General features: G+C 51.0%; 2 protein-coding genes and 1 non-coding gene across 7 annotated transcripts in view; all 3 read right to left on the reverse strand.

The window, feature by feature from the left end:
* Window positions 1-1,460: 1,460 nt before the first annotated feature.
* Window positions 1,461-21,235, reverse strand: LOC118711636 (gamma-aminobutyric acid type A receptor subunit pi). 2 transcript variants are annotated; one of them, XM_036424861.2, is made up of 11 exons: window positions 21,073-21,235; window positions 20,081-20,083; window positions 17,696-17,792; window positions 17,219-17,337; window positions 12,724-12,791; window positions 11,638-11,855; window positions 9,145-9,227; window positions 5,202-5,339; window positions 4,586-4,738; window positions 3,899-4,086; window positions 1,461-1,816 (listed from the first exon to the last, which is right to left on the reverse strand). In XM_036424861.2, exons 3-11 carry the CDS (start codon window positions 17,746-17,748, stop codon window positions 1,514-1,516), a joined length of 1,323 nt encoding a protein of 440 aa, XP_036280754.1. In that variant the 5' UTR covers window positions 17,749-17,792; window positions 20,081-20,083; window positions 21,073-21,235; the 3' UTR covers window positions 1,461-1,513. The 2 variants fall into 2 exon arrangements, with proteins under 2 accessions (XP_036280754.1, XP_045432634.1); XM_045576678.1 differs by lacking the exon at window positions 20,081-20,083 and having other exon boundaries at window positions 21,068-21,235.
* Window positions 21,236-34,540: 13,305 nt separating this feature from the next.
* The window catches only part of KCNIP1 (potassium voltage-gated channel interacting protein 1), a 234,043-nt gene continuing 198,631 nt past the window's right edge, over window positions 34,541-69,952 (reverse strand). For 2 of the 4 annotated variants that reach the window (XM_036424390.2, XM_036424392.2), the window contains exons 2-9: window positions 46,503-46,535; window positions 41,515-41,639; window positions 40,767-40,836; window positions 39,623-39,693; window positions 38,663-38,770; window positions 37,133-37,237; window positions 36,038-36,100; window positions 34,541-35,369 (exon numbers count right to left, since the gene is read on the reverse strand). In XM_036424390.2, coding sequence (XP_036280283.1) covers window positions 35,322-35,369; window positions 36,038-36,100; window positions 37,133-37,237; window positions 38,663-38,770; window positions 39,623-39,693; window positions 40,767-40,836; window positions 41,515-41,639; window positions 46,503-46,535 — 623 coding nt within the window. In that variant the 3' untranslated portion in view covers window positions 34,541-35,321. The remainder of the gene's footprint in view (window positions 35,370-36,037; window positions 36,101-37,132; window positions 37,238-38,662; window positions 38,771-39,622; window positions 39,694-40,766; window positions 40,837-41,514; window positions 41,640-46,502; window positions 46,536-69,952) is intronic. The other 2 variants (XM_036424391.2, XM_036424393.2) reach the window with 1 other exon arrangement.
* On the reverse strand, window positions 55,294-55,400 carry LOC118711909. Its single transcript, XR_004985868.1, has one exon. It is a non-coding gene; the product is annotated as a U6 spliceosomal RNA (small nuclear RNA).

Here is a 69,952-nt window from a genome sequence, read left to right on the forward strand (position 1 = left end):
ACGATCAAGCCCATAGAAACGAAATTGTGAGAAAAGCATTGTAGCGGGGAAAAGAATGAGTCTGTGGTATTGGGGGTTATAGAGGCAAGATGAGCTTCCAAAGCCATGGCTTATTTCCAAAAGGAGGCGCAAAGGCACCCATTGATTAGAAAAGGAAGCTAAAGCACTAAAGATGGCAAGATTCTTCAGCATGACAGACTGAACGGGAAGCCTTTATCATGGCACACTCGCACATTGCCTCTTATGCTGTTGGCTGAACTTGGCCATGGACAAGAAGAGATGCAGGCTGTGCTTCTTATTTTAGGGTGAGGGTGGCTGGACTTGGACAAGACAGTTCACCTGCAGCCTGAACACTGGCTCTGCAACAAGGTCCACTGTTCCTCAGAAAGCTCAGGACCCAGGACCAATGTTCTCTTGCTCTTGCAGTTCATCTGGAATGCTCCGGGAAAGGGTCGTGGCCACGCTGGCTAGTGCTAACCCACATGTTTCTGGGAAATGCAGTTCATTATCGAGTAAACATCGTTCCTGGTCATTAGAGCCTGGGGGTGCAAGCTCCTCCTGGAAGGATGCAGGGGTCTGCTGCTGGGAATGCATAGCAGATAAAAATGCGCTCAACAATGCAAATCTTCACGGCAACAGTCCACACTAAGACTCCCAGAATAGCTAAAAAGCACAACAAAACCAAACAGCCTCCATTTCCATCCCTGATATGGGGAAAGAGCTCCAGCAATGTTGAGGGTTGGCGTGTGTATAACGATAAAGGGATAAGGCATGCCAAATGGGGAATAAAGCCCCAGAGCCCTTCCAAAATGTGGGGAAGCCACTGTATCTTAGAAACAAGGGGTTTATGTGTGAGATTATTGATCCACTAAATTTTTCTTCACTTACATCTGACTTTTCAGCGGTGGGACTTATTGGAATTTGGGGACAATTCTGTTGTGGTATTAAGTACAGTGTTAAAAACTCACCTTGGTGTTAATACAGTGACTTTCAGTAAACTGACTTAGGCCCACATTTCATTTCAATCAAAACCAAAAAACTAGAAAATGTTGCTCCCTAAATAGGCAACAATGCATTTTATAAGCATTATGTAGATTTAACAAATGGCATGTATGATTAATTCAGAAACAACCCCTGCCACTTGCGGGTTACTCAGTACATGGAATGGCCTCCCTCTCATATTTTTTATGTGAGGTAAATGCAGACCAGGGACCCACTGAGCAGGCAGCCAACCCTGAGTACTGTTTGTAATCTTGGCTCCATGGGGATGTCTTTTGTAAAGATAAAACAGGAATGAATTGATGTTTCTATTATAAGACCCTGTAATGCTGGGATGTCTACAAGCTTAAAGAATGGCTGAGGGGGGAGTCCATTCTTTGATAATAAATGCTAAACTGTTACTTTAGTTATTTGTAGCACCATTGGGTTAGGGCGCACACTTGGCTTAGAATACCATTTACATCATTATTTCCTTCTACTGAAGTCCACTGACATGGACATTTTTAATGTCCTCTTAAAAATACATATAATATGCCCAGTAAAATACATTGGCCAGCATAAAGACCAATGGAAACAGTAGTTTGGAATATCGATCCACGTTACTGGGGTTTCGAATTGTGAAATAATCAACAATCCTTCCCATCTTATCCCGAAAGACAAACTTGAACTTGTCACTGGTTTTCATAGTCAAGTTGCTGTAGTCGACGTTATCACCAGAAATTTCAATGGTGGCAAAGCTGATCTTCCGTTTAAAGCTGGAAATGGAGCTGTTGATGATGTTAGTAATATTGACTTCTTCCACTTCCTTCGGCACCCCCTAGTTCATAGACAATGCAGTTAGCTGGAAGGCTTGAGTCAGCAAAATAAATATTTATATACTTGGAGGCCTAAGTATTGCTTAAAAGGGTGACATTGAGTGCATCGGAGATTGGCTGGTAAGCCAGACTTAGCAGTCGTATTATCCTGCTTGTAGGCACCGTTCCCTTGTCCTTAGCTTGTGTAATGGGAAGACTGACCATTGTTCACTCTAGCTATGCAGAGCTGTGTGCTAAATACTAAATGCACAGCTTTGAAGTTAACTGGCCTGGGTTCAAATCCCGCTCTGTCTCTCACTCCTATGAAATTTTAGTCATCACAATCCCTTTAAAATGGTGATGATATTAATACCTACCTCTTGAGTCTGATTGGAAGATTAAGTGATATAAATTATGTAAAACATTTAGTAGGTGTTTGAGGGACTTCATTCTGTCTCAGGGAGGGGGAAGTAATTGATTATGAGAAATAACAGAAATCAGCAGTGTCCCGAGGTCTCGCCACAAACAGAAATAGTGATGCTCCTTAAAATCCCAGGGAATTGCCATTCGTCAACATGTTGGGGTGACACAGGATGTGAAGAGCGTAGTGACGTCAGAGAGAACCGAATATGGATCCTTGGCCAGGTCGCTCACTAGATGTGGAATCTTAGATGGGTTATCTCATTTCTCTGAGTGGTAGGTTCCTAACAGTAAAATCGGGATAATAATGGTACCCATCTGATGGGTTGTTGGGTGGACTATGCGAGGCTGGCGAGTTGATTGGCACACAGCAAGTACTCTGGAGTGAAGTTACTATTGTACACATGGCAAAACAAGGGCTTTCTGGGGCCTCAGTGATGGATCTTTCTCCAATTCCCTTTTTGGCAATCTACCAAATTCAGATTTTTTTTTGGTAATTAACCATTGTCTCCTTAAGGAAGAAAGGAAGTGAAATCTATGTCTACCTTGGCTGGCACACATGATCATTTGCCTTTGTCACTTGGCTAGCATGACTGTGTGAAATATTGTTCACAATAGTCGAACACAAGGGAAGACTCCTGGGTCTTTGGGCTCCTCCGATTCCTCATTTCCTCATCATTAGACCCCGTGTAGTCCTGGCACTCTGCTAAAGGGGGCACTTCTTCTGTTTTGGATTTCTATCCCTTAATTATTTTTTTATTTTATTTTTGCTTTTTAGCATGAGTTTTCATATGCCAATGCCTATCAACTTGGACTTCCAAAGAATCCCAGGGTTCCATGGGCCTGGAGAGAATGGTTATTAAGAGCATGGCTAGTTGCCCACTGCAAGTGGGAATAACAGATAAGAGTCAGCCTTGGGAGCCAAGGAGAATTAATTAGGTTCACATCCAAGCTCTACGTCTTCCTATCTGTGTCCCCTGGGAAAAGCCCCTTCCCGGTCCCCTACATCAGACTCCACAAGCATCAAAATGAAAAGGGCCTGACTGGGTTGCCATGAGCATTTTAAAGGATATAACACTTGCAAAGGGCTTGGTATTGTGCCTGGCACATGTAAGTGCTCCATACATCATAGCCATTATTATTCTGAGAGCTGGGCCACATTTCCAATTAGCAGAAAAATACGTTAATCAAGAAATTTGCCACAATTTGATTTTTCATACCTTTTTTCCAGTAAAGCATTATTTGTCTAATTTAAGAAAACAAGAATGCACCAAAGAATGAAATAGTAAATGCAGATTAATCTGAAACTTGTAAGTACAATAGCTGATCACATTTGGTTTAATATTGTTTTTTGTTCGTTTGTTTTTTTGTGCATGCTTGTTCTTGTAGGTGTGATTTTATGTTGCATAGAGATAACAGTTATTTTCCGCTGGAAAATTAAGCGTATTACTATCTCATTGCATTTGGTGAAAAGAACAGTCATTTTCAAAAGGCATTGTGACTTCCAGCAGCTCCTACCTGAACAAGATGAGAGTCACTGGAGCCAGGTGCGTTATGGGGGATGGGCTGGGGGTGTGGGGGAGAGGACGGTAGGGGGGGAGAGGAGGGTAGGGAGGGAGTAACCAGGTCCAGGCCATCTCTACTGAACAGCACACGGGGCACAAGTGACGAATCAGAATCCTCACCCTGTCTTTGGCCGCCATCTGCTGTAAGGAGCTGTAGTGGGCGACTGCGTACTCCAGGAGGGCCCCGAACACAAAGCTGAAGCAGATCCCCAGGTACACGTCGATGGCCTTGATGAAGCAGTTGGTGTTGGGAAGGGAAGTGCGGGACCCGATCATCAGGGTGGTCATCGACAACACGGTGGTCACTCCTGGGAAGACAGGCAGGCCATGTTCCCACGCCAGTGGCCAGGGAACCTCCCACAGTTACCAGGGAGACCGTCTCCATCCGGGACTTGGCCAGGTGGGCACAGGACTCAGAAATGGAACTGAGCTCATTTTGGAGAATCTGTGGCCTTCTGGAACAGGACAGAATTGTCCGTTTTGTACAGATATGAGCCATAGGTTTTTTTTTTTTGTTTTTTTTTTAATGTTTCACCTTCTGTCTTCTCATTGGAGGGGGTTGGTCATTATGCAAAATAATTGGCAACACACCCTTTAATCACAGTATTTCCTTATCTGTCACTATAAAATGAAGTTTAAAAATGTACTGCTCCTAGAGTAGTCTCTCTCTTTTTCTTTCTATTTCCCTCAAAAAACCAACCCCTGGAACTGCCTGGTGACTATCGATGTAAGCTGTGGCAGGAGAAAGGGAGGCGGGCAGGACCTAGCAGGACCAGCTCTTAGAAACCTCGGGCTGGAGCTGCTCACCGATGCAGGTTCTTGCAGGAACGGAATCGAGGGAGATCCAAAACGAAACCCAGGACAGCACCACGAGGAATGTGGAAGGGACGTAGGTCTCCAAGATGAAGTACAGGACATTCCTCCGGAGCTCAAACTGCAGGACCAATCGCGTGTAATTGCCTGAGAGGGAAAGCAAGGGGGTGGGGGGGGGGGGGGGCTCACGTCTGCTCTCAGGGCAGCAGCTTCGCCGCGGGACATTGAACTTCGCTGCCTGTACAGTCAGCCCTCGGTCACCCACCACACCTAGAGAGTCAGGAGCTGTCATCGAGTTCACGAAAGGAAATGCTGGATTTATAGGGGTGCTGATCCCCCCACCCACCACGATCCTCTTCCTGTGCCTTTCTCCGACCTATTATCCCCGCAGCACATAACTGCTGGTGTCCTAGTCACCCACCTCGCCAGACTGGGAGCCCCTAGGGGGCCGTGCGGGACTGGGTGTGGCGCAGGTAAAAGTGCCAACTCCAAGCCCCACGGCCCCGCCACCCTGCAGAGGGGCTCCAGGGCCCTGAGAGGACAGAGTGGAGAAGGGGTCACGTTTTGGACTCAGCTATTTTGCTTTTGTTCAGTTGGCCCCACGAGTTACCGGTCTCCTGCTGCGACCTGGTGACCAGGGTGAAGTAGCGCTGGATGGTGTACTGCGCCAGCCGCAGGTTCTCCAGGCCCCGCACCGAGTCGTTCCCGCGCAGCCAGCGGAACTCCACGTCGCTGCCGTCGTAGCCCCCTGGCGAGGAGCAGAGCCCGGTCAGTGCGGGAAGGTGGCGGCGGGACTGGACTGGGCAACGCTACGCTATGGAGACCACAGGCGTTCATCGGGATGGGGCCAAGTCCAAGGATGAGTCCGGGTACATGTGGCCTGGTTTCTCACCTGTAACTGCAGTGTCTACTCGGGATGGGATGACCTATGAGCACCCTATGCGGGTCAGTGCTAAGTGCAGATCCAGGCACATGACCTCTCTCATTATTTAAATACTAGAGGCCCAGTGCATGACTTCATGCACTGGTGGGGGCTTGTTGGCCACTCTAATGAGGGCCAATCTGGGCAGGGCCAGCCAGGGCAAGGGGCCACGATTGTTCTGGTTGTTCCGGTCATTCTGCCATTCAATGGCCGAGCTTTTATTAGATAGGATTTATTGGACACGTGTGAACACACAAGGTCTATGCGGGGTAGTGCCTTCCAGGACAGTCTGACACCACCCACAGTATTCCTGGGGACTTGAAAATCAGGCTGTTCCTATTTCCATGTGGGCAAAAAACGCAACACACTAAAACCCTGCTGCAGGCCACTTTATTGATGTCAATAAACACAGGCATTTGAGAAATCTCATAGCAGTTTGACTAACTGCATTGATAATAGTAGTAACAGCTGCCTTTTGTTAAACATTTATGTTCTGACAAACTTGCATGGTAGATATTTCTATTTTTCTTCATATTTTTTTTCAGGTTAATTTAAAAAAATTCCAATTACAGTTGACATTCAGTGGCATATTAATTTCCAGTGTATGGCATAGTGGTTAGCTATTTATATGACTTATCAGCACTATACGTAGTTTTTACAATATTAATGACTATTCCCTATGCTATACTTTTTACATTTTCTGAGATTGGGATGGATCTCATAGTTGAGACATATACACTGAGTGGCCAGATTATTATGATCTCCGAATACATAATAATCTGGCCACTCAGTGTGTGTGTGTGTGTGTGCGTGCATGTGTGTATGTGTGTATGTGTATGTGTGTGTGTATGTGTGTTGTATGGAAGATAAATAAATCCCAAGAGGCTCTAGGATTTGGGATTTATTTATCTTCCATAAATTCATGGAAGGGGTTCGGCCAGCCTGGGGTCCGGCCAGCCTGGCCAGGGGAAGAGGATATGAGCAGTTGGCCAGTCTGCCTGCTGGGCAAACTCCTGGTCGAGGGGACAATTTGCATATTTGCCTTTTATTATATAGGACATACACTGAGTGGCCAGATTATTATGCATTCAGAGATCATCATCATCTGGCCACTCAGTGTATATTATACTAGAGGCCAGATGCATGAAATTTGTGCGAGGGGCTTGGCCTTTGGAACCCCAGCTTTGTCCGCAAGGTCGTCCGGAAGGTCAGTCTGCTGTTTGGTCTAATTAGCATATTTGCTCTTCATTATATCAGATATTATATAGGATAGGATTACTATGGATTTTGCCATTTGACCTATTATTCTCTCCTAAGTATCTGCCAAGAAAAACCAAGTCATGTCCACAAACAACTGAACACAACTGTCCATGGCAGCATTACTCATCACAGCTAGGGGTGGAACAGGCCAGAGGGCCTCCACGGATTGTATGCGTTTGTATGGAATAACGAGGAATAACGCAGTAAAAGGGACGCAGTACTGATTCACCTCAGAAACATGCTAAGTGAAAGGATCCAGATGCAAGAGACCGCATAAAGCATTGATCCAATTTATGTAAAATATCCCAAACAGGCAAATTCAGAGACGGAAAGTAGGTTAGTGGTAGCCTGGGGGGCTGGTGGCGGCAATGAAAGTGATGGTACATGGGCACAAGAGGTCTCTGTAGGTGACAGAAATGTTCTCGCAACAAAACGTTGTAGTGGTCGCACAACTTGGCAAACTTACCACACACCTTCGAATTGTACACTTAAAACGGGTGAATCGTGTGGTCTGTAAATCTATCCCAATTAAGCTGTTAACGAATAGCTCTGGGAGTCAGATCCTATTATTTATCCCACGTCACTCATGAGGAGACCAAGGTCCAGAGATGCTGTTCTTCTCACCCAAAGGCACACAGCCAGTGATGGGAAAAGCCCAGGGATTCTGGTCTTTCCCCCAGCCTCTGTTCCCCGGGCTGCTGGCAAGAGGATGCCTGTGCTGGAGCTGGCCTTCTGGGGACCCTTAGCTATGGCTTCCACTGTTTACAAGCATCTAGCTCCCCTCCAAGGGCAAGGAAGAAGTCAGGACCTCTTAGAGCAGTGGTTGGTAAACTCATTAGTCAACAGAGCCAAATGTCAGCAGTACAACATCTGAAATTTCTTTTGAGAGCCACATTTTTTAAACTTAAACTTCTAATGCCACTTCTTCAAACTAGACTCGCCCAGGCTGAAAACCGACTTCTGTGCATGGGCCACGAAGTTTCAATAGTGTGCATGCCTGCACATGCCATTTTGTGGAAGAGCCACACTCAAGGGGCCAAAGAGCCGCATGTGGTTTATGAGCCATGATTTGCCAACCACTGTCTTAGAGGATTTCCAGGTAGAAACTGTCTGAGGACTTTCCTTTGGAAGCACCTCCAAACTTACTAAAGGGAGTTGACCAAACAGGCCTAGGATCCCAAAGAAATAAAAAGAAAGTGATCTAAAAAAGGGAGTCCTACCAACTTGGACAGTTGGCTTTGTGGGATGGCATCAACTCTTTTTTAGGGATGGCATTTAGGCCAAAACCCTAAATATGTATGGATGATAAATGCCCCGGGTTGCTTTCTGTACCCAAATACACTGCCAATAAACACTCTGTGAAAGCTCTCTCTGCTCATGGGGACGCAGAAAGCGGGGCAAGCGGAGAGCTGAAGTTTCCCGGAGACTCTCACTGCTGGGATCTGAGACGAGAACAGCCACCCGCGGAGAGCAATTACTTTTGCCATGGAGGGTGGAAAGGGATTCTCGTCTTGATAACCTCACGTTGTAGTCTGTCCCCCCAAAAAACAGCTGTTTGTTACAAGAAGCCTAGGCACACATTTGATCGATAAGGAGATGGATCTGCCGGTCTGAGGCTTGAATTTACTGCCTGCCTCTGAAAGAGGACTGTTGCCTTCTCATGGCTGTGTTCTTAGATGTTGGCCACTTGTGCCCTCAGGCAGGGAGTGCCTGCATCCAGTCACGCCTTGAGGCCTTAATGAGTCCTCGCTATGGCACTGTTTTCCCAGGACTTGGAGGTAGCGCTGCCCCAGGTTAGGTGGGCATTTCAGAGAAGTTCACCAGGGAACAATGGCGATTACTCGTCAACACTGTTTGAGGTACACTCACACTGAGTAGTTGCTTGTTCATCATGAGCAGGTCCCCGGCCTGCAGTGCAGATAGATGCTCACGTACCAGCATCACTGCATTAAGCTTTATATAGGCCAAACAACTTCTTTGGGAAGTTGAAGGAAGTTGTATGATAAATGCCCCGGGTTGCTTTGTATACTTGTCATTCCTTATCCCTGCTGTGCCCTTTCTGGCGCCCATGCCTTCGCTGATTCTGAGCCCCCTCCCTAGTCCTACCGATCCCTGTTTCCTTGGCTGTCATGTCCACTCTTAGGGGGAACTATTCTATCTCAATGCACAATGGTCTTCCCCAAAATATGTAATTTGGGGAGGTATGGCTTTGAGCAGTCTCCAAGTCCCTCTGGATGTACAGTCAGAAGGGTCAAATCTGGTGTAATCAACATCAAGAAAAGAAAGGCCCGTGTGTGCAGCACCTCATGTGAACACACAGATCTGAGTCCCTGAGCACACCAGCTCCGGGGCCTGCGGGACATGTACTCACAGCTTTCCAGTTGCAACTGGCACGTCTGGGTGTCCATGGGGTATTTAGACAGGTCCATGTTACATGCCACAGTCGTCGTGATCCTAGAAAAGGAAGAACAGGCTCAAAACATTATGAGGATGCTATACAACGTACGTGTTCCTTCTAAGGGCGCGCCATGAAGACTTTCGCCTTGAGTCTACAATGAGTGTGTGTGGAGCCTGCATTCAGAGCCTTCCTGTGATTCTCTGTGCTAAGCAACACCTGGGAGGTGCGGTGAATGCTGGGGTCCACAAGGGAGGAAGAAGTTGGAATGTTGGTAATCCAGAGGCAAACTTGCAACAGCATTGCAGAACAGACTCACTCATTGGCTTGAGATGCTTTTGCATCCAGTTATTAAATTTCACCTTCATGACAAACGGGAGAAGCTATACCAGGGATCCCAGTCACTACCGTCACCATTTGACAACAGACTCAGGGCTCTCTCAGGCGCACGCAGCTCTTGGAGGCAGAGCTGGGGCTGGAGCCCGAGCTCAGGAGGCCGTACGGCTCTCGAGGTCCCTCCCTCCTGGAGGGATCAGCGTGCAGAGGAAGGGGAGGTTTCGAAGGGCACCAGGCACTGTGGCTCTGAAGGACCAACAGACAGAGACGTGCAATGAAGCATCGCTAAGTCCTCCCAGGGGAGGGTCCACGGGCAGACCTTTCCCTTCCTTCTTCAGTGTCACACGTTTTTATTAGGCACCTTTATTTATTAAGCACTGTGCTGGGTGCTGGGGGAGGTGGAAATGATTGCCGTATGGCGCCCACTCCATTAAGGGAGAGAGACTAGCAACAGCTGCAATTTACCGGCCACCAGCCAGTCCCTGGGCTCCCCGCTTTGTGAGCGACATCTCTGCATTTCTACAGCGGCTTCGTGAAGCTGGAGTGACGATCACTTCTCTCCTGCTGCTGAGGAAACTGAGGCTCAGAGAGTCCACCTGCCCTCAGGAGCCAGGCAGGATCGATTTCCCCCAGAGCTGTCTGACTCTACAGCCAGGCTATGAGCCATCACCCATTATGTGTAAGCCTTGTACGTGACAGATGTACAGACACGGGTACACACTTGCACATGCACACACATCTGTGGGAACACAGGGAAGGGGGCATTGCTAGGCATTCATGATGACTGTGTTGGTTGGAGTTGGGGGTCAAAGGAGAGGTCTCATTAGGCTTTAAAAATTTTTTTCTTATTGAATTAAAAAAATGTATATATATTTTTAATTGATTTCAGAGAGGAAGGGAAGAGGGAGAGAGATAGAAACATCAATGGTGAAAGAGAATCATTGATTGGCTGCCTCCTGCACACCCCACACTGGGATTGAGCCTGCCATCTGGGCAAGTGCCCTGACTGGGAATTGAACAGTAATCTCCTGGTTCATACGTCTATATTCAACTGAGCCATGCCAGCCTGGCTTTCTTATAGAGAGACAGAGGAAGGAAGAGAGAGAGAAATATCGAATTGCTGTTCGTAATTATGCATTCATTGGTTGACTGGGGATTGAACCCGCAACCTTGGCATATTGGGGATGATGCTCTAACCAACTGAGCTACCTGGCCAGGGCTCATTAGGGCTCTTGAAAGAGGAGTTGAGATTTTGGCTGATCTTGGCAAAAGTCAGTGCAGCCGAAGAGGATCAGACGAATAATCCAGAAATTCATTTTATTGGCTAGTCCAGTCTTGGTGTCACAGCTCCAGCCTCTTATTTGGGAGCGTTTGGTTCCGGGCCTTCTCCCCACGGCCTCTGGGAGTAGTTGGTTTGCATGAGCAGTGATGAGTCACCCTCCATCCCCGCTGCCCCCATTAATTACCCCCCCTACAGAGCACCTTTGTGGTTTAGCCAGCTAATGGCTTCATGAGCAATTGGTTGGGAGAATCTTTTGGCCTCAGGGAATGGAGAAGGGACAGAGGGAAGCCCATGACCACAGTGGCAAAGGGCCCTGCACCTGGATTCTCTGTACAAAGACGACTGCAACAAGTGGAGACGCATCCTGGAGCTACCCCATCCCTACCCCCAGCGCCCTATAAAAGGCAAGTCCTTGATATGGCCGTCTGTTTGCTCTTGCCGTCCCGCACCTCCTTCCCTTGCTAACTTCCTTTTGCTCTTTAGGACTCGGCTCAGAGTACTGTGAACACATCCTCTCACATCACCCCAAACCCTGCACCTTCTCTCAGCCTGGGCCCAGCATCCTGGACTCCCTCTGCTCCTGTGCCTGTGTTGGGGCAAAGCTGCCTCCCTCTGTCTCTTCAGAGTCCAGCCTAGGGCCTGGCACAGAGCGGCTGTTCAGCAGATGCCATGGAACCACACTGAGTGGAGGGAGGCCCTTCTGGCTTTGGGGCAAGGATGGACGAGGGGAGGAGCGTGGGAAGGGGCCTCGGCATGGCTGTCTGAGAGTCAGCCCCAGCTGCTCAAGATGCGCCTGTGCCCTTTCTTGCACCGGTTTCCCCTCCAGCCCAAGGTGGCGGGTGCCCACTCACCTGAGGGCGTACAGGACCGTGCCGTTGGAGAAGAGGCGGATGAGCCTGTTTCCCACGGTGACCTCGTGCAGGAAGGACTTCTTGGACTCCACGATGTACGTGTCCGGCACCCAGAGGAACTCCACGAGGCGGGCATCCAGAGTGACGCTCTTGTTGCCTTCGAACACCAGCCGCTGGTCCGTCCAGCGCTGCCTGAGGTAGATGGTGGCCGTGTAGTCCTGGGGGTCGGGGGGGGGGGAGGGGGAGAAGGGGGTAGAAATGGGTGCGAGAGAAAGATTCCAAAATCGGAGGAGGTCAAGTCTTACTCCCCTCTCCACTTCCCTGGGGTCAAGTACGTAGGTCTACTGTGGCAGATACTGGTGAGTAGTTTGCTTGGGGCCGCGGCCTGCAGCCGTGAGAGAATGAAGTATCTTATTCTAGATCAGTGGTTCTCAACCTTCCTAATGGAGTGACCCTTTGATACAGTTCCTCATGTTGTGGTGATCACCAACCATAAAATTATTATATTTTCGTTGCTTCTTCATAGCTGTAATTTTGCTACTGTTATGAGTCATAATATAAATATCTGTGTTTTCTGATGATCTTAGGTTCTATAGCAGCGGTTCTCAACCTGTCATGACCCACAGGTTGAGAACCGCTAGCAGGGTTGCCTAAGACCATCAGAAAACACAGATATTTACGTTACTATTCATATCAGTAGCAAAATTATAGCTATGAAGTAGCAACAAAATCAATTTTATGGGGGTCACCGCAACATGAGGAACTATATCAAAAGGTCATGGCATTAGGAAGGTTGAAAACCATGTTCTAGATGGTAACTCTAGAATGGGAACCCCGATTCTTATCCACCACTAAATGTACTTCTTATTCCTCACTAAATGTATCCACTCCACTCCCTCGATTCTCCCCTCCTGGCCTCTGAATCCACTTTCCTCCGGTTACTTATTCGGTCTGTTTCACAAGAATCTTCCAGAGTCTGAGCTTCAGAATCGGCACCCACCTAGGTAAGTCTGTCCTGTTTTCACGTCTCCCCTTAAACACAAAGAGGGGGACCCCCTCGGTGGCAGACGGAGGGGCTTCACTTACCATGTTACTCTCTGAGATACTGTAAATGCTGGCGATGTCCAGGGTCAGGGCTATCTGAACGGGCTCTCCTAAGATTGGAGAGAAAACCAGGAAGACTTCCTTAGACACACTGACAGGAGGCTTCGTAACACTACAACAGCGTATGTGTATATGTTTTATTAATCCTCCCCCGAGGATATTTCCACCAATCTTTAGAGAGTGGGAGGGAGAGGGAGAGACAGAGAGAAACATTGATGTGAGAGAGACACATTGGTTGCCTGCCACACTCACCCCGACCAGTAACCCAGTAACCAAGGTATGTGCCCTTGACTGGAACTGAATCTGGGACTCTTGTAGTCCACAGGCTGACTCTTTCTCCACTGAGCCAACTGGCCAGGACTATTTTTTTAATTGGAAGATTCCAAAAGTAACGCTTGACTGTTGGAAAATCTGAAATGCTTTAGAACAGTGATTTTCAACTAGAGAGCTGCAAGAAGTTTTAAAACATGCAATACCTGACTATTCAGTTAGGAGCACTGACCTCTTTTCCCTTATATTGTAAAACAAAAAACAAAAACAAAAAAAAACCCACACACAAAAAAACCCAACAACCCCAAAACAAAACAACAGCCAACACAACAATAGTCATCTGGTGTGAACAAATAAAAATTATGCCTATTTCTTTATTATGTTGGGAAAAAATATTTTTGGTGTGCCGTGGGATTTTATTATTAGTTTATAGGTGCCGTGAGATGAAAAAGGTTGAAAGTGGCTGCTCTAGAAGAAGATAAAATACAAGTTAATTTCTACCCTCCTCTCCCCTCTCACAAGAGAACGCCTGTAGACTGTGCCTCCCTCTGTGTGAGAGAAAAGCACAAATACACAGCTGGCTTCATCTAAGGGAGACCACACTATTCTTTATGTGTATTCTAAAGGCGATCGTGGTGCTCGGTATTATGTATTTGGAGGACTTTTCCTATGGCACTTGCAAGAGACTAATTGCTCAGAAAGCTTAGTGAGATTTGGTGCACAGGTATCTTCCCCCCTTCAACTAAGTAAATCCACCACAAGGTGGCATTCAAGACTGCTCCTGCGTGAGCTCTCACGCACCTATGGTACTTCTCCCCCTCTCCCCTTCCTTTGCTCCTCTGAACCCTGAACTAGTCAGAATCCCAGAACCTTCCCCACGTGGGCCCAACGCCTGAGAGGGCCAGGCCCCGCTCCTGAGCCCAAGGCCATGCCAGGGGTCTCCTCTCAGCCTGGAGTGCGCGAGGAAGGCGCCGGAGTCAGAAGAGGTGAGTTTGACCTCAGCTCGGTGACCTGGGAAGCGATACCAAATCTGCCGGAACTGCACTTGTCTCACCTGTCAGTGGGGTAAAACCAAGAACACCATAGGGTCACGAAAAGGGCTGACTGAGATGGGGCCTGTGATGGCTTCTTTATAAGGTGGGGATGAGAGGGACTGTACCTCCAATGCATGCCCAGCTGGGCGTGCCGATGGGGCTCAAAGACAGTTATCTGCTCAGGCTCCCAGCATGGTGTCTGTCACGTGATCATAGGTGCCCAGTCAATGGCATATACCCTCCTCCCCCCCGCCCCCCCAATAATCCCAGCTAATTCTGGAAAAGGAACAAGTGTATACTGACCAGGTGAGTAGATGCACTAACATTTTCTTGCAATAAATGACGGGAGTGATTCGGGGACTGTGACAGTGCAGTGACCAGGATGGGGAGAGGTGGAATCCAGGGATGCTTTAAAAACATCTGATCAGTGGGAATCCCTCAAAGTGACCAAATTATTTATCCGAGGAACCCGAGCCATAGAATGCAGGTAGGAATTTGGAAATGGAGTTTAAGAGCCGATGCAATTAAAAACAACAAGGATAGTAATACTTCTTCATACTTGCTAGAAAAGAGGGGATATCTGGGGATAGATCCTGGAAGGGACTGAAGGAGTGTGACACCAGGTAGCTTTCTATCCGTCCAGGAAGAGAAACTTGGATTCAGAATGATTGGATCCCATGCCGGCCACTTCATAGCTGTGTGACCTTGAGCAAATTGCTAACCCTTTCTGTGCTACATACAGTTTCTCACCTATAAACAGAGCTACTCATGCCCACCGGCCAGGGCTGGGCTGGGAAGGTTACGGGTCTATGGGAAGTGCCTGGAACCCAGTGGCCAGTGGGTCAGTGTGAGTGGCTTCCCGGGGCATGTGGAAAACTGGAAAACACACGAGCGCTCCAGCCCCACTGCAGCTCTTATCTAGTTTGTTTCCCGGTGGCCTCGTCCAGGCCGGCCTCAGGGGGTGCTTCCGTGGGCCAGCGCTTGCCCTTTCTTTCCCTGATCTTATAACACTAGCTGTGCCACCAGAGGGCAGCTTTCTCCTAGGAAAGAGGTCAGAGCCGGTTCCTGGGCAGTGCTCACTGGTGCCTGCTTGCAAATTGGCGCTCTGTCCAGCTCAGTCCCGGGAAAATCCTCTGCAGGCCTTGTGTCTTACAGACCTGGGCATTTCAGAACCTGGATGGAGAGACGTTCCAGAGAACCACCACTTCCTCCGGGGGCCTCCAGGCTGCCATGGGAATGCAGGCTCCTGAAGGAGCCCAAGTGCCACGGCACAGAGAAGGGGCTGGGGCTGTGCTTTCTGGCTGAGCATTTCCCCCAAGGAGGACCTGGGCCTCATGTGATCAAGGTTCAGAACGGGCACCTTCCCCGAGGACCTGACATCTTGCTGGCCGGTGAGCGGCAGCAGGAAGAGCAGTGCCCTGGCCGGACAGATCAGGGAGGCGGAGACATGGAGGGGGCACCTAACCGGCTGTCAGATTCACCTACTTGTTGTTAGGGTTCAGCTGGGCCTGGGAAACCCAGGGGGGGTTGGAGCCCCCTGGGTACCTGAACATAAGGACCTCGGGTCCTGACTGTGGCCATGAACGTGAGTCTCAGATCTTTTACCGAGGGGTGTCACTGACCCAGGGCCAGCCCCTGTGCTCTGAGTCTATGATGGCATTGGCTCCGAGACCACCCTTCCCGTGGCCCTGCCCCCCCCAGGGACTGAGCGCGACAAGGGGACTAAGGCGGACCCTCCTGGGAGGCGCAGGGTGGAGACTTCTCTGACGGGAGCTCTGGCTCCTGGACTCGCTGTTGGCCTTTCCATGCACATTGGAAATTCTGCTGCTAACATACCTCCTCCTCCCTTCTCCCTCCTCCGTCCCCTGGGGTCAGACCTGCATTGCAATCTGATGACACTCCAGCTTCCCCCTTTCCCCACCCTACAGCCTTCACAGATATTGCCCAAATATGTCCTAGACAGCTGGCCCCCTCTCAGTCCCTGCTTCACTCATCCTAGCCCCGCCCAGAGAATGCTGACGCCTGAAGGGAGGAGCGGGAAGGAACGGGGACTAAAACTGACTGCGCCCCGATGCCTGGCAGGCACCGTGCTCCGTGTGTTCGCCCTTCCCCTCGTTCAGTCCTCCCCGACAGGTGCATGGCCTGCTCCCAGGCTGCAGAAAGGAAGACTGAGGCTCAGGAAGCGAAGGGGCTGGCCACACAGGAGAGCCAGGAGCCAACCCCAGGTCTGTTCAAGGCCACGGCTCCCTCTACTGCTTTCTGCTCTGCGTGGCGCTGCGAGAGGCCACCTCGGTTCAGTGTCCCGTTTTATAAATAGAGCCTGAGACCCGTGCAGAGCTGTGCCGAGGGTCTCATGACTGCCCTGCTGCCTCATTCTTTCAGCAAATATCAACAACGTCCTCTGTGTCACGTCCTGAGCTGCTGCTGGGGTTAGTGAGGTACATAAAGCAGGACTCGCCCGGGGGCTGCGGCCCAGAGCTGAGACAGGCATAAAACCAGCGACAGCGACAGCATCGCCAGGTAGTGGCCGTCATGTGGAGTTACGTTCAAAATAAAGCGGGGAGAAAGGGGATGGCACCTGGCCGAATCCGGGAAGGCTTCTCGGAGGAGGAGGCCTTCGCTCTGAGACCTGGAGGAAAACTGCCATTTTCACCAGGGAGCTGGGTTGGGAGAAGCCTCTCTTGGCAGATAAATGGCTTCAGCAAAGGCCTGGAGTCCAGGGAGGCCTCGGGGGTCAGGGAGCCTTTGGGGCACACGTGTGTGGAGGGCACAGGGGGTGGGGAGGGCTCAGACTGGCAGGCAGATGTCTGGGGCTTCATGTTGAGTGGAGGGGGGAGGGTGGCCCTGAGGGGCAGGTGGGAGGTGGGGAGACCAGGTGGGCCAGTCCCGGTGAGATGCGGCGGGTCCCTTGAACAATGACACGGGAAGTGGGGGCAGAGGCAGGCAGAGAGAGGCTGCCAGGCGGCTCTGTGACCTCCCTGGTGAGGAGAGTTTATGCCGCAGGCGGGAGACCCAGTGCGTTCTCCGAGGTCGTGGGGACACTCATTGCGGCTGCGCTCATCCATCACTGCCAGCCCTCCGCGGGCTGCAGGCCGCACACAGTCAGCCACCCTCCCGAGCCCCCTCGGCTCCTGTCCTTTGGATTGATGTCCTGGGCAAAAAAGATGACTTACCGCCGAAATTGGGCCGGAGAAACTTGTTATATCCGACAGTGAGGTTCTCGAAGCCGGGCAGGGACAGCTTGTCACTTCTGCTGACCTCCCTGGGGAGCCGGCTCCCCTGCACACGCATCCTGGAAAAGGAAGCAGGGCTCGTGCACACGCCTGTTCACACGTGAATGATGTGTACGCAAACCCGAGCTGTGTCTGCATGTACACGTCTGGGCCCGGGTACCAGCTGCGACTTTCCCAAAGAGAAATCTCTGCCTTTCAGCTGCCGACTGGACACGGCCGCACCCCACTCCGTTCTAGTGCCCACTTGCCCTGCTGTGGTGATTTGGGGCCCCTCCAAGGGTCTCCCCAATAACCCCCGGGGCGAGTTCTCCAGGGAGAATGAATGGCAGGCGGTCCTGTGGGCCGGGAGCTGCCCCGCTCCCCCGGGGCAGACCCGGAGGGTGCAGGCCAAGGCCGCTGTGGGGAGGCAGAGCTCACCTGCCGGCCAGGAGGCTCAGGCACAGCACGGCCAAGGGGAGGCTCTGCCTCATGGTGAGGAGCCGCTTGTGCAGAGAGGAGCCCAAGGAGGAATCACCTGGGGAAAGAGGGGGCAGGTGAGAGGCAGTGCAAAAGGCTCACCCCCTCTTAGCCCAGCCTCCCACCCCGCCTCAGCCCGGCCTCCTATCCCCCCTCAGCCCAGCCTCCCACCCCCTCTCAGCCCGGCCTCCCCGCCCCCCCCCCCAGCCCAGCCTCCCATCCCCCCTCAGCCCGGCCTCCCACCCCCTCTCAGCCCGGCCTCCCCGCCCCCCCCCCCCCCCCCCCGCCCCAGCCCAGCCTCCCATCTCCCCCTCAGCCCAGCCTCCCATCCCCCCTCAGCCCGGCCTCCCACCCCCCCCTCAGCCCGGCCTCCCATCCCCCCCTCAGCCTGGCCTCCCATCCCCCCCTCAGCCCGGCCTCCCATCCCCCCCTCAGCCCGGCCTCCCCGCCCCCCCTCAGCCCCACCCGGGCATCACCAGGGGCAGCATTCCTCACGAGGTGTGGACAGCAGCCTGGCTCACCCATTTGGTTACTCTTCCTGCTTCCCACGTGTCCCCGTGTTCCCTGATGACTTCCTTTAGGGGGATCAGTTTAAATCTCACCAACAAAAGGCTGAGCCTTGCTCAGAGGGTGGTGCACGGCACCAGAAAGGCAGCGGCCCAGCTTGTCATGAACCTGAGACCGTCTTTACCCCGTCCCTGCCCTGACTCCGCCGGGAAGGACACCCCAACTATCCACAACCAAACGTGCCAGGTGCCCCTTATTTACCTGAGGGTCTAGGCCTGTTAGCAGGCCACGGACACAGGAAATGAAACCTCCCAAGGGCCCCCCATGTGCCAGAGAATGAAGGGGTGCTTCCCATACACAGACTGTCTCCTGGCCCTCACAGGCCTGGTGCGCTGGTGGGCTCCCCCTGCACAGACCCCCTCAAGTAGTTGTGCTTTAGGATGTTGTATTGCTTACAAAGTGAAGGCGAGACCCTCCACCAGGAGAACACTTCTGACTCACTTGATTGCAGTCCTAGCGCTAATGAGGCGATCTGGGCCCCAACTCTTATACCTCTGAGGTGTGCCCGCCCCGCGGTGAGCAAACAGCTGGTGGGAGGCCACCACACTGTGACCAGGGGGGAGAGGAGGGAGCTCTGAGGCCAGGGCTGGCTGCCTCCTTTGTGGAGCCAGGACACTGGCTGACCCCGGACCTGCTCCCGAGATGCCCGGAGGCCACTGGCCGGTGGGGGTGAGCACCCTGCGTGGCCAGGACTGACCAGTAGGCATGGCCCCGGCCTGGCCTCCTTTGGAGCTGCTGTCAGGTTCCCTGAGAGAGCAGGCAGCACCGGTGTCGAGGCAGCAGAGTGGGGGTGGAGGCGGGGCTCAGGCCCGGTCCCCACAGGCCCAGGGCAGGCCCTCCCTCCTCGGTGGTGACCTCTGTGAACCCAACCACTTCCTACCATCCAGCCGTTCTGGGGCAGAGCGGGTAACTCAGCCACTAAGGAATATTATTTTACTTACGAAACAATGCATGCTCATTGCAGACACGAAACCCAGACAGAGATGGTCAAGGTAACAGTGTAAGTCTCCACGCGTCTGTGTGTGTGCATGGATTTAACAAATGACAGCGAGGAAGGCTGGGCTGTGGGGCTCAGTACTGCCGGGAGCCTAAACCTTCTCTAAAAGCTGAAATCCATTCAACGCTGCCAGCCCCTCCCTCCCTTCTCCCTGGCCTCACTGCTCCCAGAGAACCAGCTGGCGGCCATTTCATCTCTGCACACACCTGTGTATTTACATACACGTACATTTTTGCGTAAAGAAAAAAATAAAAAAATAAAAGAGGGGATAACACGCATTTTTTTTTTTTTTTGCTATTTACTTTTTTCACTTAATAATAACAGCAAACATTAAAACAAACTTTAATGCGTGCTTGCCCTGTGCTGAGACACCCTCGCATCCTCACAACAAATCCTTTGAGCAGCTGCTGCCACTCTCTTCATTTTCAAGAGAAAAGGCTGAGGCTGCGAGAGGATTACACACAGTTCCTGGGGAGCACGGGGGGTGAGAGGCCACTGAGTCCCAGCAAGCTGACCCCAGCACTTTAACCCCTGACCCATGACACACGGGCCCTCCCAATGCCAGCCGCACGGTCCGATGCCGTACCTAGAGGCCTGCCTCTCTTGTCTCGGCTGCACGGTATTTCAGGAGATCAATATCCCAACATTGATATAGCACATGCCCTCGTTATGAATACTTTCAAATATTTTTATTGTTACAAAACCATGTATGTCAGCTCCGATAACCCTGCACTCCGTCATATTTCTCTACCTCAGCCGCTCCTTCTCACTCATCAAAATACCAGCTATGGACAAAACATCAACCCATCCATGGTCACATTCCAACCTTCTCCCTTCAGTCCATGCCCCCCTCCCCGGCTATCCTGTCCCAGCGCTGCGTTAAAGAGGGTCATGGGAGTGACTCCGGTGCCTTCCTCCGCTCATTCATTCCATTGACCAGAGGCTTAACGAGCTCCTCCTGGGGCGGAGCCATCACACCTGCGCCATTTAACCTCTCAGAGCCTTGGTTTTCCCATCTGACAAATGGGGGAGAAGGGGGGGCGGGGAGGAGTATTCAATACACATTAGTTTCCATTCCCCTCTCCCTCTTAAGTCTTCCAGGGGGACCTCTGTGATCCCCCAGTGACCGAGAACCACAGTGCAGGCTGCCACCTGGGGCCGAGCTGACGGGAGCGCCACCTCAGAAAGGACCTGGCCAGCCGGGTCAGCCACGACTTCCCAGGCTCCCAGGTGGCCGATGGCACCTTCCTCTGGGCTGGCTCTGAGAAGCAGAGGTCACCCCAGTGTGTGTGGGTCCTCACTCCCATTCCCAGAATCTCCCTCCCATGAATGCTATGAACCCCAAACGGCTCCCTGCTCGGCCACTGTTCCCATCCTCAGTCAGCACAGCAGAAGCCTGTGGGGAAGCAGGAGGGACGCCCACGTGAGGCCTGGGTGTGGGAGGCCTATCGCCACGGGCCCTCCTTGAGAAAACCACACGGTCACCTGTGTGATGCCGGCCCCCCACCTGCGGCTCAAGTGCCAGACCAGGAGCTGGACCCAGGCTCAGCTGCCTGCTCTGAGCCGGTGTCACTTCTCCCTGAGGGTTAACTGTCCCCAATGTACAATGGGATGGTAACCGGTAGTTCTTGAGACATCGGGGAGACCTGATATTGGGCAGGTGCTCTGCAAATTCCAGGCCCTGTCCCCTCCCCTCAGTCCCAGCAGGGCTCCTATTTGGATCTCCTCCCCTCTTCTCCCTCCGAGCACCCAGAGGGCCCAGCCCTTACCGGACAGCTGCCGAGGCTGTGTTAGGGCAGGTCCTTCGCGCCTTCAGGCCGGGCTTTCAGGCAGGGAATGGTCTTCTGGGTCCCCGAGGTGCTCCCCATCCTCAGCCCTGGCCTCTTGGAGGCCCACACACAGACGCTCTCTGATGGAGCGGCTCTCTCTGTGGGAAAGGGAGCTGCAGGACCAGCTAGGCAGATAGGTGGGCAGGGCCTCCCTCAACCCCTCCCCTGGGTGGGGCTCTGAGCCAGTCCTGGGTGTCTATAGGAATTGCCCAGCTCCTGTAGTGACTGCTGGCTGCCAGGGGGTTGTGTCTCAGCTATGTTCCCAGGCCCAGGAGACATTCTTGAGATCAGAGACTCATGAAAGTCAAATAAAGTGCGTGATCCCACCCCCCACGCCTGGAAGATGAGCCGCAGGTTGGCTGAATTTGGAGGACACCCCTCTCTCCTGATACAATGGAATGGGTGTTAGCAGTATACATATACAGTCTTGGGCAGTGGCTGGCAAACTCATTAGTCAACAGAGCCAAATATCAACAGCACAACGATTGAAATTTCTTTGGAGAGCCAAATGTTTTAAACTTAAACTTCTTCTAGCGCCACTTCTTCAAATAGACTCGCCCAGGCCGTGGTATTTTGTCGGAAGAGCCACACTCAAGGGGCCAAACAGCCGCCTGTGGCTCGAGAGCCGCAGTTTGCCGACCACAGGTCTTGGGTAAGCCGATTCATCTTTCTGGTCCCCAGCTTCCCATCTCTGAGAAAGAACTTGACCATTTCTAGGATTCTGATTCCTGGTTGTGCACTGTGAGAGCATGCTGGGGGTGAACGGAAAGCAATGTCTAGCCAAAAGGAGGCTTGCAGAGCCCTGGGGTATGTGCTTTCCAGGCTGGAAGTTTCAAAAAGAGCCACCGGAGCCAAGAGAATGGAGGAGAGAGGCCGAGCAGCCAACCCAGGACCAGGCGGGAGAGCCTTTGGGAGCAATTTGGTAGATCTCTCTCTCTCCTCCTCTCCCTCCTCCCTCTCGCTCCCCCAGAGGATTCTTTCTTCCCTGGAAAGTCCTTCAGGAGCATCCTTCCTCCACAGCCAAACCTCCTCACAGTCCTGCTTCAACAGTGCTCGTCAGCAGTGCCTGCTGAGCCCTACCTAGTCCTCCCGTCACCACACCAGTGCCTCTCCCCTCCCCTCTCCCCTCTCCCCTCTCCCCAAACTCAAAACTCACTCTTGGCTCCAGCCCCAAGGGAAAGCACAGGGATTCCCTGGGAGCTGGGAGCTGGGGAGGGGGTCCAGAGGAGGGGCCGGGAGAGAGCTGAGGCCCTGGCAGGATGTCCCCATGCCTCCTACCGTCCTGACATCACGTCCAAACTCCTGCCCAGACCCCCGTCCTCAGGTCCTGCAGGTGCCAAAGTGGAAAGACAGGGAGAGAAGTGGGGAGAGAATGGAGCTGCAGAAAGTAAAAGGGGGGAGGAGGAGGAGGGCTGGGCCTCGGGTACAATACTCCAGAGCAGCTTTTGGCCCAAACCAGTTTCTGCAGGGTGTCCTGGAGCCGGGCCAGCTCGCAGGCATTTCTGTGAGGTTGGTGGGAGCTTGCTCTGCAGAGAAAGCTCTTTGTTTCCTCCGGAGGGGCCTCCGGGTCACCCGGGCACCCGGAAGGCAAGGCGGCTGGAACAGGCCAGGTAAGGAGCGGCTTCAGGTTCTCAGAGAATGGAAAGCAGCTTGGGGTTTTCCTCAGAAGGTACAAGACGTTCACACATGAAACAAAGGCTCAAAAGAGACAAATACAGTGCAGAGCAGGGAGGTAGGAGTGGGCGGAGCCGGGGGCTCCTTCTGTCTCAGGGACAGTGAGACTTAGAAGAAAGAAGGGCCAGCCAGCTGGATGGCTTCGGGCAAGTTATTTAACCTCTGGACCCCGGCTCCTTATCTGACAAACGGGGTAAGGAAGAATTCAGGATGACAGGTGTGACAGCACATTTGAAACTACCTGGCATGTTGCACCTGGCATGTTTGCAGATACTCAATAGATTGTTCTTTTTATCCTGATGTTGGTAGTATCTTCTCAAGTTTGTACTTTTCTATCCAAGTATCTATCATCTATCATTAATCTTTCATTTATCTCTAGCTCTATCACTAATCTATATATCTATGCATCTATGCATTTATCTATCAATCTATTATCTATCTACCTACCTATCTACCTATCATCCATCTACCTACCTATCTATCTACCTATCATCTATCTATCTATACATCTATCTATCTATCTATCTAGTCTACCCATCTATCATGCATTCACCCTGTATTTAATCTTCCCAATCGGATTGTTAGTACTTTAATTGTTCGGGTTTGTATTGATTCTGTGTCAGCATTCAGTAAATATATTAATAGACTGATTATACCTGGGGGTCAGGGCAAGCAGAACTCAGGTTCATAAAGTAGGTATAATAGAGGGTCTCATCTCTCATTTTAAAACAAAGCTTCAATTCACTGCCAGCTTCTTCGGTTTCTTTCAGACCAACTGAAGAAAGAGCCGGAGTGCGGAGTTCCCAGGGGAGCCAGGATCTTCCCTGTGGTCCCAGGCGGCCTCGCTCCTGACCCCTGGCATCCTCTGCACCATCCAGACCACCTAGTGCCCCGTGTGACCTCTAGACTCAGGCTGCCTGACGTCAGTGGCGTTTCAGGATGCCCAGCTCTGCAGACAGGCTGCCCACAGGCTCCCCATTTAGGTGTCCACCTCTTTAGGCATGTGGCCACACACCTTCCTAGTGTCCCAGAGTGGTCACCATGCACACAGGGTACTAGTAAGTCATACCAACGCTGCCCATGGATGCGGTGCGTTGAAGTTTTCAGAGCCTTTTACGTGACTGGAAGAGATCGTGTTGGAGCCACATTGTTCCTTTCTTCTCATTTTGTAGATGAGGAAGCTGTGGCCAGATCCACACATTACTAAATGATACGGCCAGTGTGAACTGGAACCCAGGTCTTGGGAATCCCAGTCAGCTCCCTGCCTCATATAGTCCATTCATTTTTTTTTTTTTTTTGGTGGGGGGGGTATATTAAGGCACAGAGCTCAAGGGCACCAGGAGAGAGAGCCTTGGGATCTGCCCTGGCTGTGAGGCCATTGGGGGGGGGGGTGCCCAAGACTGCCCAGCACCTGCTCTCCCCAGGGAATCCTCCCTGCAGACTAGATACCCCATGGACCTGCCATCTCAGCTGGAAATGAAATGATTTGTCCCGGTTATTTCTGAACTGCAAGAGAACGAGACAAACTAGAAGGGACAAAGAAAGTTGTAAAATGCTTATGAAATGAAATTTTATGTGGGATCAAGCTGAGTAAGAGAGGAATAAATTTAATTCAGTGAATCTAAATATCAAAAGCTGATGCCAGATGAATGTTCGACTGTCTCTCTGTTGAAAAGACACAGTTTTCTTTCTTTCTTTCTTTCTTTTTTAAATATATTTTATTGATTTTTTACAGAGAGGAAGGGAGAGAGATAGAGAGCTAGAAACGTCAATGAGAGAGAAACATCGACCAGCTGCCTCTTGCACACCCCCTACCGGGGATGTGCCTGCAACCAATGTACATGCCCTTGACCGGAATCGAACCCGGGACCTTTCAGTCTGCAGGCCAACACTCTACCACTGAGCCAAACCGGTTTCGGCTGAAAAGACACAGTTTTCTTACACTACTGGTCAGCTCCTGATAAGATAACCGTGCAATGTGGTCTTCTTAGAAAGCAAAGATTCTGTGTTTTATCAAAACAATTTTATGTGTTTTTTAGGGTGTCTTTACCAGGCTTCTGATTACTTAAGAAAGCGGAATCTTCTCAATAGGAAGAGCTAACCTGTGTTTGAAATGCCCTCACTAACTTCCATGCAAAGGCAGCAGAAATAAAGTCTGTAAAGATTATGGTCCATGGGGGCCCGACTCAAGAGCCCACCCAGCAATGTCTCTGAGCGCCCGTCAGTTGCAATGTGTGATCAGTTATGTGGCTTAGAACCAATCCAGGCTTTGTTGTACTTCGGCAAATACTGTCTGTATTTCTCTTGTGCCTTTTGTCTTATTGTATGAGTTCTTACAGGTGGGCATGGCTCTCTTTTGGTGTGAAGGGAGATATAAACAAGCAAATGCATCATTTGACTATTGGCCATGTGATGGTGTAAAATATCCAATTAAACAGAGACATGGAAGAATCGAACAGATTGTTGAACCTCAGAGGGAAGGCGGTGGTGGTGGGGTAGGTGAGTGTGGGGTAAGAGATCAACCAAAGGACTTGCATGCATGCATATAAGCATCACTAGTGGGACTTATTTGCATGCATACACCGAGTGGCCAGATTATTATGATCTCTGAACGCATAATAATCTGGCCACTATATCCTATATAATAAAACACTAATATGCAAACTGTCCCCTTGACCAGGAGTTCGACCAGCAGCCAGGCTGGCCAATTGCCCATGTCCCCTCCCCCTGGCCATACTGGCTGGACTCCACCTATGCACGAATTCATGCACTGGACTTCTAATATATATTTACATTTACACACACACACACACACACACACACACACACTGAGTGGCCAGATTATTATGCGTTCAGAGATTATAATAATCTGACCACTCAGTGTATAAGCATAACCAATGGACACAGACAGTAGTGGGGTAAGAGCAGCTAGGGAGAGGTCCATGAGGAAAAAAAGAGACATCGATAATACTTTTAAACAATAAAGAATTTAAATTAAAAAAAAAAAAGAAACTCGCAATAAAAAAAAAGAAAAAGACTAGTTTTCCCCAGGTGAACGGAGGTGAGGGGGGAGTGATGCAATATAGGATAGAGTGTGCCCTGACTGAAGATTCTGGGACCTGAGTCGCAGAGTTAGCTCTTCAATTTGCTCCCTTTCTCTCAGCCGTGTTAAAAATGGGCCCCAAAGCCTGTCCATTAAGTAGCTGTTGACTGCCAGCTCCCCTGGCAAGAGGCCAACCGGCTAGGCTTTCTGCACAGGTGAGCGGTAGTTTGCAATCGGTGCAAACGGAGCGGGTACACTCTTGTTATCACCGTACCCGTGGTGTGCAGTGTGCGGTGAGGCTGTCCACAGGGGCTCTTGTGTCAGGCGATGGCTGACGGTCACCACTCTCCACTCTGAAGACTGTGTTTGCCGTGTGGACGCCGAGCCAAAAGGCATGCCCAGAGTGGCATTTCAGGTTCTTCTCTTTTTGGTTATGTTTTTGAGTCCTGGGGCTCGGGTTGGCTGACGTAAACAATATAAGGAGGAGGCAACTGATTTCATTTCAAGAACAGCTCATTCATTCATTAAGTAAATATTAGCAGAGCACCGCTCTGTGTCCCCTTTCAGCCCAACAGGAACGAATCTGAGAAACAAACATCCCGTGTGCTGGTTCTGAGGTGACCAGCAAGGTGTGGCGTGGTGGCCTGTCCTATGTATTGTGCACAGCAGGCCTATGGGTCATCATTGGCCATGAAGATGGGAATGGAGCTGAGGATTAGACAAAGCTGGGAGGGCAGGCAGGGCAGACCTGAGGATGTCCAGCCAAAGATCCAGGACCCCCCCAACATTCAAACCCACAGCCCAAAGATCGAGTATTCATTTCTCACTGTCTGCATCAGATGGTGTTAGCCAGGCAAATAGCTGGCAAGCTTAAGTGGGTAAAATATTGGATATGGTGTCAGGAGCTAGGAAAGTCATAGGAATGGGAGGAGCAGGGTCGAGTAGGGCTACCAAGATGACAGGTAGAAACACCCTTTTATCCCTCCACTTATTCATTCATCCACTTATCCATTCATGCAGCAAACATTTATTCCTACCTACTCTGTGAAATACAAAGATAAAACATGCTGACTACTATTAAGACTCTTAGAGCCTCGTGGGAAAGAAAGGCAAATAATAATGATTAGAAATGCTAACTGAGCCTTGCTGAGTGCTATACTTTCTGTGCCAACATCTAATTTTCTCAGAGGGCCCGCTGTGGATTGCATTACAGGAGAGGAAACCTGAGTTTAGGGAACCCGAATCTTTTGTAGTGGACAGTAAGCCTACCTGCTCTCTGCTTTGGAGGGAGACAAGATCTATCCATCTCCGAGGCCAACTGTTATTCAAGCGTTCTTGGAAAGATAGTCTGTAACCAAGCATTGCCCCTGCTCGCAAGATGAAAAGAAACATGAGGGACTCTTGGAAAACTCCTTCCCCAAAATGACCAGTTTCAGTGTTACGGAAGGACAGCTTTTGTGGAAACAGTGAGAAGGCAACACCGAGGGAAGTCCTCAGCGTCACTATCAAAGCTGACTGACCTTGACCCTCTCCCCCACAAGCAGGATTTAATCCCAGGCTACAGCCAGATTAGGGAAACAAAGTCACCAGCAGGAGTGGGAAGAATCTGACATCCTCTGACTAGTATGGGCCAACAGCGAAGGCTTTGCTTTATGAAAAACATGTAGCTCCATCCTCTTAGCACCTCAGAGCACGCAGAGGTCTGGAGAGAAAGGCAATCTGTCTGGGTAGTTCCATGTGATGTCCTGGAGGAAGGGGGGACAGGACAGTCTGCTGATCTCCTGCAGTATACCAGGATCTGTGGTCAACATTTGTACAAGTTTCATTTCACTTCATCTCCTTATAATCTCTTTTCCTTTTTATTATGGTAAAATACACCTAACATACAATTTACCACTGAAACAGCTGCTTAAAAGTGTGCAACTTAGCGGCGTTAAGTTCATTCGTAAGGTTGTGCAACCAGCTTCACTATCTAGTTCCAGAACACGTCATCACCCACACAGAAACCCAGACCCACCAAGCAGCCACTCCCCATTCCTCTCACCCACTCCAAGCTCCGGTAACCGCTAATCTGCTCTCTGCCCCATGGCTTAGCCTTTTCTGTGTGCCCGTACAAGCTCCTGACCTAAGTAGTGTTATTCCCATTGACAGGTGAGGGAACTGTAGCTCAGAGAAGCTTGTATCTCATCCAAGCTCACAGAGCTGGTAGGGGATGGATGTGATGGGTTCTGTACTGAGCTCCCAGGTAGAGCAGGAAGCCCAGTTACTCATGTAGCCCTTGGACTTGGCTTAGAAAGGCCTCTAGGAGCATGCGTGTGTCCAGGGTGTAGGACAGGGCAGAGGGAGAGGAGGGATCCTTCTGAGTGAGAAGGAAGGAGGGAGAGGCGTTCCAGGTGGAGGGAAGTCCCACGTGTTGACATGGGGCAGAGGGGCAGCCAGCCAGGAACACCAGGACCCTGTGAGCAGTTCTCTCTCCTGAGGGGCTGGGGCAGCATCCAGGCCGGCAGGCTGGGCACGGCACACCTAACAGCTCTGTTCATTCCGGCGAGACCGCCAGGAAGCCAGCTCACTTCGGTTTCTTTTTCTCCAGGGAAACACAGGCCAGTCTTTGGGTGAAAGTCTCTCTTGTCACTGCCAGCACCCCAGGCTGTCTATGTGTGGGGGATAGGAGCCTGGGGTGGGGGTAGGGGTGGGGGGGCGGGCAGAGTGACGTTGTGAATGGCCTCGGTCAGAGGCAGCTGTGTGAGCCTTTGTTGGCCTCCTGGGAACCCACCCACTGCTGTCTGCACCTCCTCCTTCAGCCTTAGGGGCCACTTTCTGGGCCTTCACCCAGGCCACTGGGACCCAGGAGCCCCTTTGCTTGCTTGGGAGTGTTGGTGGGTGTCTGAGTGTGTTTCTTTGTTTCTTCCAGAACTCAAGAGGTTCACGGTCTCTCCCTCTGGGGAATGTTGACCTTCCACCTCCCCAGAGTTTGTCACCCTGGGGGCAGAAGCGGGTTCCTCTCTGAGTGTCTCTCTCACGGTGTGTGGCATCCCTCCGCGCGGAGGTCCTCAGAGAGGGTAAGCGTTCAGCAGAGCGAGCGCTCCAGGCAGGCTCAGGGACACAATCCTGACTGAACCTGGCTGTGTCTCACTCCAGTCGGAGGAGCTGGGAGGCCAGGCCTGGGCTTTCTCCCGGCAATGAGCTGTCTGTCTGTGAACGTGACCCCGCAGCTGTCTGCCTGTCTGCCTCGCTCACACTACACCTTGCTTGCAGGAATTTCCGACTGTAACCTGAGCTCATGGGCCAACCTGCTCGTTGGGGTCTGGAGGGTGAGCCTCAGTGCCAGGTTGGGGGGAGAGGGAATGAAGGGGGAGGCTGGGAGCAGGAGACCTCTGGTTGCCCGAGAGAATGGATTTGGGGGCAAGCGCCCTCTTCCTTCTCGGCAGAGCAGGCATGAAGGCAGAGCCCACCTGGCCCACCAGCTCTGGCAGGTGAACGGGCCAACCACTTGCCCCAGTGAGTTGCCACCTGGTGCGGTTGCTGTGAGGCCGACAGGAGAAAATGCATGGGCAGGACCCAGCAGGTGGCAACAAAGGCGAGTCTCTCATGGTGGTTGTTTTAGCCTCTGACCCTTCCATTGAGCATGACCGTCCCCTAAAGCAGTGTTTCCCAAACTTTTGACATATGTGTACCCCTTCTATAGTTTTTGTAACGCTGAGTACCCCTCGTACTCCTGAGAACGTAGAATTAGGCGCAGCTAAGCACGGTGCAGTGCACATCCCCACCAAACTCCGGTGCAACGTGTACCCCCACCAGACTCTTCCCGTACCCCTGGGGGTACGCGTACCACACTTTGGGAAACACTGCCCTAAAGGAATGAATGGACCTGCTCAGGGAGAGCCCTGGGCCTGTCCCCGCCTTTTCGGGGACCTTTGTCTGGCCAGCTCACCTGCGAGAGAGTTTCGGGGAGAGGACGCCACAGAAGTCTCTGCCTGCTGCAAACGGGGGAGGGGGCGGCTGTGGTGGTGGCAACGGCGATGGTGAGAGCTAGCACGCCATAAGCCGCTTACGCGGGGTCACGCGCCAGCCCCTCATGACACCCTGGGAAGCAGGTGCTGCTGCAGTGCCAGGTGGGGCCCTTTAAGAAGCAGAGGCCTACATGGGCCTTCACCCAAACCCGCGGTCGGCAAACTCCGGTGAGTCACATGTGGCTCTTTGGCCCCTTGAGTGTAACTCTTCCATGAAATACCACGGCCTGGGCGAGTCTATGTTGAAGAAGTGGTGTTAGAAGAAGTTTAAAAAATTTGGCTCTCAAAAGAAATGTCAATCGTCCTGTTGATATTTGGCTCTGTGGACTAATGAGTTTGCCGACCACTGACCCAAGCCACTGGGACTCGGGCGCTTCGCTAGCTTGGGGGTGTCTGTAGGTGTTTGAACGGCAGAGATTTACAGGGCGGAGGATGAAGGGGGGCCGCTGTAGGTCTGACAGCCGGAAAAAGGAGAGAGGCAGGACAGACTGGGTGGGAAGAGCCTCAGACAGCAGGCAGGGTCCGTCCGAGGATCCTGGGCCCCGCTGACGGAACCTCCAGCTAGGGGCTCTCCTTAGAAGGGGCAGGTACCCTGCAGGAACGGGCTGGACTGATACGCCCTCCAGCCCAGTCACTGCTGGGCAAGGCCTGGCCGAGCATGTGGCCCTGGCCAGCCTGCCACCAGGCCTCGGTCACGCACATGGGAGCAGGAGGAAGCAGGTCTTTGAAAAAACACCGATGTGGGAGAGACACATGGGTTGGTTGACTCCTGCATGCACCCCGACCAGGCCCCGGGGAGCCTGTCTGTCACTGAGAAAAAAAGTGACGGCTCATCTCAGCAATACCTCCTGTCCCTGCCTCCGAGGCTGGTTTTCACTCAGCGCCTTGGTGTCAGGCTGAGCGTTTCAAAGGTTCTGAGATCCTGGGATGGAAGGGGTCTGCCTCTGTGATCCCCATTGGGAACAGTTCAGAGTCTTTCCATTGTCCATGTTGCCTGGTTAACGTCTCGGAACGTCACTCTCTCTTACCCTGAGAGGCTGCTGCCGCAGGAATGCGGCAGGAATGCCCTGAGCCACTTCCCTGGGGCAGCAGATTTGCCTGGGCCCAGGCAGGAGGCGGCTGGGCAGGGCGAGGGCGAGGCCGAGTGCTGGGTGGCCTCTGAGTGACATGCAGGGGACACCCTCTCCCCATCCGCCTCCTCTCCTGGGGAGATGAGCATTATTTTTAAAAAAATATATTTTATTGATTTTGTACAGAGAGGAAGGGAGAGAGATAGCAAGTTAGAAACATCGATGAGAGAGAGTCATCAATCAGCTGCCTCTTGCACACCCCCTACTGGGGATATGCCCGCAACCAAGGTACATGCCCTTGACCGGAATTGAACCCGGGACCCTTCAGTCCTCAAGCCAACGCTCTATCCACAGAGCCAAATCGGTTTCGGCGAGATGAGCATTATTGACGCTACAGATATGATCTCAATCTGTACAACAATTGAGGCAGGAGGTCTTAAGAGCCCACGGAGGCTTATGGAGGCGAAGAGCTGGACTCTGAACCCAGTCCACCCAACTGCAAACCCCACTCAATTCCCCACACACTATCCCAATCTTGACAGTATTATCAATGAGGACACAGGCTCAGAGAGGTGGTGCCACTTACCTGAGGTCACACAGCAGGTGCGAGGCAGCAGTGGGTGGTGCGGCCTGAGCCTGCCTGACGTCAGAGGCTCTGGGACAACCGTTCCTCCTGGCTCAGCCTGAACTTGGAGGAGGGCACAGGATCTGGAACCAGAGGCATCTTTGTTTTCCGTGTCCCAGGCCCCAACCCCACGGCCCACTCCTCGTTCTGTGGGTGTGGCAGATGGAGAAACAAGGAAGGTGGCCCTGCCTTTTCTGCTCCGAGGGAGCCCTGACTCTGCAGCACTGGGGTCAGCCCTGAATCAAACACGAGAAGACTGGGGCAAGTCCTGTGTCACCCTCTTGACCTTGGACATGTCACTCATGTAACATTGGGATGACGGCTTGGTTCCCTGTTGGCTTCTCAGGGGAGCTGGGAGGAGGGTCACGCAACGGGAAGGCCCAGAAAAGGCTCTGAACCAGCCCCAGCGGGTGGGAGGACCACAAGGGGGCAGTCTGAGGATTATCATTCTCTTGTTTCCCCATGGCAGTGGCCTAGCCCCTCCCCGCAGCTTTCCCGCCGCCTCTGAGACATAGAGTCTAAGCTGTGCAGGCCCATCTCCAGACCCACAGGCCCCAGCTCCCTGGGTGGCTGGTCCGGCCTGTCGGACCACATTTCTCACAGTTTCCTGCTCTCTGCCCTCCAACTCTCTCTTGGGGACCTCCCTCCCACCCCCATTCCCTCAGGGGCAGATACCAGAGAGGATAACTCAGCTGTCTTTGTGACAGAAACCAAAAGTAAACAAAGGCCTATTTGCCGCGTACCTGTGACCCGCCAGGCACCTGAAGTATTTCAGCCGCCCTGAGAATGTCCCCCTTTCACTCTGAGGAAAACGGGGCTAGGACTTGTGGCTGGAAAGGGCGCGGTGGTGTGGGGAACTGGGCGGGGAGGCAGGATTCCAGCTCTGGGCTGTCTCCCGCCCTGGGGAGCCAGACCCTTTGCCCTCTCCCTTTCTGCACACCCCACTGACCTGCACGTCCATCCGGTGACCCACATCCACGGCTGTCTGTCTGTCCAGGAAGAAGCTAGGACTAACAACGAGGCCTGGGCTGGCCGCCTCTCCCTCCAGGCTCCATAGGACTTTCCAACCCCCAGAAGAAATGGAGCCTGCTCACAGCTCTAGCCCTGGGGCCCTTTATCCCAGCCCCACCCCAGGCCTGAAGGAGCTGCCTGCTGGGCAGGGGGCAGAGGCCCGCATCTGGGCCTGTGCAGGGCCGTGGTGGCGTGGACAGCCTCCGGTGTGGATGGGAAGGGATCTGCCCTTGGCGCCATCGATGCCATGTGCAGCGGGCTCCATCAGCAGCCAGCGTGTGATCCTGGGTGGGTCTCAACACCTCCCGGCGCCGCAGTTTCTTGGTCTATAAAATGGGACCATATCATCACCTCATTGGGGTGAATGCGTCAAGGCATGCCAAGTCTTTAAAGGGAAAATGTGGGTTCCCGGTTCACAGGTTATTAAGAATTCCAAGGCAGTGGTACCAGAGCAGACACCAGGCGCCGGGCCTTTGGAAGTGCGGGACCTGAGCATGCACAGGTGGCCGGAAGCCAGCCCCGCGGTTAGAAGCAGCGAGGCGAGTCCCTCCCAGCAGCTCACCCCCTGGGCTCCGGCGCAGCCTGGAGGCCCCAGCGGCAGGGCCCACGCCTTATTCTGCGGGGCGCCGGCGCCATCTAGCGGCTTAGTGGCGAGCAGCAGCCGCCGCTCACACCCGGCTGGTGCAGCCCTGGTGGGCGTGGGGATGCTTAAGAGGCACACCTGCCCCATGTCTTAACCCTTCGTCCCGCTCAGTGGCCACAATAGCCTGTCTTTCTCCACATCTCCCCACGCATTCCCCTGTCCTGTGTCAGCGAGGGGCTTTGACCCCTTGGACTGGGCAGGCAGTGGTGGGAGGATTGGTGACTTCACTTCTGACCCCCTGCCACAAAATTCCTTGCCCTGCTTCAGCTGTTCCCATGAGTGTGGTTCAGTGGAGGAAGAGGTGGAGCAGGACTAGGGGTTTCTGTTTCTAGCTCCCAGTAGACTGGATGAGGGAGCCTTGAGTGGGCTTTGAGACAAAGCAGGGTGGGGGGTAGGGTGGGTGGGAGGAGCAGTGGGGGACCAGAGGTGGCAGACTTCCTGGTGCGGGTAGAGTGATGGGATGTAGCTGGAGAAACTTGGCGGGGGGGGGGGGGAATGAACTGGCCTGGGGCGGTTAGATGATGAGGCTTGTTGATGGGTGTGGGGTAGGCCCCAGAGCAGCAGGCAGCTCAGGAAGGCTACAGGTGTTGTGCCTTGGGATCCAGACCTAATTTTTTAACAGCGGGGGGTCAGGGGAAGGGCTCCTATTGGGTGTGGTCACTTTCTCATCTTACCTCTGGATGCATAGTTCAATCAGCTCTTAGCTCTGAAAGCTTCCTGCTGCCTAGCCCCACCCTCAGAGAGTCTACGTCAATTGGCCTGGATGGGGGGTGGTGGGGGTGGGGTGGGCAGCAGGTGTTAGCACTTTTCACGTCCCAGGTGATGGTGATGTGCAGCCAGGGCGTAGAGCCATGGCCTCACCCAGTGGTCAGCAAACTCATGAGTCAACAGAGCCAAATATCAACAGTACAACGATTGAAATTTCTCTTGAGAGTTAAATTTTTTTAAACTTAAACTTCTTCTAACGCCGCTTCTTCAAAATAGACTCGCCCAGGCCGTGGTATTTTGTGAAAGAGCCACACTCAAGGGGCCAAAGAGCCGCCTGTGGCTCGAGAGCCGCGGTTTGCCGACCACTGGCCTAGACCTTCCTGATGCAGGTCCAGACCTTCCACAGCAGAGGGTCTTGGGAGTGGCGGGCGAGCTTGTTGGAAGGGAGGTCCTGAGAAGAGTTTCCTCTTCACGATGATGCATTTGCATGTGGCCCCAGTATTTACATCTGAACTGGATGTTTGCTTGGGACCTAGTAAGTCCTAATAATGCGGCGCCAATGAGTGGACTGGCCTCCGCTTTTCACAACTCACCTCTCCTGCCCAAAGGACTCAGGGAAGACATGACGATTAAGAGTGTAAGAAATAATTCTGTTTATTGGTTAGAAGATGGTATAAAATTACAGCAATTTGCAGGCTTTCTGGAAGGGACATGCAGTGCTGGGCTGTAGCAGGAGATGGAGTAGAGACATGGACCGCTGGGCATCGACTCCCTTCCGGGCTGTTAAGGGATGGGTCCTACCAGCACAGGTGCCAGTGAGAGAGAATTACCGGTCCTTGCCTCCAGGAACAGAAGGGATGGGCAGTTTGGGTTGTCAGACAATGCCATGCTCCCCGACTCAGTCCTGTCCTACGCAGGCCAGGGACTGGCTCTCCCACACTAGTCATGGTAGATTCACATCGTTCCGAAGCACGCTCGCTCTTCCCACCAAAGGAAGGGAAACAGGCACATTGGTGTGGGAGGCCATCAGAGGGTGGAGGGCATTCGGCTCAGGTCATCTTGCTTCCAGACACACCGAGGTCTGCTGCACTGTAAGCAGAGGGCTGGGGCGTGCAGGCAGACACGTGTGCACTACTGTCTAAGCTCAGGCAGAGGGACCTTCCCCAGGGCGGCGGTGTGAGGAGATGAGCATGCTTCCAATTTCATCTTGTCTCTCTCAGGAGGAGGGAGGAGGAAGAGCCGGCCATCAGAGACCAGGCCACGGGGCGCTGGGCTCCATAGAAAGTCTTCGGCAGAGAGTTCAGCAGGTGTTTCTGTCCCAGAGTCAGTGTGACGTCAGGAGGGCGGGTCAAGGTGTTAGGGTGGTGGTTTGGGACAATGTCTCTGAGAGCCGGATGGCTGTGTCCGTGGTTACATGACGTTTTGGAACAGCTGGAGGGACCTCATGATGTTGTCATCCTGGGGAGGGGGGAGAGGAGGGGATGGTTAGCATTCCTGAGGAGCTCCGTACCTGAGGATCCAGCCTCTGGCACGGGTTTCCTGGGTGAAAAGACCCTGATAAGTGTTAAGGCAGAAATAGAGTATCGGGGACTAGCTATAGTTATAAGAAACATTAACCACGATGGCCTCGTTCTGATTAAAGAAAGGACATTCTAATCTGGCTGGGAGTTGCACAGCCTCAGGACCTAGGAGTCAACTTTGGAATGAGATCCATTTCCATTCAGGAACTGCCCAATATCACGGAAAGATGAACAACCTTGTTGCCTAGTGGAGTCCCGCCCCAGCCTTCACTGCCCACTTCCCCACGCCTGTTATTCCTGAACTCAGGCTTAGGAATTACGTGTGATCTTCGTCCTACCCAATATCAGCACTGGCTTATGGGTGTTTGCAGAGCATATTTTTTTGTGGATGACCTGTCCTTCTCACGCTGCCTGGCTCAGCCCGCTTGGCCAAGACCAACCGTAGATCATTCCGGGGAGTGGCGATGGTTGGAATCTGACCTGCTGCCGCTGGTATCAGTGGCTCTGACTCGAGGGTCACAGTTTGTCATCCTCTCCCTCCCGCAGGTCGCCAAGCCCCGGCTTTCCTTCCCCGATTTAGGGACGTGGCCTGAGATCTCTCCTCACCTCCTGACAGGATTCGAGAAATTCATCTAACGTCACGATCCCGTCTTTATTTTTGTCCATTTTCTGAAAGACACGAGAGGAAGCGCTTTATAGAACCTGGCATTCTGCATTCCAAACGGCGCCCTTTATGGACCAATGTTGCCCCGAGAAGGAGGGTGGTTTTTCACTGGCCAGAGAACCCCACCGGGCCCAGCCTGGTGAGAGCACTTGACCCCAAGAGCATCCTCAAAATGAAAAGACACGCTCCGGACTCTCATCACTTCATCAGCGGACCTGCCTGCTGACACCCACCGTGTCTCCCGGGATGCTTCCAGCCCGGACATGAGAGCTGCTACTTCTGTCACTGTCACTGTCATTGTCATTGTGTGGCCCTTAGTCAGTCCCTAAGCCTCTGCGAGCCTGCATTTCCCATGTGCAAAGTGAGAGGATTCGACTAGCGCTGTGGTTGGCAAACTGTGGCTCACGAGCCACATGGTGCGGCTCTTTGGCCCCTTGAGCGTGGCTCTTCCACAAAATACCACGCGTGGGCGCGCACATAGAGTGCAATGGAAACTTTGTGGCCCATGCACAGAAGTCCGTTTTCGGCCCCAAAAGAAATTTAATTGTTGTGCTATTGGTATTTGGCTCTGTTGACTAATGAGTTTGCCTACCGCTGGACTAGCGGGAGCTCTGATACTCTATGGCCAGGTGCATTTTTTACTAAAATGCCTCTGGGACCTGGCCCCCTTCTACTCACGTATTAACAAGGATGAAATCTCCCGCCTCAAGACCTCACAATCCACCCACCACAGTTCCCTGGACACCAGGGCTTCCCCCTGTACCCACGGGCTTAATGACATCTTCCCTGTGGACTCGGGTCCCCCAAATCTCACGGAACTTAAAGGGTGCACTATATATACCACGTGTACTTCCCCTATTCTTCTGTAGTGTCTACTCGCCTGCTTCAGAGGTCATTCATTCCCGGGGAGCTGTCCCTTTTCATTCTTTCTGTCTCCTACAAAGTGTGGGAAACGGGTGGACACCAGCCACTGCTCCGACGGGGCGGCTGACTGGCCTCAGGTGAGCTGGAGCTCCCGCCCGGGTGCGCACACTCACCTGGAAGAAGACGTCCACGTGCTGCCTGGGGGTGTCCTCCTTGAGCACGGGATACGTGTATTTGCCCATCATGTCGTAGATGGCCTTGACGATGTCCATCATCTCCTGCACAGGGACATGGGGGCACAGTGCGCAAACCGTGAGGCCAAGCTCTTCTTAGGTGACGGTGTGGGGCTCCTTACCCCCCTTAGGGATGAGAGTGACGACAAGGACCTTCTTTAGCTGGCGAGAGGGCATTGGGATGCAGACTAGCGGGGCACCTCCTCCGTCTTTGGGAGTGGGGATCTATTTGACAGTGGGGCATCCTCTTTGCCTCCAGAAGCTCTTGGGTAGTTACCTTTTCTTGAGCGTTCCCCTCCGTGAGGGCTAATGTTGGGGTTGGGGTGGACCTGTTTCTGTACCCGTCAGCCCACACTCCATTTCCGGAAGTCCCTCTCCCCACTCTTTAATTCCTGGGTGGCTGGATTGGTACCCAGTGACCTGTCCCTGTGGCCACAAGTGACACTGACCACAGCTGGCTGCAGCCAAGGTGGACAGCTGACTGCAGCTGAGCTACTCAGGATAGAGTTCTACACAGGCTGCTTTATAAAGTGACTCTTCCAATGCAGAGTGCACCATACACACTTTCCATCTTGTCACTCTTGCGTGGTGATGTTAGCTGGCCACCTGGATTTCCATTGTATGTGCTGGCTGGAATTCAGGTAACACATTTGCTGTAGGGTATATTAGAGTTTTCACATTGTTGGGGTTGTTTACCCATTTATTTATCTTCAGCATCTGGAACACCTAGGAAGCCCTCAAATGTGTGTCGGGCAAAGACATGACCAAATGAATGAGGAATAAAACACTGGAGAGAGCCCTGCAGGGCTGAGGTGAGGATTGGCGCTCAGGAAGTGGATATTACGGAGGCTATATCCAAGCTTCAACCAAGATGCTGGGCACAGAAGGTACCCAAGTGTTTTGAGGTGGACGTGGGGAATTTCACTGACTAGATACTGCATGGACTCTGAGGCTCCAGACACGTCCAACAGTGAAGGTTCAGACCATCTCTTTAGAAATGGCTGCACCCAGTCTCACCCCCTATTATTGCAAAATAGGTAGTGGCCCATAGGATCCAGATGTGGTCTCCCCTTCACCCCAAATCTCCCTTTTTTCTTCAAGGAGGTAACTGCAGAACGATTCCAACTCTTGGCTCTCACTGTGGCTGTTAACCTGTTCAAATCCAAGTTCCCCTGGGAAGAGGAACTCTATTCTGAAACCACTTATACCCACTGAGAAGTCCATGTTGAATGTGTGTGAGCCAGTGAGGATGAATGAATCTACTGGGCCCTTTCTTAGCGCCTGGGAAAGGGGCAGCCTAGGGCAATGGGGAGGGCAAAGGTGAACTCCTTCATTTTGCCAGACACCAGCTCTGTTCCCCCAAAGCAGATCCCTCCTCACGGGGACAACCTCCTCATTTTGACTGGGCTGCTTCCTATCTCAGAGGTGCTGTCCTGTGGCCCCTGATGCCCCTGGCCTCAGCCCACTCACCTCTTTGTTGATGTAGCCATCCTTATTGATGTCATACAAATTAAAAGTCCACCTTAGCTTCTCATGGACAGTTCCTCTCAGTAGGATTGACAGAGCGGTCACAAAGTCCTGAGAAGGGGAAGAGGCGTGAGTGACAGTAACACCAAGCCGTCGGCTGGGGTGAAGCTCTGACTGTGGGTCTGACTCTGTGACTGATGTGACACAATCGTGTCTCCCATGGCCTCTGTCCCAGGAAGGATATGGCCACGCTCAGTGAAGAGCAGCGCCCTCCCCCCCTTTATTTCCCTCCCTGTCCCACTGTTGGGGGAGGAGCCCCCCTGAGGAGGAATGGAGCTCTGTGTGTGCGATACCTCCAGACACAGGTAACAGCCTCCCTGGTACTGTCTGCTCCCACCGCTGCGGTCATTGTGTGGGTGGTGGCATAGTCTAGTACTGTGGTCGGCAAACTCATAAGTCATCAGTTCAGCAATCCGAGGCTTGTGAGCCACATGTGGCTCGCAAGCCGCAGTTTGCCGACCACTGGTCTAGTGGCTAAGAGCTTGGACTCTGGGAACATCCCACTTGAGTTCCAATCCCTCCTTTGTGTGTAACCTTGCGAAAGGCATGCGACCACTCTTTGCCTTACTTCCCTCTTCTGCAACTGGCAATACACAATAGCTCCCTGCTCTAGGGTTGTCCTGAGGGTTCAGGGAACTGCCACACGTGAAGCACGTGGCACAGAGCTTGTGTGTGCTCACTGTGTGCAAGGGGGCTGCCAGGCTGTCACCATTGGTCCCTCCAGGCCCCGAGCTCCGGAGGGCGGGTGTGGCTTCTCTCTCTCTCTCCAGGAAATGCTTGCTAAATGGATGAAGGTGTTTTGTCTTCACGGAGAACATCTGGTGAGCCAACCCTTCCCCCAGCACCCCGTGAATGCAGAGGCAGAGGAGCCGGGGACCCGGGGAGTCCCCAAGACACACGCACCTCGAACTTCACGGAGCCGGTCTGGGTGGTGTCGAAGGCGTGGAAGAGGTAATGGGCGTACGTGGTGGCATCTGTGAGGCGGAGAAGGAGAGGCAGGTGAGGGAGCAGAGCCAAGAGCGGGCTGAGGGCACTTAGGGCAGCGAGAAAGAGAGGAAGGTGACGCCGGGGGGTGCAAAGGAGGCACTGTGGAGTGGCACACCCCCGGGTGTGAACCGGGACCCGCATGGCTCTCCTGGGGATCAGGTGGGAAGTCCCGTGAGAGTCGAGACAGGCCCCTGTCCCTGTACTGAGGCACCCCCAGAAAAAGACCCCCTGATTGGCTGTGTGGTTCTTTTTTAAAAAAATATATATTTTTGTTGATTTCAAAGAGGAAAGGAGAGGGATAGAGAGATAGAAACATCAATAATGAGAAAGAATCATTGATTGGCTGCCTCTTGCATGCCCCACACTGGGGATCAAGCCCGAAACCCAGGCATGTGCCCTTGGCCAGAATCACACCTGGGACCCTGCAGTCCACAGGCTGACACTCCATGCACTGAGCCACACCGGCTAGGGCCTGTGCGGTTCTTGGTGGACGAATGACAGTGACTGGATGGAGACGCTCTTCTGCGGGCGGTGCTCCCCGGCTGTGTGGTCCCGAGCGACGCGTAGCCTCCCTGGGCCGCATCGGGAGGAGCACCTGCTGCCTACGGCTGTGCTGGGCCTTAGAGGTGGCCCTGCCGCCCCCTCCCCTCCCGCAGAGGGGCCCCCTTCAGGGCTCTTTCCTGCTGACACTTTTGAGAGCTCCACATTGTGTACTGAGGGAAGCATCTTGCTCTGAGTTCTCCCTGGTGCTGAGGAGGCAGGTACCAGGGCCATGAACTTGGAGAAAGGAAGGCTGCTTCTCAGAAAGGGAGCTGGGCCCAGCCGGCGTGGCTCAGTGGTGGAGCATCGACCTATGAACCAGGAGGTCACGGTTCAATTCCTGGTCCAGGCACATGCCCGGGTTGCAGGCTTGATCCCCAGGGGAGGGCCTGCAGGAAGTAGCAGATCAATGATATTCTCTCTCATCATTGATGCTTCTATCTCTCTCTGCCTCTCTGAAATCAATAAGAGAAAAAAAGAAAAGGGAGCCAGGCAGGGCCTTTGCCAAGGTCGGACTCACCTCCGTGAGGGAAGAACTGTGCGTAGATCTGCTTGAATGTCTCTTCGTTGACCACACCGCTCGGGCACTCCTGCCAGGAGGACACAGTCAGCAGGGGTGTCTGAGGGCTGCCCCCAGAGCAGTGGGCTGGGCCAGCCTTGGGGTCTGGGGTCCCTTATGATCTCTAGATCACAAGGGCAGAGAGGGGCCGGGGGGGGGGGCAGCCCCACCTCAGGACCGAAGCCACTCTGCAAAACGATGAGAAGAATGGGGCTGGGAGGAGGAAGAGTGTGGACTCGGATGAGAAGGACCTGGGCTTGGTTCCTGGCTCAGCCCCTTCTAAGCTTTGTGACCTTGAGTCGGCCTCTGACCCTCAGTGTTCTTAGCTGTGAAATGGGCCCCACAGGATCTTCCCAACAAGACTATCATGAGGTCCAATAATGAAGTAAGCGGTAAGTGAACACGCTGGCTTTCAGGCTTCCGTGTCAGTGTCCATCAGCTTGGTTAGCAGCTGGCCTAATCCCCTTGTTTATGAGGCTCCAGCCACACAGAGTGAACGGGTTATGCTCAGGCTGGAACCCATCCCTGCCCGGAGTCCTCCTTCCTAGCCAGGCGGCCTTGCCTCCTGTCCCCTTCATAGAACCGACCTTCCTCCCTTTGTAGCCACTCCCCCGGGAGAGCTCCGGACAGGCCCCGGGGCATCTGGGAGAGCTCACTCAGCTTCAGGGGAGCCCGGCCGGGGGCGGCGGGAAGTCGGGGGGTGTCTTACGTTTTTGAAGCCTCGATACAGGACTTGCAGCTCCCTCTTGGTGAAGTTCGTCTGGGCCTCCAGCTGCTCCAGGCCCTCAGGCCGGTGGCAGACCATGGTCATCTCCAGCTCGTCCTCAATCTTATCTGGAACCAGAGGAGACAGCGTTGGGATGCTGTCTGGGGATCACCGTCAGACCAGTCAGGGCTGTCTCAAGAGTTGTGGTCTGGGACACAGGGTCGAGGGCCGGAACCACCTCACGGAGGACCTTTCTGCCTGGAGCCCTGCCAGTCCCTGCCTGTCTCGCCACCAGTCCACCCTCTCTAGGTCAGACACCAGGTGAGGAGCTCGGGGCTGGAGAGAAACACGTTCCCAGTGAGGCTGAGATTGGAGCCCGCAGGAAAACATTTCTCTTTCTTATGAAATAACTTCTTTGCATATCCAATGTGCTGCTCACTGAACATCTGAATATTCTAGACACAGGTAAGGGGGCAGATTAATCCGCACCCCCCAATCAGCAAAGGGAAAGAAGGCTATCAAAAAGGTATAGATCAGCCCTAACTGGTTTGGCTCAGTAGATAGAGCGTCAGCCTATGGACTGAAGGGTCCCAGGTTCGATTCTGGTCAAGGGCATGGACCTTGGTTGCAGGCACATTCCCAGTAGGGGGTGTGTAGGAGGCAGCTGACAGATGTTTCTCTCTCATCGATATTTCTAACTCTCTATCCCTTTCCCTTCCTCTATGTAAAAAAATAAACTATATATATATATATATATAAGCATATATTAGCCTGGCGTGGCTCAGTGTTTGAGTGTTGACCTATGAACCAGGAGGTCACGCTTCATTCCTGGTCAGGGCCAGGCCCAGGTTAATGGCTGGATTCCCAGTGTGGGGCGCGCAGGAGGCAGCCGATCGATGGTTCTCTCTCATCATTGATGTTTCTATCTCTCTCCTTCCCCCTTCCTCTACGAAATCAATTAAAAATACAATAATATATAAAAGCATGGAGTAAACTCTCACCATTTGGGACAACTAGAGAAAGGCTAGCACGATCTAGCAAAAAGTTCAAATGATAGCATGAATATAAATTTAAAAATAGGAACGTGTTTCACAGTATCGTTTTGTAATATTTCCTAGCTAGCCTGACATGGGAGGAGAACAGGACTGAAAAGGGAGCTACTTTACATAAATGAAAGCTTCTAACGCATCGGAGGGCTCTCAAAACCGCTGTTGTAAGTGGCAGCTTAACCACAATGCCATCTCATTTTGCACGAGTGATGGAAATGGTGTCTGTCAATTAAAGCGAGAACTCTGCCCGCCTCCTCCTGAAGGATCACAAAACCCAAACGGGCGGAACTTTCACCGTCTTACCATCCCCGTGGGGTGAGTAAGTGTTCTCCTCCGGGCCCTGCCTCAATGCTTTCTGTGAATTGACTCCAATCAGGAATCAATTACCATCTAACCTTTCCTGCCCACTGTTGTCAGCAGACGTTACCAAATCCATATATCGAACTGCAATGGCTGCACATCTGGGCTGGCGAGAATGGTGGCGAGGTGGGCGGGCTGCAGGGAACAGACACCGGCCCTGTCACACCCCATGGCCTCGGGGAGTGAGGAGGGTGGGGTTTCCACCCGAGAGAACCAGTGGGCGGTGCGTTACTCTGGGTCTGGGGCATCGCTCTAGTCAGCGTCTGCCTCTTTGCACCACTTTTCCTTTTGGTGCTTTGATTTCAAGAGGAGTTTGAATCTTGCACCTTCCCCCAAAGGAATGGGCGTGTGGCTGGGTCTTCAAGGTAGAGGCCGAGGAACTGGGTGACAATTCCTTGTCCTCATCTTCCTTATGGGCTGGGCAATACATATCAGCTTATCCTGCTTGGGAGCAGGACAGGTTAATCAACATAAATAAGATCCTCTGTTCAGACAACATAGCCCCAGTGGCCAATTTTCTGGTAACTCTTACAGAGCCTTTAATTGTCATTATGTCTGTAGCTAACAAGTAGCAGTTACAAACAAACACCCCCCCCCCCGAATCTAATTAAAAATGCTCATATTTTCTTTACCTCATTTTAAAATACAAATCAAATCGTTGCATTAAATTGCCTGGCATTAGATTCAATTGCAATTTTATCTAAAAATGTACAGAGAGCCCTGGCCGGTGTTGCTCAGTGGTCTGGAGTGTCCTCCTATAAGGTTTGATTCCTGGTCAGGGCGCATGCCCGGGTTGCGGGCTTGTTCCCCAGCAGGGGATGCGGGAGGCAGCCGATCGATGGATTTATCTCTACTCTCTCTCTTTCTCTCTCCATTCCCCTGTCTCTAAAAATCAATTATAGAATGCACAGATATTTAGCATTGAAAAGAGGTAAAAGTTATGTTAAAATGTAAGGAGGATACAAATGTATGTTTGGGAGAAATGGTGTGTTTTTGAAGGTGTCTAGTACACCTTTCCCCGTTTATCTTACCTAAAAGCTTAAAAGGTATTCTCACAAGATTGTCTTCTTTGTATCGAGCTCCTGACGGAATCCCTCCTGAGTCAGAGAACTCTCTTTGCAGGAGTCCTGAGAGAGTCTGATTCAGAAACTGCACTTGCTTGCCATCCCTTTTATTAAAAATGCAGTAAGTAATTATTGAAATATCAACTATGAAACCCATTAAGGTAGAACTGGCCTTTATTAACAAATGGTTAGTTGGCTGTCTGGGCAGCGGGACCCATTCCCATATGAAACGGGTTGTGTAACACCTGAATATTCGGGTAGCGGCTGCCTGCAGAACTTTTGTTTTGTTTTCCTTCCCTGCCACCCTCTCCTGGTCAGGCTGAGAGACAACAGCCTTGGGAAGGAAATCCATGTCTCTGGACTCGAGATGCTGGGGCGCAACCTGCACACGGGCATGCGAGGCTCTCGGTTTTCTTACTGTTAATTAGTAAGAACTCAAGTCTACACAGCAGTCCAGTCCGCATACACCTGCACAGAAGTCTGTGCGTGACCTGTGAATGGGAATGACTAATGTGCCTGCACTTGAGGCCCCCTTGGAGGGGGAGGCATTCCGTGTCTCACTCCAGCTCTCTCCTCCCTTTCCTCAGGCACCTCCTGACGGGTCTGCTGCAGAAGCTTGGGGAAGGGGCCTCAGAGGTGTGTGCGACCCCTCCTGCAGGCCCCTGGGGAGGCCCTGGGTGGAGGAAGGGGAAACAGCATTGCTAGGCGGGGAGCCTGCGTGATGGTTTCTTCGGAGGTTTGTTCAGAGTCTCCAAGGACAAACGTTGCTTGTTGTTATTATTTTTGTCATTAAAAACAACGATGAGCAAGTTCCCAAGTCAGACTGAGCTTGGATGGTAGAAAATTAACACAGAAACTTCATACTATGATGGCTACACAACAACGAGTTAGAAAAACCTTCTGTTTGTCGAGTGCTGTTAATTTGTACAATGTTTTCATGCCTGTAAGTCACTGAGCCCTGTGTGAGGTGGGGAGTGGGGACCATCACCCTCTCCGCGGGAATATCAGGGAGCCGGCTGTCCTAACACATGGGGAGTTCGCTAAGGAGGAGCATCTTCAAAGCGATGCGCCATCTCTCACTGGGGGTGGTGGAAATGGGATCGAACAACCAACTGCAGAGGATGCAGGAGGAGAGGCAGAAGAAGTGGGCCTTCCATTTTGGGGGTCACAGCTCTTCTGAGTGCGGGAGGAAAGCTTCGGACCCTCAGAAGAGAGAATGCACTGCCTCGGTGAGTTCCCGTATCTACCGTCCATACATAGCCCAGGTGAAGGGCTGGCACAGGGGACCTCTTCCCTGCTCTGCCATGAAATGGCTTCTCCTGAACCCCAGGTCTGCTGTCACAGACAGCTGGTGGCAGACCTGGGCCCAGCTTCCCGCCGGCCAGGCCTCTGGTACAGATCTCACTTCTACGTGCCCCTGCAGCGGCTTCTGCTGCCCGTAGCACAAAAGGCAAATGGGCTTGTGGCCAGCCTTACCGTGGGTCTGCCCCCAGCAAGCTCCGGCCTGTACCATGTCAGACCCTTAGACCATGAGGAACAGGAGGTCTTCTCCCTGGTGAGGCGCCTTCTCTGTCAGGCCTGTGACCACGGCCATGGCCATGGCCATCTCCTTCTGCCTGGACTGAAAAATAATTTCTCCATCCTGCGGCCTCCGGGCCTGACTTCGTACCCACCCATGCAGTGTTGAGGTTAGAAAATGGTGTCTCTTGGCATGAACACATCCCAAAGATGGGTCTTGTTTGGCATCTATCTATCTATCTATATCATGTGCTTTATTTTTGGGGGAAACGAATTGCCAAGATTTAAAGATGAGGGGCTTCTGGTTTTCCTTGGGAAATGGGATTATCTGAAGATTCGGTCTCAAGTTGTCACAAGGCCATCCTTTACTGGAGCTGAGCAGTGCTGTCCCCTCCAGGGCTCCCTCTGTCCCTTCTGGTTCACTTATGCCCCGCTATGCCGCCTTCCTGGGCCCGGAGGCATTTCAGAAAGCTTCCTAACTTTCCCCTACCTCTCCCCACTCCGTCTACCGAACCCGCTCTCTCCCTCACTGTTTGCTTAACACGTTCCGCTTTGTTTCACAAAGGGATTGAAGCAATTATATGAAATACATATAACACAATAAGAAGAGGTAAAGTAATAAGGGAAACAGCCTCAGAAAATGTGGATTCGATTAGGAGGTCAAGACCACAGGGACAGAGAGAACACGGAAATCCAGGTCATTTGTTCTCCGCAGTTACTACTCTGGCGCCACAAATTGGCGCTGAGCTCTTGTGTATGCTTTATTGCCCAGGAGCGGAAAACATATCCGATGCTTGGGGAGCAGGACCTCCCTTGTAACTTGTCTCTAACAGGACATTTCCCACGGTGTCCGTGCAGGTGGGGTTTGTGAATACGGGGCACAGAGAGTTGTTGAGCGAGAAGACTCAGGACAAAATCTGAATACTCGGTTACACGGCTCTTCCTTTGAAAGTAACGTGACCAAGGAGTCAAGTTAGTTTAAACTTTTTTTTTTTTTTACCTCTCTGATACTGGTAATACCACCAGGCGATGTCTAGGAAAAAGTAAGAAAACATTTTACCAAATCCATTCATCACAAAAGCAAAACACACTCTTATTTTCCAGGGAGAGTCGGCTCTGAGGGAGTCCAGGTCACCGTCCAGCTCGACCTGGGCCAAGAGGTGGTGCAGGGGAGCTGGGCTGACCTCTCCCTGACCTTTCCCCACTGAACAGGCAAGAGCGATGGGTCAGCTTGCAGTGCCCACGGCTCCCAGCAGGGGGCTCACTGAGCATGCCCGCAGCCATGCAGCCATGCAGCCAGAAGAGAGATGGGATGGCATGGGCAGAGGATGCACGGATGTGGATGGGCGTCGGAAATACCTGCGCGTTTGCTCCAAGAGTGGCTCAGAGATGCCCTCCACCATGGAGGCCCCGTCGCCCCTCTCCGCTACCTGGTGATTTGAAGCCAGTTCTTTAACCACCAACAATGAAGCAACCACTATACATACAGGGTGGGGCAAAAGTAGGTTTTCAGTTGCCCCATCCTCTAGATCAGCAAACGAAATAACTCCTTCCCCTGCTCTCATGGAGCGTACGGTCTACAGCTCCCGTCCCTTCTCAGGCTGATAAGGAACAAAGATGCAGGAAAGGGAATGGGCCCTTTAAAAACCCAATGAGCACATTAGGACATGTGAGCAGAGTGGAGGCGGGTTCCCCGAGATGCTGAGCATAAAACAAGACGAAACATCAGCCCTAGAAAATCCTCATGGCAGCGTGGAGTGGGGCCCCCGGTCCCAGAGTGAGAGATAAAAGAGCTCTATTGGCTGCCCCCCCCCATTCCCCCCCGCCCCCCCCCCCCCACGGGGAGTCTATTTGGGAACCAGCCTGGTTTTCCCAGTAGGCAATGACTTGAACTTCCTCTTGTCTTTCCGGTACCCCGAACAGGAGTGTGGAAGGCAGCGCGGTCACCGCCCTAGGTGTGTTGTAATCACCCCCACCTGCCACCCCGACTGGAGGGGCTTCGTTTCCTGCCGCCTCACCAAGCGGGGCTGTGGGTGGGCCTCCGGGGGTAAGTGGTTCTGCTCTTGTCTGCCGACCTGAATTTCCCAGGAGAGACTTATTTTGCTGGATTTAGTTGCCCCTCTCTTCTCACTCGGAATAAGTAGCGCTTGTATTTATGTATTGTTTCCTACCGCACTTTCTTTTGAGAGCAGTTTTAGGTTTACAGAGAATGGGCAGAGTTCCCACACATCCCAGCTTCACAGAGTCCCCTGTTATTAACATCTTGTTTCGGTCAGACATATTTGCTACACCTGACAAAACAAGATCAGTGGATTATTTTTACCTGAGGTCCATAGTTTACGTCAGCATTCACTCTTCCCACGGTACAGTTCTATGGGCCTTGACAAAAGTGTAATGCCCTGTGTCCTGCAGAACAGATTCACTGCCCTAAAAACGTGTCAGTAGCATTTCCATGTGGGCTGGCCTTCTCTGGCATGCCAGGGAGAGGGATGGACATCCTGTCTGATCATACGGAGTTCTCACAGACTGGTACGCACCTAGACCAGGGATTACCGACTCAGACATAGGATGTGGGCACCACCTGCCGCAGTCTGGGGAAGTAAAAGTTGGGCAGTGCTATGGAGACACTCAGGAACAGAAGGCCAAGCCTGAAGGGGCCACAGAGCAATGGGCCTGATCGCCTGGCCTGCTTCTTCCATTGGGCATTTGCTAATTATTAGCGGATGGGTCAAGGGAAACTAGGCCAAAGCCATAAGGTTGCAGAGCCAAACAGGGTTTTCTGCTGGCTCACCAAGGCAAAGGGAAAACCTCCAATACAAGAGAGCAATCTCCCAATAAAAGCCAAACCCTAACTAGGTGCTACTGGCAAGCATAAGGGCACCGGAAAGGTCAAAGTGAAAGGATGGGAAGGGATACGGGATGCAAACCAAATCCGAAAAAGCCTGTGTGGCTGCGGTAACACCGGGCATCAGAGGCTTTCGGCAAGATGCTTTGCTAGAGAGGAAGAGAGAGCTTTCGGAAGATGTAACGATTCTAAATTAGCGTGCACTAATAACGCAGCTTCAAAATACACGTAAGGGCTGACAAAACTAAAATGAGAAATGGCAAATTCACAACCATACGTGGAGATTTAAAAGCACCTCTCCAATAACTGAAAAAACAAACAAACAAAATAAATCAGGAAGGGACAGGAGCCTCATTGACACACGTAGGGCTCCATCACAGGATGTGCTATGTGTCCTTTTCACACGCACATAGAACATTTACTGAAACGGACCCTTCCTGGGTCAGAAAGCCAACCTCAACAAAGTGCAAAGCATTGCTCAGGTGCTTTCTGTCCAGAGCAGAATTAAGCAGGAAATCAAGAGCAAGAAAAGCCCTGGCTGGTGTGGCTCAGTTGGCGGAGCATCCTCCCACGCACCAGAAGGCTGAGGTGCCATTCCCAGACAGCCCACATCTCAGGGTGTGTGTTTGAATCCCGCATTGGGGTGTGCAGGAGGCAACCAATCAATGCTTCCCTCTCACATTGATGCTTCTCTCTCTCTCTCCCTCTCCCTTCTCCTCTCTCTAAAATCAATAAACGTATATTCAAAAAAAGAAAGAACAACAGGAAAACGAGGAAATTTCAGAATGTTTGGAAATCAAGCAACATGGTTTGAATTCCTAAGTTACCCCTGTATCCAAAAAGAAAGCTCATGGCGATTAGAATGTGTTTTGAACTGGATGGTAATGAAAATAGGGCCTACCGAAACGGGGATGCTACGGAAACTCTGGAAAGGAGTTTAAACTCTGGAAAAATTGGAAGGGAGTTTAAAAGGTCATGTGATTCTTGAGCTACAAATAACTTAGTGAGCGTGTGCATGCAGCTGAATATTGTGCTTCCTGATGACACCACGCTCCTAGTGTTTCCACTGGTTCCTTTTCAGTGTTGCAAAAGCCTTGTTGCTTACACTGGAGACGACATTAGTGATAGCAAGTTGGGATCTGAACTGTCACCTTTGCTCTCCCCTGGAAGATGGCTGATTGGCCCTAACTGGTTTGGTTCAGTCGATAGAGCGTCCACCTGCAGACTGAAAGGTCCCAGGTTCTATTCTGGTCAAGGGCATGTACCATGGGTTGTGGGCACATCCCCAGTAGGGGCTGTGCAGGAGGCAGCTGATGGATGTTTCTTTCTCATAGATATTTCTAACTCTCTATCCCTCTCCCTTCCTCTCTGCAAAAAAATCAATAAAGTATATATATTTTTTACAAAGATGGGTGATTGGTTTGTTCTGGAAGTGCTTAGCGCCATCTTTCTGATGCCCTAATATAAATGGGGGTGGAGACTCTTACTGGTGCCTGTGTGGAGCAGAGACGGAAAGGAGTTCCGTTTGGTCCGGAAGGGTAACCTAGAGACGGAGACTCCCACGGCCCACATAGCACAACGGCTCCTCAGCTCTGAACGTTATAGACTAACAAGCGGTCCCGGCGTGCTGACCGAGCCTTGATAAAGGTTTTCACAGTGTTCCAGACTTTATTTATTTATTTATTTATTTATTTATTTACTTGTCTTCTTGGTTCAATAAAACTCGACTCATTGTTGCTCCAAGCGTTTGCTCTCTTTGTCTTGAAACCTTCCTGCCTCTTCTAAGCAAAATTAAATTTATACATTTCTCGTTCATTCACACCTCCGTCCTCAAAATGCTCAAAAAAAAAAAAAAAAAAAAAAGTCTTACAAAAATAAATAAATAAATAAATAAATCTGTGAGTACTGCTACTCCCTTCAGTTGGGGGGTTTTCAAGGTCAAATGACTTGAAAATTTTCATACACAGTGAATTTCAGTCCTTTGTTCTCCCCACGTGAGGGTATGTGGGAAGGGATGTTGGATGCACCTTGCCACTTCTTGGGAGGGTAGTGACGGAAATATAATTAAATTATTAAAAGCCCCCAAAGTCACTATCCAGATTGTGACAGCAATCACAGTTCAGCTGGCTGTGCCACAGAGTAACAGTCACAGGTTTTCACGAAGACTGAGAGCACAGAGACACTTCTGGTGAAGAAGTGAGGCATGCAAACGCCAGGGCCGGCAGAGAGAAGGAGGAGGAGGAGGAGGAGGAAGGCCACTACATGAGGGACCCTCACCTCCAACGCAACCCTTTAGTCCAGCGAAGAGCCTGGCTAGACTGCAAAACAGAAATGTCAGGTTCGCGGTAGCATCTCCCACGGGCAGAAATCTCTAGGCCACGTTTCAGGGGATGGGGCTCTTTGTCTGGATGACACTTCTGAGGATTTCCTGAGGCAGCTCTGGCAGGGGCCCCAGCTCCAGGCAATTAGTCAAACGAGGCCCAGATCCTGCCACCACAGCATCCAGGCCGCACTGGGGACACCTCCTGCCGTTTCTCCTTTGGTCTCAGCTGGACACGGCCCTGAAGTTCCAGCACACGCCAGTTAATGAGCACGGTCGCTGAGCTGGGGACAGAGGGCATGTGGGTCTGGGATTCAGTACTAATGTACCCTTGGATTGAGTGCCTATGTGGGAGAGTGCAGAGAGCACGGTGATAATTTCACAATCGATCTAATCATCTCACTGTCCCTAGGAGAGAGATGGCTATTAGACTAATCGTGCCCTCCTCCAATCTAAATGAGGTATGTCAAGTGCTCTAGGCACATAGTAGGTACTCCAAAACAATGTTAGGACACACACTATGACTATGATTTTCAAGGGTCATTCTCCACAGTAGAATCCAATATTCACATCTGTTATCTAGCTTTTAGGTCAAGATTATGCCTTTTTTGATGGACCAACGTAATGAGATGTGCCTCTCTTTACTACAGGAAGGTTTTCTCATTCTGGGGTTCACTCTGTCAGAGTCACCCAGTTGCCAGTTCAGCTGGACACGAAGTGACTTACGTGAGCATTGTCAGTCTCTATCGACTGCAACGGACACGAGCAAACACAAGACCCTGGATGACAGGGCACCGAGCACCTCGGTCTGCAGGTGCCGTGGAACAGCTCAGAGCACTGTGGGTGGGGGAACACCAGAAATACCAGATCACGTGGGCGTGACCACGTGCTGTCACCACGAACGGTCCTTGAGAAAATGTCCTGCCTCTTGTTCCCAAGTTACTGCATGGCTCCGGTCCCAAGTTATTTGCAGCTAAAGTATGACATTATTTAGTGTCCTTAATAACCCGGCAGCCAGCGTGTGGATGGCTTCGGTCCCTTTCTCAGCTGGAGAAGGAAGCGGAACATCACCCCCAACCGGCGCCCAGCCGTCCAGCGCCAGGCCTGCAGCCGGTCGGCAGGAGAGCGGGTGTCTCGGAAGCAGGGAGAGGATGGCGAGGTGTCATCTCCCGGACCGCCCCGCAGCCTCTTAACTGTGCGCTGAATAAATGAAGCCGGGGCAGACACACCTTGAATTATTAATGAAGTTATTCAGCCCTGATTGCTTCCTTCTTTTGGGGAAAGGTTACTCCCTCCAATGCCTCTGATGAGGCTACACAATACATCACAATTGGGCCTATTTTATGTGCGGCTTTATGGTGATAATAGTTCTGTCTCATTTAGAAGCAAATCAGACATTATGAACTTCGTGATTTATTAATGGATTGATTTCTATAAATGTCAGCGCCGCTCACAGCCAGTCAGAGAGCCCGGGAGCAATCAGGGAAGGGCCAATAAAAATGGAAAATGAAACCATCATTAAAAAGAAAAAAAAAGGGGGGGGGGGCGAATACTGCCTACTTAAAAGGCCTGCCGCCTCTTGGAATTGTTTCAAGGCCCAGATCATTACACAAAGGCATGCTCCACCCCTGAGGAGGCTCTGTCTGTGGCTGTCCGCTCTCTTTGGTCGGAAATAAACAAGAGGTGGGAGCGGGACCGGAGGAAGCCTGGGGCCCCAGCCCAGACACCCCACTCTGGAGCAAGCAGGAGGACCAGGGTGCCCCTCCATCCATTTGCCCCTCTACAAACCACCACCTCCCCGCTGAGCCATCTTCAGGATGCAGGCCCGGACTCCCCAGCAGACACTGAAGGGGCCCCTCTGGGACCCAGGTTACCTTTCTCACACAGTCCCCACAGCTGCCTACGGCGGGTTTTCTGTGCAGCCACGGCCTGCTGGTGTCTGGACCCCTGTCTCTGCCAGAGCGTGGGATCCGCTGACTCCAACCCCAGCCGCTCTCTAAATCTGGCTTCGGAGCCATCTCCACTGGCAGCTCTCTTCCTGTCCAAACTCCAGAAGCGCTTACCATCTTCAATAATCACCGGCAGATACCCCATCTGTCTTTGGGGGTTGGGCCTTTCATTTACCGGAGTGGGGTGGTGGGGTGGGGTGGGTAGGGTGAGGAGACGGTGCCTTGTTCCTGTTGGTTGGTTTTTATTTTTGATATGTCGTGCCCTCCCCACCACGTGATGTTCAGTGTCCACTTTGCACTTAGTAGGTGCTTAGTAAGTGCTCACTGTTTGCTAAGAGTGTGCACAGCTATGAGGAGCTAATTAGGAAGTACATGAAGAGCCTCTAGAACACATGTGTCAAACACAAGGCCCGCGGGCCAAATCCGTCCCGCCAGGCCTTGCAATGTGGCCCGCACCGCGCTGTCATCACTGCACTCCGCTGCGTTTCCATCACAATGACAGTTTATGACTGTTCAGTAAACCATTCGGCCCACGATTTAGGCTGGATTTTAGATTTTGGCCCCTTCTCTGATTGAGTTCGACACCCCTACTCTAGAAGCAGCCCAGAGGTTATCTGGACAGTATTTGGCTAATTAGCGGCTGATTCTGTTGCTGGACAGCTTAGTTCAGAAATCCTAGTCAGGCAGCCCTTGGGGAACAGCTGTTGTCTCACTTATTTTAACTGTGAATTTTGTCAACGTTTATTTCACATAAAAGCTGATTTTTAGCTTCTTCTAAGAATCTGAAGCGATAGCTGTGCAGGCCGGCATTATCACATGGAGCTGGGGAGCAGTGGCTCCCTTTAGACAGGCACGTGCTGTCTAGTAAACCGCAGTCCCCACTATTCCCTATTGCCTCTCCACTTGAATACCCATGGACAGTTGTTATCTATCATCACTAACCTATATGACCCGCCTAAGTCTGCAATCCCTATTTAACTACCCTCCCTCCTACCCCACAACCTGGTTTTCCTGGTGACATTCATATGTCCTATGACTGACAGTGTGACAGGATTTCATGCTTTGGATCCTGGGCAACTTGGAGGAAAATGGGCGTCCTGTGATGAGAGAGGGCCTCTACCAATTCGGGCTGTGCCAGATGTTTGCTTCTGTGCTGCTGACATCACACGTTAAGAATGGGATAGACCAGTGGTCGGCAAACTGCGGCTCAAGAGCCACATGTGGCTCTTTGGCCCTTTGAGTGTGGCTCTTCCACAAAATACCAGAGCCTGGGCGAGTCTATTTTGAAGAAGTGGCATTAGAAGAAGTTTAAGTTTAAAAAATTTGGCTCTCAAAAGAAATTTCAATCGTTGTACTGTTGATACTTGGCACTGTTGACTAATGAGTTTGCCGACCACTGGGCTAGACTGTTTTATTAGGAGAGATGGAATCAGAGGTCTCATGAGTGATCCCTGAGGTCCCAAACTCAGCGAACAGAAGAGCAAAGACTAACCTCAACCTCTGATTGACAGTCAGATGCTTTCTGAATCGGGGATCGCCCTGTGGGTCCCTCAGGGACCCGCTCACGTGTCTTTGTGGTTCTCTGTCCCAGCAAGGCCGGGACCAGCTTCTCTGCCTACGCTTTTCACGTTTTCAGCGCCTGAAAATGTGCAGGCCCAGTCTCAGGGGGCAGGAAGGGAGACGCCCAATAGTTTTCGGGGTCCCTGCCTCCCCTGCCTCACGCTGCCTGCTGCCCATTTAGCATCCCCAATTTTGTTTCCCCTTTCTGAGCACGAAAGCAACCTTCACCAGGTAACCAAGCTCTAGACGTCAGAGCCCACGGATTACAGAGAAGCGCTTTTATCCTGCCCTCTGACATCACAGACGCAGCTGAGTTGTCCTAGGTTGCTGCACACCGGGTTCCTGGCAGGGCAGGATCAAACTCATGTCAGTCCCTCTGCCAGTTCAGAGCTGTTCTCACAACGCCATTCACTCACTCAACGAACAATTGCTGAGTAGCTACGAAGTGCCAGGGACTCCTCTAGGCCCTGGGTGGTGGAGAGCAGGGGTCGGAGGTGGTGCTGTGCGCTGAGGGTGAGAATAAAGCAAGTTACAGTGCATGTTCATTGGTTGTGGGCACATCCCCAGTAGGGCATGTGCAGGAGGCAGCTGATCAATGTTTCTCTCTCACCGATGTTTCTAACTTTTTCTACCTCTCCTGTATTCTCTGTAAAAATCAATAATATATATTAAAAAAAAAAAAAGAAAAAAGAATACAGAGGCTGGAGAAAGTGTCCTAGGAAGAGTTTTCCTAGCGAATCAGGAACTTCCCCCTTTATTCTTATTTTAGTTGGCCCCTGACCCTGCAGGGAGAACTAGGCCCTGGTAGTCATAATTAAACGGGAGAGATTAAATATGTAAAATAAGTGTGATAATTAGCAGAATCTAGGAAGTTAGGAAGCAGTGAGACTAGGGTTAGGGATGTGAAATGTAACCCTATATACATTTCAAATTATTCCTCAGAAATATTCCTAGATGAGGAGAAAAGCAGGTTTGGTAAAATAAGAAATCTCTCTCTCTCTCTCTCTCTCTCTCTCTCTCTCTCTCTCTAGAATATCATACATAAAAATCTTAGCAGGGATTATCTATGAGAGTTCAGATTTTGAATGGCTGCTACATTCTTTTTTTTTTTTTTTTTCTTTATATGGAATGCTTCATGAATTTGCATGTCATCCGTGTGCAGGGGCCATGCTAGTCTGCTCTGCATCCTTTTCATGTTAGTACATGTGCTGCCGAAGCGAGCACACCTTCTTTTGAGACTTAAATGAGCTGATGAGTGGAGGTATAATGGCATGCAGTATCCGCTGAATAGATGCCAACAGCCCCCACCTCACTTGTCCCAAACCCGGGAAGAGGAGGAAGAAAGAAAGACACAGCTGGTGAGAGGAGATCAGTTGATGCTCTCCATTCTGGAAGAGGCATTTCTGAGACACTGGGGGCATGTGTGTGTGTGTCCCATTGACCAGAACAGCAGTTGACATTTCAGAAGCATCTCCCAGGTACCATGCCTGCATCTAGAGTTTCATGTGCATTATCTCCCATAATTCTCCCTGTGAGCTCCACACGCTGCTACCCTCTTAAAGACAGAGACTCACAGGGGTAAGGTGACCTGCCCAAGTCTGCGCAGTTAGACTCGGCGGACCTGGGACTCGAATCCAGGTCTGCGTGATGACACAACTCGAATCCAGGTCTGCGCAGTTAGACTCGGCGGACCTGGGACTCGAATCCAGGTCTGGTTCTTAACAGCACATCACGTGTGTGCGCTTTCTAACCACATCGAACTGGGTGGAAATTCCAACTTTGCCACTTGGATGCGATCCTACCCATGAGTCCTGATCCTGTGAGGACCAAGTGTGACGAGGCATGCGAGACCTGTGCCTGGCACCCCGTCGTGCTGGCACGTGCTGTCCCATGGTCCCTCATTCGGGTCCCCAGGGGGACACTTCCGTGGCACCTGGGCCTTCTGAGGAAGTGTCCCAGAGCTCTGCTGCTGAAAAAGCAATTTTTTTTTTTTTCTGTAGCTGTGCAGCTAGGTCTTTAATATTTAATTAGGGAGACCTTCCGCTCGGAGAGAGGGCAGGACTTGTTATTAAATCCCGCTGCTTGGGCTCCCTCACTCGCCCGTGGGATTATTCATTCATTTCCAGTCACACAATTTAATATTGCAACGGCTAATGGGGAGATGTTGATAATTTGTAAAGCTGGTTGGTCCTGAGGCCATTGCAGGCAGCTCTGGGCCTGACACGGGGCTCAGGCAGGTTCCCGGGAGGAGAGGGCTCCCGAGCGCAAACTTCCCCGGTGCCCCCGAGATGCCAGTGGGGAGGAGGGCAAACATCTCTGAGGCCTCTGAGGTGCCAGTGGGGCGCCAGGAGGATCAGAAGGACGTTCAGGGCCCAGTCACAGCCTCTAGGAGCCGGGACCCTGGGACACCTGGGCACGTTAGAGGGTTTGTGTGTTAAACCTGCGCCCAGGGTTGGTGCTTGTCAGGCCCAGGAAGGATGGGAATGGCTGTCCTGGATAAAGCAGTTTACACTCACAGGTCCCTGAAAACAGGCAGCACCCATGCCATGCAGGGCCACGCTGAGAAGCACTGGGGCTGGTCAGGAGGCCGGGGGTCGGGAGGGAACATGGCCCACAGCTGCTATTGGGGATTTCCTGGGAAGGAGCCGGTGAGGCGGCTCAGGTGTGCTGAGTAAGCTTAGGATGGGAAAGTTGGAGGAATTTTGGCAGCCTCTGAGCTGGGGGAGGGGCTGCCTAGTTGTCCAGTACCCGGCCCTGGGGTGACTTAGGGCAGAGGGGACAGTGGGCTGGTGGATGTGAGTTAGGTAAAGGAGGCGGTGGGGAGAGGGGCCGGATTGCTGGTTTGCTTATGGAAGGCACACTGGCAGGGGAGTTACTGGCTAGTCCCAGGAATAGCGGCTCTGGGAGGGGCCGTCTCTCCAGGATCAAGGCCCCAAATGAGGGAGCATCAAGAATACAGAAAATAAGAAAATACAGTTTGGTTCTGCAGTCAGACAGATGTGGGGCCAAAATGCCTCCTTTGTCATGTCCTCGCTGGGGTGTTGGGCATGACCATCTCTGGGATCAATCAGCACCCCCCCCCCCCCCCCCTTTTCCTCCTCCCTCCTCCCTCCCGCCACTACAGGTCTACAGCAAAGCTCTGGCCTGTGGGCTCAGCCCTCCCAGCGGGTTCTCTGCAGGAACAGGCAGAAGGGCCTCTGTCAAACAGCCCCTCAGAGGGCACAGCACCATTGAGTGCCTAGTACGTGCCAGGCACAGGGGCGGCAGTGGGACTGCGATGGTGAGCAAGGACGGTGTGGTTCTTGTTCCCAGGGAAGTCACAGTTTGGTGCGAGAGGGACTTCACCTAAGAACCACACACACACACACACACACACACACACACACACACAAATTGTCACTGTAAGGCGCGCTATTGGGTGCTACAGGAGGGAGTGGCAGGGGGGTGGGGTGTAGTGTGGACCATCTGGGAAGGCTTCCTGGAGAGAGTAATGGCGGCCTGAGATCTGAAGGGGTGGGAGCTTACTAGCCGGGAAGTGTGTGTGTGTGTGTGTGTGTGTGTGTGTGTGTATGTGTGTGACATTCTCAGTGGGAGGGAAGATGAGATGGAGCTTCGCAGGACCCTCCTCGCAGAGGCTCTGGGGAAGGAGAAAACAGGTTCAAAGGAAGCACATCTGAGTGTCCCCTGGCTTTAAAGCCTCCGGCGGCTCCCCGCTGCCTGCAGGAGAAAGGCCACGCTCCGTAATGAGGCCGGCCAGGCCTTTCATGGTCCGTGCCCTGCCTAGCTTTCAGGTTTAGATATCATGGTCTCTGCTACCCGCTGTCTCCCTGCTGCCCACGCTCTCTCTCCCCAGGGATTGCTGTCCCGCCAACATGACTTCCTGGATGAGGCTTCCATGCCTTTGTCCTGCCTCTACTTGCTGCCTGATTCCCTTCCTGGGCCTCCTTCAGATCGATCCCCTTGCACGGCACACCTCCAGGGGGCACTGTTTAGACAACAGCTGGGCTTGTGCTGCCCCCATAAACCGTCACCTCGAGAGCCACTTCCTAGACACGGACGCTTTCCTGTCCGCCTCAGTAGCATCGGCACAGGGTATGGTCCACACAGAGAGGCTTTTCTGTCCCCCTGACAGGGGCTCCTCGAAGCTGTGGCAAGTTCAGTCACTCACTTAACCAATAGGTGCCAGCAATGTGGTCACAGAGAAGTCAGGCAAGTCCCCAGTTCAGCAGGACTGGCAAGTGAAACACATAATCACTCATGAATGTGCAATTATGATGGTCTTAAGTGCTGTGAGGGAAGAGTGGGGTGATACGGGGAAGAAAACCCAGCAAAAATATGATTTGAGTTAGAAGGAAGGAGAGTCTTCCCTGCTCAGTGGTTGAGTGTTGACCCATACCCCAAGAGGTCACTGGTTTGATTCACGGTCAGGGCACATGCTCAGGTTGCAGGCTCAATCCCTGGAGGGGACTGTGCAAGAGATGGCCAATGTTTCTGTCTCATCGATGTTTCTCTCTCCCTCTCTCTCTCTCTCTCTCTCTCTCTCTCTCTCTCTCTCTCTCCTTCCTGTCTCTCTAAAAATCAATAAAAACACATTGAAAAAGAATAAAGAAGGAAGAAGAGTCTGCAGACGTACGGCCTGAGTGTGAGGGTGAGAAAGTGGTAGGAAAAGAGTCTCTGAGGAAGGGAACAGAATGTGCAAGGGTGATGAGGTGAGGATGAGAGCTTCCTTTTGAGGAACTCACTGGAGGCCAAGTGGTGGAGCAGAATGACCGAGGGAGGAAGGGGGGGTCTGGTAACTGGTCAGATCCGTCAACTTTGGGGTTTCACCTTTAAAGCAATGGGAAGCAGAAATATCCATTTATAATCGCCCCAAACTGGAAATTTATCTAAGTGTCTATCAACAGTAAAATAAACACACATGCTTAGCATAGTCACACAATGAAATGCCACACAGTGATGTGAATGAATTAACTGCAGCAGCACCCAACAATATGGACAAACATGGAGAGTGCAAGTAACATGGATCTGTGCTGTTAGAAGTCAGAATAGTGGTTATCCTTGGAAGTAGCCATTGGAAGGGAGCAAAGAGAGAGCCTCTAGGATGCTGTGATGGTTGTCATCTATCTCCTCCTCCTCCTCCTCCTCTGTTTTAAATCTGGGTATCGGTCACATGGGTTTGGTGCACAATATCTATATATATAAAAGGTTAATATGCCAAGTGTCCGACCATCAAGGTAATAACATCACATAGCAACGCCTGGCTTCCTCTCCTTAGCGAGTAGCCTCCTTGCAGTTTCTTCAGCCGAGGAACACCTGCTCTACAGACAGGTGGGAACATTTCCCACTTTAACCAAATGTCTGTGAAGTGTTTTCCCCTGCCTCATCTCATTTGATCCTCACAGAAATCCTGGAGTAGGTAGATAGGAGACTGGGTGGGATCTTATTTTCTTTTTATTAGAAACTTGATCTGACTGAGAAGAAGTAAGAAATGGTGGAACTTGAAAATGACTTCAGGTTTTCTCACTGTGAATATAGTCAAACACTGCTGCAGTTAAATATTTTACCCTTAGTTCTCCCTGTGTGATCTACAATAATAATCTGCTTCATGTTGATATTTACTGTTGCTGATAATTACCTGAAAGAGAAGTTGGGGGTGCTTCACTGGGCTGGAAAAAGTTTAGCTACATCAGAAAGCAGGCCTAATTAAGCAAGTTTATTATATATATATATATATATATATATATATATATATATATATATATATATATAAAAGGCTAAGTTGACTCACACATGCACAATACATATCAAGCTCTCACTGGTGCCAATCACACGCATGTGTTTTGATCTGTCATTGTTGATCATGAATTTGGTTGACACTTCTATTATAAAGGGTGAATAGCGATTTTAAAATATTTCTTGTAATTAATTTCATTTCAATGTGCACGTATCTGTGCAATGGCCACTAGTATTTCAATAAGATGCAGAAAGGCCTTCGAAGAAAGTGTTGCAACTGGCTGAGAGATGATGTGAACTCTGAAGGAGACCAGTAAGAGGCAGATTCTGCATCTCTCTGGCAGAGAGAGTCCACCGGACTTGGGGGTGTATTGGGGGTAGGGGGTGTGAGGGGTAGAGACCAAGAGGTGACAAGGATGACTTTCCAGGCTTGAGCAATTGGGTGGAGGGTGGAACTGTGCTGTGTAATGGGGAAGAGTGGAAGAAAGCTGTGTCACCTCTCTGAACCGCAGGCCCTAGCAGTGGGGCTGGTACAGAGAATGGGTGTGGTTAATGCTGACTTATCTTTGGCTACTTTAAGCCAATAACCCGGAAATCAGTGCGGGGAGAACAGCTCGTTACCACCCTTGTGTTCCACATATTTCATCTTCTCAGGAGAGTTCAGAATCATTCGTTCTCCAAACAACGGCTTCTTGTAGGAGGGTTCATGGTGCTTGTCAAGTGGACAGAACACCTGTGTTCCCCTTGCAGGTAGAATGCCAGGTTGGGTGCACGGATGCCAGTGGGAACGGCTGCAGATGCTCCTCGTGGTTTTAGGTGTGGAGAGGAGAGGGAGGGACAGCTTGGTGGAGCTGTTGTGTCCAATGCATGTCACAGCCTGTGTTCCATACTCCTTCCGTCACCGCAGGAGGTTATTTCTAGGCACCTATTTCTAGGTCATTGGGGCTTGGCTACTAGTCATCAAGGGACAAAGTTGCAACTTGAACTGCCTTTGTCTTTGCCACCCTGCCCCTGTCTGGGCGGGATAAGGTTTGAGAGGGTGGAGGAGGTCACCTCACCTCCATCTCCACCTCAGTGCCCATGATGACAGGACGGAGCCCTGATGCTGAGAAAGTGCTTGGAGATCTCCCCAAAAAGAGTGTCTCCAAGGTTCTGTTTTGCCATAAAAAAACAACAACATTTACCCATAATGTCTCTTTATAGGATAATAAAAATGAACCATCTGTGGTTCATTGGGAACCGTCCCAGGCTTATTAAAAATATATGAATTTTTACTTTAAGAACGAGATGGCCATATTTTTCAAAATTGCAAGCTAAAATGTATTATCTATTATTAATTTATACTTAATAGACATCTTTCTTATAGATTAGCATTCTAATTACTTCTGAAAAAGTGGGCAGCAGCGAGGCGAGGTTTCCAATTAAAATTGTCCCGAAGATAAATTGAGGTCTTTGGCTGAGAGCACTTCAGCCATTCCCCCATCCGGGATTGATGGCATTTGTCATCCTGGAGGGGCCAGGCCAGGATTCTCCTTTGTGCTAGATCTGCCCCCAGACTTTGAGGTTCTCTGGGGTGCTTCCCACCACGGTTCCTGCAAAGGCGCCGCCTGAGAGCCACGGGCCTGGGAGCCACACTGGTGAGCGAGCTGGCAGGGCGAAACTGCCTCCAGCCTGCCTCTTGCTGTCTTCCCCTCTGTCGGCTGCCTGGCCATCCTAAGGCCCCTTCCCTTCTGCTTGCTAATCCTCCCCCAAGCACAGCCCAAAACTCCCCATATGACAGGAGAATTCACAAACACTTTATACAAGTGAAAAGCCTCAGCATTTATCCTTTGATCGGGCCTCATTCATGTCAATTCAAATCAGGCCATGTTGACGGAGAGCCTTCGGCAGTCAGATGCTTGCATCCGTGAAGTTGGAGAAGTGGAAGGAGATGGATGCGGTGCCCAGAGAGTTTGGCTTGAATCCCATACAGTTCTGTCGCCTGCCCAATGGCGTTATCTCATATCAGAGGACACTCCCTTGTCAGGGTCTTCCCGAGGGTTTAGGTGACACTGGGATCCAGCACACAGTAGGTGCGCAGCAGGCGGGGCTCCTTCCCCTCCTCCTCCTGTCTACTCTTGTGTGAGAAGGGTGGTGGTGAACTGAGTTCTGGGTTACCTTGCTTGGGTGTCAATCTGGCACCGTCTTTTTAAAAAATATATTTTTATTGATTTCAGAGAGGAAGAGAGAGAGAGAGAGAGAGAGAGAGAGAGAGAAACATCAAGGATGAGAGAGAATCACTCATTGGCTGCCTCTTGCACACCTCACACTGCAGCCGGAACCTGGGCATATGCTCTGACCAGGAATGGAGCCATGACCTCCTGCTCAACCACTGAGCAATACCAGATGGGCATTCTGGTTCCATCTTTAAGTGACAATGTGTGGGAGGCCAGCACAGGGCAAAGAACACAGACCATGTCCTGAAAGCCCTGGTTTCCATTCTCTGAGCTTTGATTCCTTCTGTAGTGAAAAGGTGGTGATGGTGGTGGCGGGGGCGGGGGGGGGGGGGGAAAGGAAAAGGCACTGGATTTCTACCTTCCTAGCCTTGGGAAATTCTCAGGAAAACCTTAGTTTATTAATCAATTATGAACCGAGTCTCCAGAAACTTCTCTACAGTCACCTTGAACCTATGCTATTTTAAACTTATATTAATCCCTTCTTGAGATACCAAGTTTCATTAAGTTTATTAGTTTTGGGTAAGTCAAACTTCTTTTAATCGGTCCTCGTATACCTCTTTTAATTTAATTTTAGTATGTTTAGGATCTGCTCAACACACATTTATTTGTTTAACAAGCATAGAAGCACGCCCACGCTCTCCATATGAAGATTTCAGGAAAGAGGGGATTTGTATAAAAGAAGTTTAATGAATTCCTGTGTCAAGACATGCCCAGTGCTCTCACATCTGTTCATTTTTTATCTTCCCAGCAACCCTAGGAGGTGAATTAATGTCCCCCGTTTGCCACTTGACAAGCTAAGGCTCAGACAGCGAAAGGGACTCCTCCAGGGTCCCACGGAGTAAGTAATGCTGCTCCCACGATGTCACATGAGTATTGTCATGTGATAACATGTGCCCAGCTTCTTCCTACCTCCTTCTCCTCTTTACACACGAAGATGGAAGTGATTATTCCTGGAGGCGGTCCGCAATGGTTCTTTGCTTCTCCTGACCTGAAGGATTTTAAAAATTTATTCTTTTTTTCTTTTTCTTTTTTTCTTTTTTCCCCCTAACTGGTTTGGCTCAGTGGATAGAGCATGCGGACTGATAAGCTTGCGGACTGAAAGGTTCCAGGTTTGATTCTGGTCAAGAGCATGTACCTTGGTTTCGGGCATATCCCCAGTGGGAGGTGTGCAGGAGGCAGCTGATTGGTGTTTCTCTCCCATTAATGTTTCTGACTCTATCCCTCTCCCTTCCTCTCTGTAAAAAAATCAATAAAAATATATTTAAAAAATTTATTCATTTTTTAATTTTTAAAATTAATTAAATCTTTATTGTTGGAAGTATTACATATGCCTTCTTTTTCCTCCAACTTACTCCTTCTAGCCCGCCCTTGCCCCCTGCCCCAGGCCTCCAACACCCTATTGTCTGTGTCCACACAAGTTCTTCGGTTGATCTCTTCTCAACCACCCCTGCCTTCCCTTTGAGATTCCACAATCTGTTTCATGCTTCTTTGTCTCTCGCTTGCCTTGTCCAACATGGCTTGGAGCAGAGGCCCGAGAGGAGGGGTCCTTCGGGGCCCCCATCTAGCAGCCTGCTTCTTCCCCATTGCACTTGGCCGTGGTGGGATCTGAGGATAAAGTGCAGGGACGGCTGCAGCATAATGCAGACCTGGCTGTGCCAGAGCCCATCCATTTCACACCGCGCATGCTTCATTGCATCCGGCCAGTGCGTGTGCAGCATGCTCGGGGATCTTTGCTGGGGTGGTTCTTGGGGAAATTGAGGGCATGTATATCAAGCAGTTTTTGAATTATGTCTCTATTAGCCTCTGTGAATGTCTCTCTGAGGAGGCCAGGGGAGCTCTATTAGTGGAGCAGTTTAAAACAGGATTGGAGGAAGCAGTGGGGGGTATCCCGCAGGGAACAATCATTATAAACAGCATTCCATGTAAACAGGCCTTAATGTGTTTTCTATATTGAATTCCTGAGAGTGAGACTCTCGGGTGTCTCAGCGCCTGCTCCAGGGCCGTACCCCTGAAGTGCGGGGACCTGAGGCAGAGGCTCAGCGGGCCCTGCTGCCTCCCTGGGCACCATGAGCCTCTTAGACCATGGCATTGCTGAGCTTTGGGCAACATGATGATAATGGTATTGTTGTGCGACCTTGAGGACGTGACCTTGAGCAAATCACTTCCTCCCTTCGGCCCCTCATAGAATATTTATTGTGTTAGCCTTGAGCCAAATGTTCTCACACAATCCTCCCATACTATTGCATTTCACAGATAAGGAAACTAAGTCTCATGGAGATTAAGTACTGTGCCCAAAGTTGTAAGTCAACGCACGGCAGAGCTGGGGTTTAAATTCTGGCCTTTGACTCCAATCCCAGGGTTATTTCCATGACTCCCTGTCACTTCCATGATCTTCAGGGTCTGGTCCAGCTCAAGTCTATGACACATGCCTTTTCATTGCCAGAAACTTGGTGCTCTCATCTTTCCTTTTGCAACACCCCCTCAACTTATTTCAACTCTAGCAGCCACGGGAATGGAAGCATCGCCCATTAGTACTGTTTTATGGTTCCTGATAGTTTAAGCCCAGTGCACACATAAGGGGTCCTAATGGATAGGTGGTTGTCATGGTGAAGGTGCCGTAGGAATGCTGTGGTCCTGCTGGGTCAGATCCCTTCTGTCCACCATGGAGGCAAGTACATCATGGGTCTTCTTACATGACGTGAATCATGGGACTATGAAAACTTTAAGGTTGGACAGGCCTTAGCTGGTACTCAGTGGTTTTCAAACGCCTATAAAGGCAAGGAATTCTTTAACCAAAGGAAATTTTGCATGGAAGCTAACTAAGTATGTAAAATGGGTGAAAGCTGTCAGATGTTGGGTTGGAGTGGGAGACCAATGTCACTGTCCTTCCCCAAATCTCATAAGGTGATTTTGTAAATCACCATTTGGAAACCACTAATCTAATTCACACTGATCATTTCACAGGTGACCAGTGCGAGCGCAGAGAGAGGGACATTCATGGTGCCTGAGGGATAGGATTGAGCGCGGAGCCGAGGTCTATAGATGCCACCCCAGGCTCTTTTCTGAATCATGTAGAAATGGGATTGAGGGTGTCCCAGGGCTGGGCTTGAAGGGGGTTCACAGGTCCTTTGCTGTGAACAGGATGGTCACTAATTTGTGCATGAATGAATCCACTCATTCACTGGCTTTTACTGAGAATCCATTTAGTAAGTAGGAGAATGTCTCTATTCTTGGACTTCTTTTCTGCAATATCAGGCGATTACCCAGGGCAGGCCAGAGGGGAATATTTAGCATGCGAATGAAGAAGGGAAAACAGAGGGCTGGGGAAGGAGTCTGGCTCTGGAGGAAAACAGAAGCTCACTGGAGAGGAGCAAGAAGCAACTCTGCGTACGGTGTGCGATGTGGAGTCTTTGCGGTGAAGTTGGAAGCCTTTGTCTTGGGCTCCAGTGCATTTTATGGTGTGAGGAAAAAATCCCTGCACCCATCACCCCATGGTTATCTACTCATTCATTCAGCACTTCCTGAACATCTACTATGTGTTGGGCAGAAGGGATATGTGGTGAGCAGGGCAGACATAATCATTGCCTTCATGAGTTAGCTCCTACCCAAGTCTCCCCTTTATCTGCAGGCTAAAGACTTTGATGCATCCATTCAACAAATGTTTGTTCTTGGTGTCAGAACCAACTTTCCTCTTCAAGTCAACTGCCCCAGGAGGCACTGTTTAGGTGACTCCTGAAGAGACAGGTCACCTCAACCATCTCCCCTCTAGCTTTTAAATTAAGTACACATGAGAACAGCTGACAGCCTAAAGCCAGTACACTACGTTAGCAGCATCATTAAAGAATAATGTTTTACTCAGGCTCTTCATAGATAAATTGGCTGGCAAATGATTGCCTGCGCAGGGATCTGCTTTTCAAGAGGATTTCTGCATCAGCGAGCATGCAGGAGGAATGGGACACAGGCTAGATGGGTTTTGATGGAAATGGACTAAAAGCAGGGAAGTCGGGCAGAGAATGAATGGAAAGACCAGCCCACTGGGCATCACAGTAGGAGGCTCTGAGGAGCATGAGAGAGGTTTGGGGCCTTGGGGCTGGATAGAGAGAAGACAAGGGGACACAGAGAGGGCAGGTGAAGGCAGAGAGGAGTAATCTGTGCGTGGCTTTGACATTTTAATCTTTGGGTATTGCCTTGAAGGAAATAAAGGAACAATGCTGCAGTGCTTACTCATTTCAAGGGCATTGGATCAATGGAGTGCTGCACTGAATGTAATAAACAAAGGACTGAGCGCAACACTGAAGGCTATTTCAGATAACCTCCAATGCCCAGCCCAGAGATGGCGGGAGAAGTGATTAGACAGACTGCTTGGCACAGCCAAGTTTGTGGAAATCAGAGACAAAGGCGGGGTGTGGTGTTCTGGCTATAGCTCAAGTGCAAGGTGGGCTGCTGTGACTTTTCTGCAGAGTAGTCTCTGGAGATTGAAGCCCAAAGAGCAGCTGATAAACTGCTAATCAGCCAGAGGACTCTAAAGGCCAGTGGTGATAGGAAGTAACCTATTGGACACCTCAGGGAACCACAGAGGCTGGAGGGCTGGCCTCAGACCTGGCTAAAACTCTGTTCTGTTTTTGCCTCCCCATCTCCCTCCCTTATTCTCTCCCTATTCTTTACCTCTTTCTTCCCTGCCATTCTGACCATTTCTCTCTTCTCTTTTCTCTTTTCCTCTACCATTCACTTTCCTCTTCTATTTCTCCTTGACTCCTTTCTCTTTGGTTTTGTCTGTAGTTGAAAATATTATGGACTGTCCAAGCAAGTTTATTTTATTCCTTAAAATAGATTTTATATTCCTTATAAGGTGACATCTACAGATCCCAGGGATTAGGACCTAAAGTCTCTAGGTGGCCATGATTCAGCTCACCATAACCCAACTGAATTAGTTGATGAGTACTTTACCAAGTGGAAACTAGAGAAGAAAAGGGACTTGCCCAAGGTCACACAACTGATAAATGGCACATCCAGGATAGGAACCCAGCTTTTTTGACTTTGGGCCCAATATCTATACAACTTCAACATTACTACTGAAAAATAAAATAAGATTAAGATCAAGAAAGACTACTGAAGGGTTTTCAAAGTTGTTCCACAACTCTCCGTAGAATGACTGCATTGTATTGGTACCAGTGTATTTAGTAGGAGGTGGTCTTCTCCTCTTAGTATGCAAATGAGTGAACAGAGTTTCCCACATCATCATTTGGTGAAGGCTCTGCCATAAGAGCCTCTGTGTGTAGACATGAGGACACACTACCTCTGGAACCGGCTTACTCGTTGAGGCACTTGGTGTCCAGGAAAGAGGGTAAAACTTTAGAGACAATACCTCCTCATTGCTATCCCTGTGTTTTTGGACATATTTTTGTAGCTTCTCTTCCCTATATAAAAGGAACAATGCTGTCTCCTTTTCAGTGTTTTTAATTTTTTTTCTTAGAGTGTTATTTTGAGGGTTATGTTAGCTTATATATATATAAAAGTACCTGGGTCATTATAGGTGCTGAATAAATGTTAATCCCTTTGTCACCTAGGGTTCCTGGGGGCAGTTTTACACACATATTTTCTACATTTCATCTCAATCCCCTCATTACTATAACATTAAACATTATAACTGATATCTTCTGTGATAACAAAACAAAAAATGTATCTTGAGATGCCAAAGTAAGGGAAGGGAGATGAATACCTCTGAATAGGGAAAGGAAGAGCAGGGCAAAGTTGACTGCATCTTCAGCTTTATAAAGAAGTAAGAAGATTTTGCGTCAATTTGTAATCTCAGTGGGTATCTGCTCTTAAGGTCTTTACAGGATGGAACAACGTGTTCTTTTGGGATCTATCTGATGGAGAACAGCGACTTTGCCTAATTGTTATGGGCTGGCAAGCTGAGTTTGGAGTCTGACAAGGTCCAGAAAGAGTCTCTCTATGCACACAGAATTATTCGTACAGATTCTTAGATTTCAGGTGGTTTTTAAGAAAGTTTTATGAATGTGCTTTCAAAATCTCAGTAAACATAACCATAGACTCATAGAATCATGGACTCACAAAATTTCAGCTGAAGCTTAAAGAGCTTTTACCTACAGGGCTAACATATAGAGCAGATAAAGTTGAGTTGGTCTCGAAGCAGAGATGAAGGGCTCAGAGCCTTGCTGACCAAACCAAATACAATGAAATCTCTGGGTCATTCCAGAATGTCATGAAGCAGAGATCAGAAATCATCAATATTGTCACGAGGAAACTGAGATCCAGATAACTTGACCAGGGTTAACCAGAGTTAAATTATTGGTAGAAGGCTGGTCTGACTCCTAGTCCAGAGTTCATCCAACTGCAAATCCCTGCACTTCAGTCTTGGTTGGTACTTTAGCTAGTCCCTTGTCTACAAAGATATTTCATTATTATGTGTAGTTATGGCAGGTGATACCTCTTTGAAGAGAAATTAATGCTATGCTATGCTGTAATGTAAGAATATATTTGGAATACACATTGTTTGCACATTGGATATACATTGTTAGAGGCTGGTCTTATTTAAAGCTTTGCTCACCTAAACTGGGATCTTTCCAGGAGCTTAATTTTATGTGATAAGAATCATGTAGAAAAACCATGTTCTCATGAGGAGGAGGAAAACATTCTTCATTTTCCTTTACCTCTGGAAACCCAACCACTAACTTTCTAGCCATAAACTCGAACTCTTGAGTACATTCTCATTAAGGAATAGAAGCTAAAGTCACAGCTGACGGGGTAGTTTTAGAATAAGGGTTCTTTTGAGGGTGATAGCTAAGGCTGGAGAAAGAAACGAACACTTATTAAATGTCTACTAATTGTCAGGCACCGTGATTAGCATTTTACAAAAGTTTTACCATCATCATCTTCCCAGCTACTTCTAAAGTCAATCAATATAATGACTTTTACAATGCACCAGTTTCTACGAACATACTAAGTCGTTAACAGATATCTTGGGAGGGGATTGTGATGTCTTGTGCTGGTCTCTCACAGCCAGCACGCCACCAGGGGCTCACATGCACACGGGTCAGAAGAAAAGATGCTGACCCCACTTCACCTCGCTACCTAACAAGACAGGCGCGACATGTCAGCACCACGGACAGCGCACCAGTGGGGGAGGCCCTATGAGGAAGGCGGGGATCAGCGCCCGTTCTGACTTATGCTGGCTTTTCCCAAATCTCTAGGGTCTCTTCCCTCCTTTCCATGCGTTTTCTAAACTACTCCCACAACAACCTAATCCAAAATCCACATCTACATAAAACGGGGAAGCTTGAAGGTTCGCTTACCATCTGACAAGTCAATCAGCCCGAGGTAGTGCAAAAGTTTCAGAGAGGAGCACACGACCACCACTATTCCCAACGTTTGCAGCCCCTCGGACTCGCCCTCCATCCACATCCTCTCAGAACACGGGCGCCAGGCAGGCATTAAAAGTCAGAAAACCAGGCTCCTAAGCCTTCCTTCCTGCTGTTCTCCTTAATGCTTGGTTTATTTTCACCAGCTTTCTTCCCTGCACTGCCCCCTTTCCCCCCCCTCCTTTCCACGCCTCCCAGTTCCCTCCACCTTTCCCCTCCCCCTAGCTGGCAATCTCTGAGTTGTTTCATAGTAACCTTTACTTTTATTTCCTCTTCTCCCAAGGCAATTTCCCCAACGGTGTAACCAAGCCCTAAACATCTACTCCCTGGGTGTAACAATAATTGGCACGTCTCCTGACATATTCTCTTTGTGACTCATAGGGAATTTGCCTGGGTGTAGACTATTTGAGCCACAAAGGAAGCGGTTTCCTGCTTCCAATCTGAG

Source organism: Pipistrellus kuhlii, unplaced genomic scaffold (assembly GCF_014108245.1).
Source record: "Pipistrellus kuhlii isolate mPipKuh1 unplaced genomic scaffold, mPipKuh1.p scaffold_m20_p_8, whole genome shotgun sequence".
In the NCBI taxonomy this organism is placed as follows: Eukaryota; Metazoa; Chordata; class Mammalia; order Chiroptera; family Vespertilionidae; genus Pipistrellus; species Pipistrellus kuhlii.

What these genes read in the sequence shown, in the direction of transcription:
- LOC118711636 (XM_036424861.2), bottom strand. Translation starts at nt 17,748, where the DNA reads ATGAGGCAGAGCCTCCCCTTGGCCGTGCTGTGCCTGAGCCTCCTGGCC. An exon ending in CAGGTCGCAGCAGGAGACCG is followed by an intron (nt 4,739 to 5,201) that starts GTAACTCGTGGG and finishes TTTCCCTCTCAG; the next exon opens with GCAATTACACGCGATTGGTC. An exon ending in AGATGGCGGCCAAAGACAGG is followed by an intron (nt 1,817 to 3,898) that starts GTGAGGATTCTG and finishes TCTATGAACTAG; the next exon opens with GGGGTGCCGAAGGAAGTGGA.